The sequence below is a fragment of the Vigna angularis genome, chromosome 9, assembly GCF_016808095.1.
Source record: "Vigna angularis cultivar LongXiaoDou No.4 chromosome 9, ASM1680809v1, whole genome shotgun sequence".
NCBI lineage: Eukaryota > Viridiplantae > Streptophyta > Magnoliopsida > Fabales > Fabaceae > Vigna > Vigna angularis.
The window spans coordinates 11,393,094-11,465,182 of NC_068978.1; the positions used below are offsets into that span (position 1 = coordinate 11,393,094).

A 72,089-nucleotide genomic window follows, 5' to 3' on the forward strand; every position below is an offset into this window, starting at 1 on the left:
TTTTACTATTTATTGCTTAGATTGTTAAACTTTATTTTGTTTTTGTTTTCATTTTTTTCTTTTTAATCACTTGTTTTGTTATTGTACTTTGCTTGAATGAACTACACTACTTTGGTTCAACTGTGTTGTGTTTTGTGATATAATACTGCTTTGTGATGCTCTAGCATGTTGATTGATGTTAAGATGATATATGATGTGCTGATATACAAGTGATGGCTCATAGTGTATGAAGCAAGTGGTTGAGGTAAAACTTGATTGAGATACTGAGCATGATGTTTTTCTGAATTCTGGGACTTGAGAGTTTACTTGTGTGAGTTTGGGGCTTCAAAGTTTTTGTGAATAATTGCTATTGCTTTGGAAGCATGAATGAATTTGCCCACATTTTCTGTGCTTGAACTACTTGCTTGCAGGTTTCATATGATCAAGGCCATCTGTTGTTATCCCTTATTCTTGTACCCTTCAAATGATTTTTTTCCAGTGAAAAGAAAACAATTTCTTTTAACCTTTGAACCTTGAGCCTTATGCATTTGAAAACCCTTTGTGAAAATCTTTACCTTGAGTTAAGTTGAGAACATTTGTGAGGTATTGATAAAGGTTCAAGTTTGGGGTTGCTGGAAAGATTGAGAAAGGAAAAGAAAAAGCATTGAGCTAAGCAGTGAATACAGGAAAAGCAAAAGCAAAAGAAAACGAAAGAAGAAAAGAAAAGAAAAGCTTAATGCAAGGGAAAGCTAGGAAAAAGAAAGAGAGTTTGTGCTTGAATGATGATATCATAAATGTCTTTCTTAACTCAAGGATTTTGCTGACCAAAAAAACCAATTTTCTTCTTAGCTCAGCCAAGTTACAAGCCATAAAAAGCCCTTGTGATGAGAACTTGCTTGTGAGTTTGTTTGATTGTGGTTAAATGAAAGGCAAAGTTAATTTGTGCGACATTGTGATAGCAAAGTGAAAAAGACACCAACACCTCACTACACACCTTTGAGTCGAGTGATACACTTTTGAGTGCTTGAGTGATACACTTTTGAGTGCTTGAGTGAAACACTTTCCTTGATGAGAAGTAGTTCTTTGAATTTTTGCTTGGTTGATTGATCATTCTTAAGGATAGCATTTATTGAAGTATATGAGCATCAAATTGCTTTTGATTAAATTAAGGCATCTGCACATCTTGATTGACATGTGTATGTTAAGCTGATAAAAGTGATCTCTTGTCTTGAAAGAAAAAGTTTTTGAAAATTGTTGAGTCATTGTAGTGTTTGTTTTGAAAAGCTGAGTTACAATCTGTTTTTCTTGAGGACAAGCAAAGTTCTAAGTTTGGGGTTGTGTTAAAACGGTTCAAAATACTATTATTTGTGATGTAGTATTGATACTAAATGCACCCTTTTCTGCTTAGAAACTTGGTTAGAATCATGTTTTGCTATTAAGTTGTTTGAATAAGAGAGTTGAGGTTGAATTTGATGGTTTTATGAGTAATTCTCCTTGTTTTGGTAGAAAATGAGTTAATATGGAAAGTAGAGATGAAGTGCTAAGGAGATGGAGCTCATAAAGACCTGGAAAAGCACCAGAAGGGAAAAATGCTCGAAGCTTGGGCGCCCTTTTTGGAGGCTTAAGCGCAGAAGAGTGTCGCTCACCACTCGGGCACCCTTTTTGGGCGCTTGAGCGCCAGAAGCACGAAGCTTTGGCGTCATCTGTAAGGCTTAAGCGTAGAAGACTATCGCTCACAGCCCAAGCGCCCTAAGTAGGGCGCTCTGGGCTATGTTTCTGTTCTGTCTTCGCTCTATTTAAAGGACCCAAGCGTCCTAGGTTTGGTATCTCTAGCTGGAGCAGCACAACAACACACTCTTCCACTCTTTGAAGGTGGATTTGGATGCGAAAGTTTCCATCCTCTCCTTTTAGGGTTTTGCTATCTCATGCTTTTCCATTTTTCATCTACTTTCATCATGTATACGGTCAAGTAAACTCTCTTTGTTGTTAGGGATGATGTAACCTTGTGAACTCTCATGTATTTGAATTGATTCTCAATAACACATGCTTTTTCATTAATTGTTAGAGTAATTCAATTGTACTTATTTCATGCTTTGTTTAACTCATTCATAGCATGATGTATGAATTGCATGAGTGCCGAGAGGTTCCTTACAATTCAGGTTCTTGTTGAATTCTCCTGAGAGTAATATTTCTTAGGGATGAGGGTATGAGTCTTGGTCATCTTAAAGCTCTTGATCTTCACATTTAATTGCTAGGAATGCTAGGAATTGCATGAACTGGTGATTAAGGACATGCTTATTTCGTCGAGGGATCAGGTTTAAATGATTTAGTGAGTGACGTTAACATTAAATGCATAAAGAAGAATTCTTACACACATGAAAGGGAACATGGTGAAATCTAACCCCAACAACATACTCATCTCATATTACAAACAACATTCGTTCATCACTGTGCTCTTCTACTACTGACCAAACTGCATTCATATTTAATTTTATGTCTTTGCATCTGAAACCAATGATCTCGTTTTCTTTAAGTCTTAATTAATCGAGTTATCACACGATTGTCTAGTGCTGAGAGTCCTTTGGGATACAATACTTGGTCTTACCATTTTATATTACTTGTGCGATTTGGTACACTTGCCAATCCATCAACAGAAGCATGAAATTATTAGAATATTTCTTTTTAGGTCTGAAAGTAGAGAAGACTGTCAATAGTAGATGAAGAAGGGAGATAATGAAGAAATCTAGTTCATCAAGACTCTATGCATGAAGTGGTTAAAGATATTAATGAAAATGGAGTTATTGAAGGAGAGTAAAGATGGTGATTAGGAAGTTGTTGAAGTTATGTTGGTGTGATGAAAGAGAAAAGAGAACCAACATCAAAAATTCGAATTGTGCTTAATGGTGTTAGGCTCATGACGTTAAACAAACGCTTATTGGGAGGCAACCCAGTTTCTGACCTTTTCTTTTTAATTGATTATTTGTGTGGTTTGGATTTGATTTTGCTTTGCAGTAATGACAACATCTACTGATGAATGCTGGACAACATCTATTGAGGATGCTAGGAGGACTCAGATGATAGCATTTACTGATGGATGTTGCTATGATGAGGGTGATGAATGATAGCATCTACTGATGAGGGTATGTGATTAAGCATCTACTGATGGATGCTATATGATTAAGCGTCTACTGATGGATGCTACTGACGACATCTACTAATGGTTGCCGATGAAGATGAGAAAGATCAACATCTACTAATGGATGCAAATGAGAAGGATTCGCATTTACTGATGGATGCTATGTGATTAGACATCTACTGATGGATGTTACTAACAACATCTACTGATGGATGCTACTAGATCTGGATTTATTTTGCTTTATTTTGATGCTTATTTGAATTTTGTTTATTTTGTTTTAGTGCTTATGTACTTGGTTGAATGAATAGTTGTTGCAATGGTTTGGTGATGAACTTTTTGATTGTGAGAAGTAATATTGTCTTGTGTTGCTCTATTGTTTTGAGATGCATGTTGAGTTAATGATTGGTTTAGCTTTTAAGCATAAATGAAGGTTGCTCATAGTTGTGTTAAAAACAGTTGCATGATTTATTGATTGTGATTAATATGCTGGGCAAGATGTTTATCAACTTGTGGAAGCATGATTAATTTTGCCTAAGTTTTATGATTAAACCTCTAGCTTGCTTGTTACACATGATCAAGGCCATATTTTCTTCTCCCTTATAAGCCAATGCCAATATGTGAACCCAACAAAGAACAATGTTTTTTCTATCCTTTGAACCTTGAGCCTAAATTTAAATGAAAAACCTTTTTGAAATCCTTGCCTTGAGTTGAGTAGAGTATGTTTATATGGTAATGGAGAATGGTTCAAGTTTGGGGTTGTGGGAAACCGAAAAGAACTTTGTGAAAATCTTTAAAGAGCATTGAGCAAAAGCAAAAAGCAAAAGAAAAGAGAAGAAAAGAAAAGGTTAAGCTCAATGAAAGGAAAGTTGGGAATGAATTGAAGATTGGCTTCTCACATAAAAGGAGAAAGAGAGATTATTGTTAATGTAAATAAATATATTATGCACTCTCTTAACTCAAGAAATTTTGTTGTCTAGAAAAACCAATTTTCTTCTTAGCCTGGCCTCAATACAAGCCTCAAAAAGTCCTTGTGATGATAACTTGCTTGTGAGTGTGTTTGATATGTGGTTAAGTGAAAGGCAAAGTTGATTCATGTGACATTGTGATGGTAGAGTGTAAGAGTGTCACCTCACTATACACCTTTGAGTTTGACTGAAACATTATCCTGGGTGAGGAATTGTTCCATGCACTTTATGATAACATTCTTGCTTGGTTATTGATTATTTATGAGGTTTGCATCTGTTGTGTATGTCTTGATTATGTGAGCACTATAGTTGAAGCTTGATTGGCTAAAGCATCATTATATCTTGAATAATATTTCTATGATGAGCAGACATGAATCGATTAAGTTTTAACACTTAGTATATTGTTGAAAACTTTTCTTCTCAAAATCCATCACAGCACACTTGAAAAAGATTTGTGCAAACTCACGAGTTTTAATTGATTTAACCACTAACATAATCAATTTAAAACTTGTTGTTTTGCCACAGTTTAAAGCTTAAGCTGTCTGATGACCTTAATTGATTATCCCATCATTGGAATCGATTAAGTAATGCAGATATGCTTGGTGCATGTGGTTTTTCCATTTCAAAACACATTATGCATACTACTCACAAATAATCACATTTCCAACACAGTAGTATGCAAGAATCAACATGATATGTTCACAGTTATGCTTGTACAAATCGCACAGTAAAAATATAAGCATATTACACATAGAACACAATACATATACATGTGTTTTTATTAACTATGTGTTGTCATCATCAAAAACAAACATCACAGAGATTATGGGTTCAGCTAAACCTATGCTCCCCCTATTAACAATTTCAACAATTGCGAAATATGATTTAAACCTAGAAATAAAATTGAACACCTAATGGATGGAATTGAGATGTTTGTGAATGCATAAGAATGAAGTGGATGAACTCTAGTCTTAACAAATTGTAAATACTCTATGTTAAATTCCTTGCACACAAACGGTTTGATAAAAGTACCAAAAAAAGTTTATTGTGTTTTTATGCACTTTGATTACTAATTGAGTTATGAAAGAAATAGTTGTCATGTGTTGCACAAGTCCCTTAGGAGAGAACCATATTTATCACTTGTTACGTTGCGACCAGTGCTGATATGATCATAAATGGGGCAACAATGAAGTGCTTTCAAAGTGACAACAAGCATAAAAAAGAGTAGAATAGGTTTCATAGGCGTCTATTTGCCTCTTTGATTTCTTTCTCTTAGTTCTTGTGAATAAACACTTATAAACTCTTCTTTCTCTTTAAGAACAAGCAATGCGCGACTCTCCATGGCTTGGTCTTAAAAAGTAAAGAAGAGGAAATGGGCGTCCTAGGCGTGTAGCATTAGATAGCATAACTAGTTTTCATGTTTTGAACTATAGGAGAACTAGTTACCTTATAAACCCTTTGGAGTGGAGAGAATTGAGCATTGTGGGACTCAAAAGTCCCTAGAGGAACTGCAGCAGCTGCTGGACGGCCTCCACACTCATAAGTCCCACATCTCCTAGATCTTGCATCCTAGCTCACTCCAAAAGTTATATAAGAAGGCTTAAGGGTCTCCTTTTTGTACACCTTACCTTGATTCAATGAATTTGAGTTGATTTGCACTTTTGCAATCCTCTTTGAGATAGAATTCTGTCTCTAAAGTCCCAAATTTGGGCAGACCTTATTTTGTTCAATCAAGTGGCGGTCCTCCTCTTGATGCTTATCTTGGAAGCTTGTTCATGTGACGCATCTTCAAGTCCTAAGTTTCCTTTTCCTTAATCTCTTCCATTTTTAATTTCTTTTCCATTCTCTTAAATGTCATTTAGTATATTCTCTCTAGGTATGCACTTCCCCATCATGTGGTATCATGAGCCTTAGGATTTTTATCTCTTAGGAATTGCATGCTAGGGTAGAATAGCTTAGATATGTTCATTTTCGCTGAGCCATTTTATGTCTCGCCCAGCTCTGCATGAAAATACAGTCAACTTGTATGATTTAGTTTAGCTTCATTTCTAGTCCGTTTTCCATGCAATTTTTTTTCAAAGTTCCGTATGGATGTCTAGTTTCATATACAATTTTTACTTTGTTCAAATTCGTTCTGTGCTGTTCCCAGTAAATTGTTTTCTCCACTATGTCAGTCCAGTGCTTACTGTTGTGTGACTTCTAATCTGTTTGCATTGTTTGCTTGCTGTTTGGTACTTGTGGTGGCTGAATTTGATCTGTGGACGGTGCTAAGGCCTACCAATACTCTTAAGCAAGGATTAAACACTTCATATCACAGCTTGGAGGTGATTATCCGTAGCTGTCCAGAGCATTATACAAGAAGTCATTTCTTCAAACAGCAACAATGCTATTGGAGGTGTCCCACAAGTAGGTGTCCTATTTCCTTTTGTTTGTTTTTCCAGCTTATAATTCTTGTCTTGGCTGGCTTATTTGCGTCTTTCTTGCTTGCTTAGCTTTGATTTTGAGTCATGTGTTTCCTCCTTAGGAGTTTTCTAGCAAATAATTCTTGAAATTGCACTTCTTAAGAGTCTTGTTGCATCTTGATTCTTGTATGCTGAATTGAGTTTGATCAACCTAGGATTTAAGTGTGTAGACTTTGCTTGTATGTTCTGTATTAGTAGAGGCATTACTTACATCCAATTTTAGCTTTAATCAAATACACATACTCAATTAAATCCTCCTTGGCCGAGACTAGTGATATCAATTCTGTTTGATTAAAATAAAAATCAAACCAACACCAAATTTGGTTGCTGTTTTGTGCTAGTCTGGCCGATAAGTTTGCCCACTGTTTTGGTGTGTTTGATAGCTAATTTTGCAGCCTCTTTTGTCATAAAATTACAGAATATATAGGTTTGAAGTTTGCCAAATTAATTCCATCCATTGCTAGATCTTACTCTTCATGTATGCATAGAATTTTGGTGTGACTTGTTTCTTAGTTGTGTCAATTTTTCTTTGCTGTCTTGTTCATTTGTGCCACTGTTTTGCCTCCATTTTTCTTGCTGTTTTGTCTTCATAAAATCATTAGATTGCTGCCTCCTTTTTCTTTTTTGTGCCAAGTTTCTTGATTTTGAGTCATGTGTTTCCTCCTTAGGAGTTTTCTAGCAAATAATTCTTGAAATTGCACTTCTTAAGAGTCTTGTTGCTTCTTGATTCTTGTATGCTGAATTGAGTTTGATCAACCTAGGATTTAAGTGTGTAGACTTTGCTTGTATGTTCTGTATTAGTAGAGGCATTACTTACATCCAATTTTAGCTTTAATCAAATACACATACTCAATTAAATCCTCCTTGGCCGAGACTAGTGATATCAATTCTGTTTGATTAAAATAAAAATCAAACCAACACCAAATTTGGTTGTTGTTTTGTGCTAGTTTGGCCGAGAAGTTTGCCCACTGTTTTGGTGTGTTTGATAGCTAATTTTGCAGCCTCTTTTGTCATAAAATTACAGAATATATAGGTTTGAAGTTTGCCAAATTAATTCCATCCATTGCTAGATCTTACTCTTCATGTATGCATAGAATTTTGGTGTGACTTGTTTCTTAGTTGTGTCAATTTTTCTTTGCTGTCTTGTTCATTTGTGCCACTGTTTTGCCTCCATTTTTCTTGCTGTTTTGTCTTCATAAAATCATTAGATTGCTGCCTCCTTTTTCTTTTTTGTGCCAAGTTTCTTGATTTTTTAGGTTCCATTTTCATCATTTGTCGTGTAGTTTTCATTCATTCTTTGGCTTCTACCATGTGTTGTCTTGATTTGGCTTCTTTGCATTGAGGGTGGATTGTACATCTTTCCATTTGCTTTGGACTTGAGTTGGTGCTCTCAAAGTGGACTTGTGAGACATTACTATTTTGAAAGAAGAGTGCATGTGAGTAAAGTGATCTTGCTTTGTTTCACTAAAACCGTGAGTCTTGAGCCTAAATTTTTGGTGCTATAGGAGTGAACCTTGGCTTCTGTTTGCGCGACTTTTGTTGCTGTTTTAATATTGTTTCTAACTTGTTTTGTTTTGAAAGTATTGCTTTTGTTTGCATTAGAACACCATGTCTGCAGGTTCAAGCAATTCTTCTTCCACTGGAAGTAGCCATCAAGAAAGTGCCTCTAGCAAACTTGACTGGATAAAGGCCTTTCAACAAATGCAACATCAACTTGACTCTATTAGTAAACGGCTGGACAAGGACGCGAAAGCAAAAGGGGAGCAACCTCATGGTCATGATCATGGTTTCTACAAGAAGAAGCAAGAAGCTAGAACCGTAAATGTATACCTTCCTTCGCCAAAGAAGCATCCAAAAGATAAAGCTATGGACCAAGGCCTTACACTACCAAAGTTGAACTTGCCTACTTTCAAAGGGGAAGCCGAGCCGTCTATTTTTCTAGATTGGATAACTAAAGTAGACCAAATTTTTTATTTGTATAGTGTAAATGGACCTTTGCGTGTAAAGTTAGCTTGTTTAGGTTTAGAGGGATACGCCAAACAATGGCTAAATAGGAGATACTTAACCATGGCCTCACCCGCGAGTACATGGGAACATTGCAGGGACATTTTGTACCAACGTTTTGTACCTCCATACTACCACAAGGACCTCTTGATTAAGCTCCAACGACTTACTCAAGGTAGACGAAGTGTGGAGGAGTATGCTCGTGAGCTCGAAGTGCTCCTACATCATACTAACCTTAAAGAAAATGATCATGCAAAAATAGTTAGATTTATTAATGGACTTAATAGCAACATCCAAGATATAATTGAATTCCATGATGATGAGACTTTAGATGTAGTGGTTCATAGAGCCATGAAAGTAGAGAAGAAACTCTTGAAAAAAGAAGCTTGTCACAACAAATTTTCAAAATCTTCAAGATATGTTTTCTACAAATCCTCATCATCAAAGGATAAAACCAAGGATGTTTCTAAGGAGCCCACTAACAAATCGTTTCCTCATTCTTCTTCTAACCATTCCTCTTCCCCACCTAAATCTCCTTCTAGACCAAGTCACATTAAATGTTTTAAATGTTTAGGACATGGTCATATAGCCTCTGCTTGCCCCACCAAAAAGGCAACATGCATTGAGGGTGAAGTAATTATGACTAATGAGTCTACCTCTTCCTTAACTTCACCAACCTATAGCTCTTCTTCCTCATCAAGTGATGCTAAAGAAAAGGTCATGCTTACTTGTTAAAATGAAGAAAGAAAAGAAAGAGAGGAAAGAGTAAAAGAAGAGACTGAGAGAAAAGAAAGAGAGGAGAGAGAAAAGAAAGAAAAAGAAGAACTTGTGAGAGAAATGGAGAAGGACAAAGTCTGAGTCAAAAAGGAAGTGTTACTGAAGGCACCATCCACTCCCATCATTCAAATAGATCTAAACCATGACAGGGGAGTTTCTCAATCCTTCTACTTTTCTCCTTTTACTAAGTTTTCTTTCTTTGTTCCAAAAATATTTTGCACAACTCTTTCACCTTCCTCTTTCCTTCTTTCCAACTATTCCATAAACATTTGTGAAACATATCATGAGTTAGTGTTACCCCTTTGGTTCCACTCAACTCAAGACAAAAATAATTTTTTCTCTAAAACTGGTCTCCTAGATGATGGGGAAGTGCATACCTAGAGAGAATATACTAAATGACATTTAAGAGAATGGGAAAGAAATTAAAAATGAAAGAGATTAAGGAAAAGGAAACTTAGGACTTGAAGATGCGCCACTTGAACAAGCTTCCAAGATAAGCATCAAGAGGAGGACCGCCACTTGCTTGAACAAGATAAGGTCTGCCCAAATTTGGGACTTTAGAGACAAAATTCTATCTCAAAGAGGATTGCAAAAGTGCAAATAAACTCAAATTCATTGAATCAAGGTAAGGTGTACAAAAAGGAGAGCCCTAAGCCTTCTTATATAACCTTTGGAGTGAGCTAGGATGCAAGATCTAGGAGATGTGGGACTTATGAGTGTGGAGGCCGTCCAGCAGCTACTGCAGTTCCTCTAGGGACTTTTGAGTCCCACAATGCTCAATTCTCTCCACTCTAAAGGGTTTATAAGGTAACTAGTTCTCCTATAGTTCAAAACATGAAAACTAGTTATGCTATCTAATGCTACACGCCTAGGACGCCCATTTCCTCTTCTTTACTTTTTAAGACCAAGCCATGGAGAGTCCCGCATTGCTTGTTCTTAAAGAGAAAGAAGAGTTTCACAAGAACTAAGAGAAAGAAATCAAAGAGGCAAATACACGCCTATGAAACCTATTCTACTCTTTTTTATGCTTGTTGTCACTTTGAAAGCTCTTCATTGTTGCCCTATTTATGATCATATCAAGTGCATTTGTCGTTGGTTTTACAGTCAACACTTACATCTGTGGAAATTGATCCTCCTTTATAGTATGTGATAGTTTCCTTCATATAACAACAAATATAATACCCACAATCATTGCGTTGGTTGTTTTGGAAACTAGAAAACCAAAAGTAGAAAACATCAATATAATTGGTATGAACATCAATTGATCATGGAACCTAAAGGAGTAGATTTTCCTATAAATCAGAGCATCACTTGTGACTCTAGCTATAACTTTATCACATAAATTATACACCGCAAAACACAATTTCAAGGAAAAAAATAGCCCTTCAACCAATCAAAGAGTTTAGGATATTTGCCAAACCAACAAGCAAGATTAACTTATAATTATGGCAATCACACTAGGACAAAACCTCACCAAAGAGGTTAGAAAATCTAAACCAAAAAAGAAGTATTACGTGATTGTAGTTGTTGTTTCTGGATCCAATTTCACAATTAAGAGAAGTATAACACATACAATTGGACAATCGAAATTCACCGCGAGGTCAACCAAACAACATGGAGGAGTGAACAATTTACACCACCAGAAATAGTAGAGAAAAAAGATACTTATCACAACATTATGAGCATGCACATTCACCCATGGATATCACAAAATAAAACACATATACAATGACAAGGTTCAGATACCCTTAGTTGAAAAGAAAAAAGAAAAACAAAAACAACAAGGAAGAAAAATACACATGCTGCCAAAACCAGCAACCAACAACCAACAAGTAGAAAGAATAAGCGCCCTATTATGCTTCCAAAGTGATGGAAACCTCCTTGGCTAGGTTGGGCCAAAGCTAGGAGATGAGCATGGAGGAGTGTTCCTTGGATGAATGGTGCAGAAATGTGGTGGTAAATGGTCCAAGGATGATGAGCTAATGTATGAATGGTGTAGAAGCTCAAAGCCTCAAGGAGATATGATGGTGGTGGTGTAGTGTTTGGTGGCTCCAAGGGAGGAAGGTGACTCCATGAGTAGTATGGCCAAAAATGGGCAGCATAATATTACTCAACATCAAAGATGAAATACAAGGGTGGAGACACCTCTATTTATAGGCCAAGGGTGTCTCCTTCTAACCCTAAAAGCATGACCTTCCACCTTTGCTCTCATTGGCAAAAAATAAGGCCTTCTAAGGAGTGGAAAAGTGTCCACAAATCCTCTCCAATGATGGGAGGACATGTGGCCACTCACAAAATGCAATCCTCTCCATTCGTAGAGTGTCATGTGGCTACTACTAAAAGGAAAAAGCTCTCCACTCCTAAGGTGCCATGTGGGTACCTTTTAAAAAGTAAATCCTCTCTAATGGAAGCATGACACACTTTTCACTTGGTTTGGATGTCTAACTTTTAAGGAAAATCCTATGCTACTTAGGCCTTAATACAAGCCTTAAACAAACCTACACTACATGGCTTAATACAATGGCCTAAATTCCTACACTACTCTTCAATCCATGCTTCATGATGGCTCTAAAGGTGGTCCACAAGGTAGAGTTGACACCATCTTCAAGGATGAATTAATTCTCTTGAAACAAGGTGCTCAAACAAAAGTTGGTTACATATGATACATGCATGTGTTTTTACTTTTACTTTTTGCTTTTGCTTTTGTACTTTTTGTATACTTTTCTTTTGTACCTTTTGTTTCTTCTTTTTTTTTTTGAAATTTTTAGCACAAACACACACCAAATCAGATCTCAAATCTGGAATGTTACCAGGAGTTTCAAGTTCATACAAGCTTATAGCACTAAAATGAAGAAAACCTACTAGAATCAAATATAACATGAAACACAAAAAGTGACATAATGGAAACCTAACTCTATGAACTTGTTCATGATCTAACAACAAGTATGAACTCAAATATATAAAATAAAAGCATTCAAAGGCACAAATACAAATCAGTTTTTGGACATGACCTCAACATATATTTTTGATGATTTTCAATTCAACTAGGAAATAGAGACATCAAAAGGACTAAACATGACTCTAGACAACATGGATTGATTTGAAAGTTAAAATGACTCAAGAAAACATATATTGACCCAAAAAAAAACAGTAAGTAATGAATAAAAAAAAGAAAAGACACAAAAAAGTAGCTAAAACTACCAAAAACGAACTTGAAAAACGCTAATGACAACATCCTGGCAACTTTGACCTTTGCTAAGTGTTTTACTCATAACTTTCTCCACAGAACTCCAAATGAAATGATTCTTTTTTCGTTGGAAACTAGACTCAAAGGGATTTCATTTGAATATTTTTACGCATTTTTTGGACAACTGAGGTAGATGCAGTTTAAGTTTGAAAATCGTCACAGTTTGCTACCAGAACATATGATAGATGAAAAAAAAACATAACAAGACAAGTAAGGACATAACATCAACAACATGGTAGAATAAAGGATAGATAAGGACCAAAATACTTAGCTTTTGAAGAACCAAAGCTCTTGATACCAATTGATGGAAAATCCCTTAGCCATTGTCAAGCACTTTCAAGAGTGTTAAAGTCATCCTTGAAGATGGTGTCAACTCTACCTTGTGGACCACCTTTGGAGTCATCATGAAGCATGGATTGAAGAGTAGTGTAGGAATTTAGGCCATTGTATTAAGCCATGTAGTGTAGGTTTGTTTAAGGCTTGTATTAAGGCCTAAGTAGCATATGATTTTCCTTAAAAGTTAGACATCCAAACCAAGTGGAAAGTGTGTCATGCTTCCATTGGAGAGGATTTACTTTTTAAAAGGTAGCCACATGGCACTCTAGGAATAGAGATGATTGTGTTTTGTGAATGGCCACATGTCCTCCCATCATTGGAGAGGATTTATGGACGCTTGTCCACTCCTTAGAAGGCCTCTTTTTTTGCCAATGAGAGCAAAGGTGGAAGGTCATGCTTTTAGGGTTAGAAGGAGACCCTTGGCCTATAAATAGAGGTGTCTCTACCCTTGTATTTCATCTTTGATGTTGAGTAATATTATGCTGCCAAAATATGGCCATACTCTTCCTTGATTATGACTAGAACAACCTTAGAGGCCTTTCTAGTCACCTTCATCCTTGAGTTGGCCTAACTCTCTTGGAACCACCAAACACTACACCACCACCACCATATCTCATAGAGGCTTTGAGCTTCTACCCCATCCACATCTTTCCTCATCATACAACTCACCAAAACCATGAACTATCAACACTTTCACCACCACAAAATTCCGCAATCTTCATCCCTGAACTTATGGCTTGATTTGCTTCTAGATTTGGCTTGTCCTAACTAGAGCATTTCCATCACAAAGGCCACTTGTTACACCAACAACCAGCCAAAACCAAGACTCCAACAGTCCTCAACTCTTTAAATCACATGTTGCGAATTTGTCTAGTCAAAACAACCACTACTAAATGCTAGAAGCAGTTCACAGTTAAGTATTCATAAGAAACCAATTACATGTTTAGGACCTTTATTAATTATATGGATTAGGCTAGACACTTTAGTGCACTCCAATTAATTTTACCCATTAAAACTTGTTCAACACAAACACATAACTAGGTGGCTAAAATAGTCTTCTAAATGCAAAGCAGAAACAACACTAAATAGCAGACCTCTCTTGTTAATACAAATCACTAAATATTTTAGGTAAACATGATTTATGACCAACAACATTGACTTTCCATGCATTAGCACTACAATTAATTTATACTGAAAGAAACTCATTAAACCATATATGCACATAGTTCAATCACATAATTAAACCATCTTCCATTTAATAAAACTTGTTAGCAAAATCATGAAGTTAGAAGTTTTGATGATGCCCAAAATCAAGTCTTAAGTGCTCACTTTGCAAGAAGACCTTCATGAAGACTTCTTTTATATGTTAAAGCTTTTATAATTAGTAGATTTATGTATAGGGCTTTATATTTTGTTGATTCCTTGTAAGTTAGGCTTTAAAATTCATTTTTGAGTCAAAAAGCTCTACAATAATCAATTAGCTACTTAAGATAATCAATTATCATAGAGAGGTTTTCAAAGATTGCTAAAAACTCAATTTTGGCTCTGGAATAATCGATTATCCATAATCGATTATGACTTACCATAATCGATTATCTTGACTAGTTGTTGGAGTTTTTAGACATGTTTCTTGTCGTTGTGCATTCATTAAATGCATAATCGATTACCATAAGTGGATAATTAATTATCACGCGAGAAAAAGGTGACAACAAATTTTTAGAGGTGTCCTTGAGTAAGGTCTTCATAAAGATGTTTAGACTCTCATTCTAACACACGAAAACATATCTGTTTGCTTTGAACTGAAAAAAGTGTGATCTACGATTTGTGTAACCCTTGTGCTTTGGCTTTGAGAACTTGGTATTGGTAAGAGCGAGAACTTTCACTAGGAGTGTGACTGAGTGTTGTTGTTGTTGCTAAGTGAAGCCTGTTATCCTTTGTGAAGATTCAAAGAACACTCAGTGCTAACAAGAGAGGTGTTTTCTAAACCCTTAAATTTGTCTTTGTGTGTGATTGTATTAGTTTATTAGTTTTGTGATAATGTAATGTTAATCTCCGTTAGGGATTAGGAACTAAACATAGGATCCTTGTGATCTGAACCAGTATAAAATTATCTATGCAATTTACTCTCTTCCTTACTCTTTATTATTGTTTTAATTATTCTCTAAGGAAATTAAAATTAAGAGAAAAGTATTAAAGACTCTTATTTGCGATAAGAAATCAATTCACCTCCGTCTTGGTTTATTTTTCATGCTAAACATTCTGCTGCACCGTTTTGACAAAACTGACACACACAAGTCAGGTTTAGGTTGTACAACATGCGTAGCGCATTCAACCAATTCGAAATCATATTTTAATAAAGTAGGCTTTTATTTCAGCAAACCAGTAAAAATAATTATGACTTGACAATAAGAAATAGAGTCAAACAATAATCAAAACACCATACAAGACCTAACTCAATACACATGATAACATGATCATTTCTATACCAATGTAGTCAATCACAACATGAACTAAAAGTCACATAATGTCATTTAGCAATTTAATTTTCATAGCTAAGACTATACTACACATAAAACATACTAGAGTAAAATGAAATAGGAAAAATTGATACCAACCTGCTACCTCTTTCTCGTATAATTGCAAACCCCAAAACAAAATAACGAAAACACCAAATATCCAAAAATTACAAGAATTATAGTCCAAACTATAATTCATTTCTAGAATAAAAGCGAAAAGCGGAAATCGTCCAGTATCCATACCTAGGCATTAATTCAGAATTCATGGGTTATTCAATGTGACAGTGTTCACCATATCACGCACATTCAAGAAATAACAATGTGTCACATAATGAAAAAGGTTTTAATGCATGACAACATAACTGGTCACGACCAACAGTCAGTATAGATCACCCACCACCTCAACCAAAAAGGAAAATGACAGTTCTTCCAATATCAAAAGCCACACATGTGCACCCAACAGAACTATAGTTACACTAGTACAAAATAGGTTTTTTAAGTCTGTTATTTTGAGCTTTTTAAATCTGTTTTAGAACAAACTTAGATTCAAGAGACTTAAATTTTAAATATGTTATTAAGTAACAGACTTAAATTTTAAATCTCTTATTAAGTAATAGACTTAAATTTCAAATCTGTTGTGAATCAACAAACTTAAACTTTTCACCCAAAATTGCAAAATCTACTCATATATTCCATTGACACGTCTTCAAGAGATTAACCTGTTACCCCAATCAACCACAATAAAACCACAACAAAATTCATCTTTCAATTCTCCAATTCAATTTATCTTCACAACTAAAGAAATACAACAACCATAAATCAAATCACATCCTTTATAGAACATAATACAAATCAGAAACAGTGGAAGAGAAATTGCAGCCATTAATAATCACTCCCAAAAAAATCCTAAAATCCCAAAAATTGTTAACCCTAAAAATTACTATAACAGAAAGATTAAAATATAAAACCCTAAAAATAAAGGTAGTGGTGGAGGCGCGAGAGGCATCAGCAACGCGAGTGGCAGTGGCAATGCGAGAGGCAGTGACAATGCGAGAGGAGGCAGTGGCGACACAACGCGAGAGGAGGCAACAACAGCGTGAGAGGCAATGATAGCACAATGTGATAGGCGACGCGGAACGTGAGTGGCCATGGCGGCAGCGACAACATGAGAGGTCATGGTAGTAGTGGCGCGGAAGGGGGTAGCGAGACATGGCCTGCGAGGCAGCGACTATGACATACGTGTCCTTGGAAGCAGAGGCAGGGAGATATGTGAAGAAAGTGGAAAAAGAAGTGTTATTTAAAAAAGTATTCTTTTGGGTTAAACATGGATCTGATATAAAACTAAAATATCTTTTCATTAAAAAAAAGCTTAAAATATTAATTTAAGTATGGTAGAAAACTCAACCGATAAAAATTGAAGTCTATTTAAATTTTAACAAATGTAAAAATTTAAGTCTGTTATGAAATTAACAGATTTAAAATATGAACTTTCATTTACAAAATTACCACACACATTTATTAAGTCAATTATTTTGAAAACAACTTAAACTAAGACTTAAAAAACTCTTTTTGTACTAGTGTTATGAAAACAACTATCAGAACTAGTTACATGCTCATCAAACCAGAATTCTATTTCAATAAAACAATTAATGCATAGATCATGTATTCGCAGCAAGCAAAATTATATTCTAACAACTACAAAACACCCCTTTTTGTCAACCAAAATTATATTCTAACAACTAAAAAAAAATATAGGTTGTTTGCTCATACACAGTTCTAGCTTTGAAAATTTCCCTATTTGCAAGTGCCAATTAATCTCTTAGAGCAGTTGCGGTTGTTTTAACTGGTTTGGTTGGTGCAAATTTTGTGCAAGCAACACTTGATAATCTCAGTTTTCGTGAACCAATTGCTCGGGGAAGCAACTGCGCTTAGGTATATTATGTGATAGATAATTCTGATCAATATGGTAGGGACTTTATATGATTCCCATTGTTGGGTTAAACTTATTATGAAGAAACAATTGCTAATTTTTCCCACCTTCATTAAGGAGTTTCAAAAAGTAATCTATATCATACTTGCAATAACAGTTGGATACAATCTCTTAATACATGGTTATTTACATACTCTTGACTAAGTATTTTTCACAGTGCCCACGGGCTTGGAAAAACAGTTTTGTCTACCAAGGAACCTAAGGCTCTCCCATTTTGTGCCATTGCTTATGTTCTTGATGGTATATTTGGATATCTACTTTGTTCTTGAAAAACTACAAAACACTAATCATTTGAAATAAACAATTTTAGTATATCAAGTGGCATATAAAAAGAATAGTTGAACAAAATTCACTAGTAAAAAAAGTGGTGATATACGCTTCGGTTAAGCAAAACCCGAAGCGTAAAAGGCTATATACCTCGTTTACACCTTGACCCAAGGCAGAATGGTGATATTGCCTCAATTAAAAGAAGACCCGAAACCTATACATCTGTACTAAGCACACTTTTTCTCTGAAAAGGCACCATTGCTTCGGGTTGACAGACGACCGTTGCCTATACACACGTTTTGATTTTTTCATTTGCACATTTGCATAGCCAAAGACTTCTTCTTTCTCGTGCTATCTCTCTTCCCCTCTGTGCTCTCCCTCTTCCCCTCCGTGCTCTCCCTCTTCCCCTCCGTGCTCTCCCATTCTTCTCCTCTCTCGCTACTGTAGCCTCCACCGCTGTAGCCTCCGCCACTACTGCCTCCGCCGCTGCTGCCTCCTCCAGATCCACCGCTCCAGATCGCCAAGCCCAAATCGCCAAGCCGCTCCAAATCCGCTTCAGATCCGCTCCACAACATCACCGCCGCTGCCTCCCCGCTGCGTCCACAACGTCACCGCCACTACCTCCCCGCTGTTGCCTTGCCGTCGCGTGGTGAAGACAGTGTTGCCACCGCGTGGTCTTCTTGGGTTATCTCTGTTGCCGTGGCGCGTTGTCTCTGTTGCCGTAGTCGCTCCCACGGTCCTGGTCATCGCGGCAGTGGTGCTCCGTGGCTTGGTAAGTGAATTTTTTTTGGATCTTGTCTTGGTCTTCTTTTTGGATCCAAAGACATTGAAAACATCATTTTCAAATAAAACCCTCCATTATCAATCTCGTTCTTGGTCTTCTAATATGCACATTTTTGTTGTTCAATTTTTCAGTTATGGACTCGTGGACCACAAAGGAGGGGGAACACATGCCAGATTCATCATGCATCTTTGACCCTTTTCTAAATTGAACGAAATCGTGGGTTTTTGGTCTCTTTGCAGATGAAACATGTAACAAAAATAATGAGGGTTGTGTTTATGCTTGTGTGGTTGGTTTCGAAACGGTGGGAGAGTGTAGCAGGATTAATGAAAAAAACAAAACCTTACGACATCGGTTACAATGAATCGAGGCGTAATCGTATCCTTTACGTCGCGGTTCATAACCGAGGTGTCAGACCCTGGTTTAAGTATGAACGATCGGTATTGTTATTTTTGTAAACCGGTCGCATAGTTTGGGTAGTGAGGTACGGTTTTAAATTGTAATTCTTTTGTAAGGACGTTCGTCTTTGTGCGTTCGTTCATTAGTGGAAAAAAAAACTGTACTGAATTAATATTAATGTGATTATTCTAATATATAGTTTATTGCTGTATTTTTGGGATGTTACACGAGGCATAAAATATACACCTTTTTACCTCGTTTGAATATGCATCGGTTGTAGAACCGGTGCCTATAAGCAAAAGTAACCGGTGCCATTTCCTCTTACTGCACTAGTGATTAATCACAAATAACTAGGAAACGAATATTTAGTTAAGCCAACTATAGTTTAAAAAATAATACTTGAAAAAGAATAATTGGTTGAGTTGAATTAAGAATAACTTAGTAAAATAGTACTAAAATGATTAGGCAAAAATAACTACAAAAAAATACTTGTACTGTACTTTGAAGCATTTTTCTTTTTACGAAAACTCATTCAATTGATTGAGATATGTAATATATAGAATCAAATAAATTAATATAAAGTATTGTGTATACTCTATCTTTTTTACTTTGCATATTATTTATGTACGAAGAATTGTAAAAATAATTAATATAAAAATCTTTTTAAACAAATAAAAAGAAAACTTCATATATAATTAAAACTTAAATTAGTTGTCTTCCTCAAAAGTGACTTAATATATAATATTATGGTTTGAATACCCTCTGTCAAACTATGCTTACAAAAAATATTTAAAAAAATTTAAAACACGATTAAACAATCACTTTTTTTGTTTTTTTTCGTTTTCTTACAATCTTTTATTTTATTTTTAAGTAAAATTATATTTTATCTTCATTAGTTATTATTTAAATTAAAACATATAATTGTTATTGATATATATATATATATATATATATATATATATATATGTGTGTGTGTGTCTTCTTTATACAGCATTAGAACATAATTGAAATAATTGGAGAATTACAATATTATATTTTTTATATAGGAATAGTATGCTTCATTATATCAATAAACTTTCAAATGTGGTTTACTAACATTAATAAAATAAATTTATAATGTTATCTTAAAATTTTAATTAAAAATAAATTGAATTCATTCATATGTAGTTTTTATATTTTTTCTATTTTGTATAACTATTTTAAAATATGAATTTAAACTAATGTGAAAATTTCTTAATTACAAGTGAAAACCGAAAATAAAACTACAAGTGGATGAACTTTATTATATTAAAAAAAAAATCAACCACATATTTTACAATTGTTCTCTTTTTATTTTTATGAAAAGATAAAATAAAATCACACATTTATATTTCGATATAAAAAAACATAAATGTATAGTTTCATTTTACATTTTAGATTTTTACAATATATGTTGATATATATATATATATATATATATATTTATATATATATATATATATATATATTTATATATATATATATATATATATATATATATATATATATATATATTTATATATATATATATCTATATTTATTTATATATATTTATTTATTTATATATGTGTGTATCATTTTATTTTCTTTTCATAAAAAGAGAACAATTAATTGTAGTAGAATATGTGGTTGATTTTTTTATTAATATAATAAAGTTCATTCACTTCACTTGTATAGTTTTATTTTCTGTTTTCACTTGTAATTAAAAAAGTTCCACATTAGTTATTTTGAAAAAAAGTTGAATGTTTGGAGTTTGTTTTTGAGTCATTTTTAACTTATTTAGCCACCTAGATTTCTGAAATCTAGTTTAGAACATGTAAGATTTAAGTTGAGTTTTTGAGTTATTAGTTTTTCGTAGATCTCATTCATGACCAACTATGTAAACTGCTACTTAATTTCAATTATAAACATGTTTTTTATTCAATTATAGTGTTAAGGATATCAATTTGGTCATTTGGATTTGTTTTGAGTGCATATAGATCAAGTTTCTAAGTTTGTCTTCTAGTATGATGCTCAGTGGCAGCTCAGTGGCACCCAAGCGGTAGAAAGCCGACAAGCTTGACGCTCAGCAGTATAAAGGTGGCGCTCAAGTGCTAACTTTGCATAAAGAACATTGCTTAGCGATAAGGATGTGCTGCTCAGCACCAGGTACCAAGTTTCTCTTTTTACAATTCTTCTTGCTTCTATGGTCTTCCAATTTTATTTTATTTTATTTTGGCACATAAGTTTCTTGTAAATGATTTAGATGTGTTGTGTGGATGTTTACATGTTTATATTGAAAATTTAGTGAAGATTAAATAGATGTTATATATATATATATATATATATATATATATATATATATGTCTCATTTAAAGTTGATATGAAATAGTTTGTGAGTATGAAATTGTACATGATACTATAAGGATTTCAATCGTTAAGATGATTGTTTATAATGTATAATGTATTGAAGTACGGACTTCAGGATTTAGGGAATGATTTTGACACTCAAATACTCATCCATCCTCAAGTAGAGAGGGATGATTATGTCGTAAGGAGTATTAGAAGGTCCTTAGCCTAAGGTGAGTTTGATCATAGGTGTTTGACAAACTAACCTTGTGTGGTATAGTTTGGATGGTAGGTTGTTTCACCACACATGCACAAGTCTTCCATGACCCCGACATCAGTATATGTATTTGGATGGTTAAGTCTAAAGGAAAGAATTATATGACTTAAGATTGATTGTTTTATTTGTGTTATATATTGAATTCTATAAATGTGATATATAACAATTTTTGATACATTAACTTACTCTTTCTTCTCTGTGTTTGTTGTCTGTTTTGTTTCTTCTTGTTTGTAATGATCACCTTAATGATGGGAGCAGAGGAGAATGTTTCTAATGAACAGGTGTTACAAGGTGAAGGAGTTGAGATATAGTGTTGAAAGTTTTGTTGCTTTTTGTCTCGATTTTTGTAAATATCTATTACATTCTTAATTTAATATAATATCTCTTAGTAATAAGAATGTATTATATATATAATTTGTATTTAAATATTTGTAATAGTATCTTATATCCTTTATTTATTTGAATTACTATTTTTTTTATTAATATTGAAGATGTGATTAATATAATAATAATAGAATACTATAAAAATATAAAAATTGGGATGTTACAAAATTTAGATATTAGACATGAAAAACAATTGATATTTATTATCTTAAGACATTCTCGCCACACTTTAATGGTCCATTCAAATTTGTTTTTATGGGCAAGGACCATGTCACGTTCTCATCATGACTATTAAGCGCAGACTTTGTTGATTTATTTGGCTAAACAGATGGAAAAAAATCTCTTATTTTTATAAGCTTTTTTTTTAATGAATATATATCAAATGCTAATTTGGAGTTTCTGCAACTGACGTGAATAAATATCTTTTCATATTTTATATTTTAAACGAAGTAGAAATGAAATCTTTGTCAAATTTTAAACTAACAAATGTGTTTCCATATATATACTTTGTTGGGAGGAATTAGTCTTTCAATTTTACGATTCTCTTTTCCCGTGTCCACAAGAGAAGCAAAACAATGGAGTACCTTCTTCAACTTCTTCAAATCACCATAGTGTGTGTAACCATTCATTTACTCATCTCAACCTTCAAACCAATGAAAACCTCAAAGTACCCTCCAGGGCCTCACCCTTTTCCCATCATAGGAAATATCTTGGAGCTTGGAAACCTGCCACACCAAGCACTTGCCAAGCTTTCTCAAATTTATGGTCCTATTATGAGTCTCAAGCTTGGTAGCATTACCACCATAGTCATTTCCTCTCCACATGTTGCCAAAGAAGTACTGCAAAAACATGATCAAATCTTTTCCAGCAGAAAAATCCCAGATACTCTTCGAGCTCTTGATCATCACATACTTTCAATGGCATGGATGCCACCTTCAGCACTGTGGAGGACCCTTAGGAGAGCGTGTGCCACCAAAGTGTTCTCTTCTCGGCAGCTTGATTCCACACAAGTTGGTCGAGAGAGGAAGGTGCAAGAATTGATGGATTATGTCAAGGAAAGATGTCAGAAAGGTGAAGCCTTAGATATTGGTGAGGCTTCCTTCACAACTGTGCTTAATTCCATATCAAACACTTTCTTCTCAATGGATTTAGCTCATTACGCTTCTGACAAATCTCAAGAGTTCAAGGACATCATTTGGGGCATCATGGAAGAAGCTGGAAGGCCTAATGTTGTTGACTTTTTTCCAATCTTTCGCATGCTTGATCCACAGGGTACTCGGAGAAGAATGAATGGTTACTTTGAAAAGTTAATAGCGTTTTTTGATGGACTAATAGAAGAAAGATTGCGTTTAAGGGCATTAGAAAATGAAGCCAAGGCATGCAAGGACGTGTTGGATTCTGTGTTGGAACTCATGCTTGAAGACAATTCACAAGTGACTCGCCCTCATGTTCTGCATTTGTTTCTGGTGAGTGTTCGTGTGTGTGTAAAATTTTTATGTGATGTTGTATATTATTTTACTAATTGGCCACATATGTCAGGATTTATTTGTGGCTGGAGTAGACACAACATCAAGCTCTATACAATGGGCTATGGCTGAGTTGCTACGTAACCCAGAAAAGCTAGAAAAAGTGAGGGAAGAGCTTCACCAAGTCCTTGTCAAAGGTGAGCAACTAGAAGAATCACATATCTCAAAGCTTCCTTACCTACAAGCAGTGGTGAAGGAAACTTTCCGCTTGCATCCACCTGTTCCAATGTTAGTGCCACACAAGCCAGAAGTTGATGTTGAACTATGTGACTTCATGGTACCTAAAAGTTCCCAAATTTTCATTAATGTATGGGGCATGGGTAGAGATTCAAATATTTGGACAAACCCAGATGAATTCAAACCTGAAAGATTCTTGGAAAGTGACCTTGATTTTAAAGGCCAAGATTTTGAACTAATACCCTTTGGAGCAGGAAGAAGGATCTGTCCTGGATTGCCATTGGCTTCCAGAACTGTGCATATTGTATTGGCCTCTCTTCTATGTAAGTATAATTGGAAGCTCAAAGATGGACAAAAGCCACAAGACATGGATATATCTGAGAAATATGGGATTACGTTGCATAAGGCACAACCTCTCCTAGTCATTCCAATCCAAGCATGATACCTAAGAAGATTTATATGTGTAGTGAAAATACTCTTGAAACCCTCTATTCAGCATGCAGATGGATTAAAATAAGTGAATGATAAAACCTTGTCATTTTTATCCCTTTTACTTTTGCCTAATTTGGTTATACTAAAATTTTTGAAATTCTAGGATGACCACTTCTTTCACCTTATTCTCCTTAGTAGTTATGTGTCCTCTTCTTCATCTTATATTTTACTTGTCACCAAAAACACAAGGTTAAGGTAGGATAGTCGCAAATATTTGATGAAAGTTGATAGTAAGATTCAGAAGTGTAGGATAGTCGCAAATATTTGATGAAAGTTGATAGTAAGATTCAGAAGTGCATTTTTAACATAATTGGTCACTATTATGGTTGAATATAGTAAAATTGGGTATATGATTAATCTCTCTTGTGTCTAAAACATACATACGATAATATATTTATAATGAAGAATTATATAAGCATATATGACAACTAAACATAAATATGGTAAATATAAGATATTATTAAAAATAATATCAACAATATTTACCAATATCAAACAATATCAAAAGTCTATGTTTTCTTAATTAACATAAAACGTAATACATCTAACCTCTATGTTTCCCTAATTAACATATACCACAATATTTTTAACATTTTCTCTCAAGTTGGTGCATATAAATCACATATACTAAGCTTGTTACAAATATAATAAATTCTTGGTCCCTTTAAAAACTTAATGAAAATATCTGTTAACTGATCGTTTGAGTTAACAAACTCAGTCTTGATGTCTCCAAATACAATCTTTTCTCGAATGAAATGACATTCAATCTCAATTTGTTTAGTCCTTTCATGAAATACAAGATTATAACTAATGTGAAGAACTGCTTGATCGTCACATATAAGTTTTGTTTAAGTAACATCTCCAAATTATAATTCTCTAAGAAATTGCTTAAGTTAAAGAAGTTTACAAGTGTCTCAAGCCATAGCTCTATATTATGCTTCTGCACTAGATCTTGCCACAAAGTTTCTTGCTCTTCTAAGAACTCAAGTTACCACAAATAGAGATTGATGAATACATATTTATGCCCACATTTTAGATTCACTAGTGCAAATCGGGGATAAGAACACGGGTCATACGTCTCGGTTTTTAGAAAACTGAAGCATATGTAAAGGCGGTGGTATTTTTGCAATTTTGACAAACTTATACGCCTCGGTTGCAAACGAACCGAAGCATAAAAGCAAAATTAACTCGGTTAAAAGCAAAACCGAGGCCTAATGTTCTGCCACGTCCCACCTAAAATTGGGTAATTTTTTGAAATTGCCTACTACCTCGGTCTTCTGACCAACCGAGGCATAAAGGTTTCGAAATCCAAAAGGGGTAATTTACCCTAATTTCATTTTGAAGACTTGGGTATCTCCATTCTTTTCTCTCCTCTGCAAAATCCAGAAGCAGCTTAAAGCTTAGGCATTTTTTCTTCACCGCGGCAGACTCAACGTTGGCGGCGAGTGTGGCGAGGCATGGCGAGGTGGCGGCGAGGTCATAGCGAGGTCGCGACGAGGTCGCGGCGTAGTCGTAGTGAGACTGCAGTGAGGCCGCAACGAGGTGGCAATATGGTGGCAACGAGGTCGCGGCGAGGGCATTCTGCAGCGGTGGCGTTTCTGAAAGGGTTCAAACTCCATCTTCTTTCTTCTCTCTTTCTTCACCATGGCAAACTCAATGTTGGCGGCAAGCGCGGTGAGGCACGACGAGGTGGCGACGAGGTCGTGGCGACAACTCAACCTTCATCTTTTCTTCTCTCTTTTCTGGGTCGCGAGCGTAGGTTGTTTTCGACAACTTCAGGCGGTGCAACTGTTTGCCGAGGTTCGAACCTAGGTTCGAGAGGGAGTGGTTTCTTCGAGACGGGTCAGGTGGTTGCATGCGGAAGAGCAATGTGTCCATGTGTGGAAGCAGAGAAGGGGTTGTGGAGGTGACACATGTGAAGGTTCCAGACACTTCGAAGGCGTGTGTAGTGGCGATGATCGGAATGAGAGAGTGTAGAGAAGATGCTTGAAAGATTGCACGTGTGCGGCTTACACGAGTGAGAACGAGAGCTCGGAGAGTGGATGCTCCTGAATTGGGTATGTTAATTTTAAAATCAGTTATCTGTTCTGGATTGCTCCTTCTGATCAATTACAAATGATGGAGTGACTGGTTGATGATGTTTTTGAACCAAGTGTACAAAAGAAGAAAAAGAATAAAAAAAAAAAACACCTACGGCCTCGGTTAACTTTGAACCGAGTCAAAATCTTATCTTTTCATGCCTTAATTCGGAATTGAGGCAAATAGTCCACCACTTTTTGTCTCGCCTAGATATGCCTCGGTTTAGAAACCGCTACCTATGGGCCAAAAGAACCGGTGTTGTTTTCCCTTACTGTACTAGTGATTTAATTTCAAAATTTTAATTGAATGATTGTTCTTAAATGATTAATTTGAATAAGATTTGTGACAATTGACTTTATTGAGTTTGGGAATTAAAGAGGTTTAAAATTTGATTTTTACTTACATAAATTATTTTGGATAGTCTAATGTTTGTTGATGTAGAATTAAAGTTTAATTGATTCAAAACATGAAAATAAGTGGTTCAAGTTGGAAAATAAAATTTATTCATGAAAAGGTTAAAGGAGCGTAACGCATCCCTATTTTTACAAACATGCACCTTTTTTCAGTTAATGGGTCAAACAGTCAGTTTTTACTTCTACAGCCCTAATTTTTTACAAGTAAACCTCTCTTTTATAAAACAGGCCAAACAATTAGCCTTTTTTGCTACACCTCATAAATTCCTATTTGTACCCTTCCTACACTCTTAAGTCTGGTACTATAAGATGTTGCCTTATGTCCCAATCCTCCATACACTACATGCTACTACATCATCACCCATGACACGTCATCATCATCTTCAACCTCCAGCAGAAACCCTAGCAACTATATTCCTCTCTATCAAGCCACCACGTGCCACCATAGGGCCACCGTGAAACCCTAAATCGTGTCGTTGTCCACCATTCTCCACCAGCACCATGTCACGCCACCATTAGCCACCGTGAACCTCCATTGTCCACCGTAATCAAAGCGAATCGCGCCTCCCTCGTTCTCTTCAACTTCCTTCGTCCTCCATGGAAGCCATCACCACCTGAATCTACTAAAACAAAAAAACCCAAAAAACGCAGAACCTTGTTGAACCTCTCGCACCACCCTAATCGCGACCTCTTCGAATTCGAATCAACATCGTGCCTCAACATCTTGATTCACCTACACTCAGAAAAACCTAGAAATCACGCATCAACCTTGTTCATCCTCTTCGCACCTAGAAGCTTTTCCTTGCGCAACCATGATAGCCTTCTCCTCCATCATCCTTCTCTGCGAAAGCCACCGTGAAAACCTATAGGGAAAGCAGATTCAAAACGAAGAAACCCTCGCGCTAAACCCATTCACATCGCGAGAACCAAATCACAACTCCATCGTGAACCATATGCATGACCTCCCTCGCAATGTCATCGCGTTCTCGTCAACCATCCAACGAACCACCATCTTTGTTTCCTTCATCACGATAGAGTGCACTACCTCCATTCAATCCTATAATCAGAAAATAACAGCCATATTCGTGAGCAACATCCATGGCCACTAACTTGAAAATCGCAAAACGCGAAGCCATCTCCATCACCAACCAGCAAAAAACCAAATTCGCGCAACACAAAATCCAATCGCAGAAGTTCGATCCTTCATCATCGTGCCATAGCCACTACTGTTTGGGAATGAGATTCAACACCATCGTAGGATCGTCTCTTCTCATAGCGTAGAAACACTCCTTAGATTGCCAATCTGAAACCCTAATTTTGATTTTGGGATGGGAAAGGCTGCCACGTTGCAGTCCTTAATTGGCAGATCTCATCTAATCAAAATCTGGTCAAAATCTGGTCAAACAGTCACTGATCAACTAAAGGGCTAAAGTGCAATTTTGAAAAAGAACTAAAGGGATAAAGTGCAAATATTGAGATTTTTTAGGCTTCTACACAATTTTGGAAAATTAAGAAGTACTTAAAGGGAATTTTAGGCTTCTACATCTATTGTCCTTTAGATTAACTTGAGATTGAAAGCCAATTGCACTATAAAGATCTGAGTTTTTATAACAAAGGCTTTATAGCGACCAATCTGTCAAAGTGTAAACCACCTCTCTAACTCACTAATCTAATATAGCCAATACCAAGACCCTGCAACAAGAACAATCCTCTCCTGTAGTCACCCCTTTGAGACACCCCTCAAAGTACAAAGAACTTTCCGCTCTTTCTTCCTGGCTACACACACAAGGAACCGCAAATCAAAGATTACGAATCTTCTTCTCTTGATCACATAGAAAGCACCTTAGTTGTGCAGAACGATCAGTCTCTTCAATCCAGTCAAGTTTTCTACTCAAGAATTATTCAAGTTTTGTAAACCACTTTCTTTCTTGATTCTTGGAGCTTTTGTATCATTCTGTGAAACTTCTCAAACAAATATCAATCAGATATGAAAGTTTAATTCTCAATTTTCTTACAGAAAATCAATCAATGCGTCAATATATAGTTTTTGTCAATCCTGACGCTATGAAATCGATTAGCCAACTTACGTAATCGGTTACATTAAACAATTGTAACAAAATTTCAACCAATTTGGCTCCTTAATTGAATACACAATTAATACAATCTATTTCCATTAAATGTTGGTCAAACATATTTAAAAATATGACCGTTATAGTAGTTATGACCATATGAAATCAGTTTCCAAATCTTAATGGACTTAATTAAATGCGTAATCAAGATAATCGATTAAGCTTTAACACTTAGAAGATTTTTGAAAACTTTTCTTTCCAAAACACATCACAACACATTTTGCAAAAGATATATGCAAATACACCAGTTTTAATCGATTCAACAACTAATGTAATCGATTCAAAACTAGTTGTTTTGCCACAATTTAAAACTCAAGCTTTCTGATGACCTTAATTAATTATCATTCCACTGTAATTGATTTAGTCATGCAGATATGCTTTTGTGCTTGTGGTTTTCGTATCACCAAAACATATATTATGCATACACAAATATAATCCCTTCATAAACACAATAGTATGCATCAATCAATATAATATGTTCAACAAATGTGACAGACACAATATACGTGCACATTACACAGTAAGCATGTACACATTCAACATATATATCACACAGTACTCACACATGTGTTTTTATTAGCAATGTGTTGTCATCATCAAAAACTAACATTATAGGGATTGGGTTTATCTAACATTGTGCTCCCCCTATCAACAATATGAATTCAAAGGTTTCTAGGTCTGATTGAGAATGTACTTTGATTGAATTTAGGAACTTTCATATGATTAAACAATTTTTGCTACTAATTGAGAATCTACATTGGTTGGTGGTAAGAATTTTTACCTATAATTAATTAAGAATTTACTTTGATTAATGAACTTTTAATTTGGTTAGGAGATTTAAGGATAGATATGATTAAACACAATAGGATTTGATTGAGAATGTACTTTGGTTGAATTCATTCTGAATAATCTAGAAATGTCTTGTTTTTGATTGAGAATCTACTTTGATTAATTGTAAGATCGCCCTCAAGTTAATTAATAATGTACTTTAATTAATTTGAAACCCGAACAATAATAAATGAAACAATAATCTGTGGATTACCGATGATGAATTTATCTTGAAAAAGTAGTGAAATTAACCTATTTCATTATAATTGTTTCTAAATTTCTTATTTGTTCTTCAATTAAACTCAAACATTCTTCACACATGAATTTCATTAGCATAACATTTACTAATCTTTTAAAGTCTCCATAAGAATCAAGTATTGAATAACAATTCCATATTCGTTGGGAAATGACTCATGATTACTTTAACCATATCTATTTTTTTGACTACTAACTTGGCAATAGTGATGTTGCCTTGTATAGTAGTATTAATTTAATAACTTCAACGATAGTGTATCAAATAGAGACACAATACCCAGAAGTAGATCTTTTATCAGAAAGAGATCTTGCCCAATTAGCATCTGAATAGAAAACATTTGTATGGGTATTGGAACCTTATAATAAACCTTTTCCAGGATATCCTTTAATGTACTTTATGTCAGAGCGGTTGCAATGAAATGGTTAGCGTGGAATAACAAACCAAGAGGGCTTTAATACGAATGTGTGCCTTTTAATTTCTACTCAATTAAACTTACCAAATAAATAATAAAGACAAATAAAGAGATTAAGGTTGAGAGAAATTTGCACAGATGATTTTATCCTGATTCAGATCTTACCAATGCTACGTCCAGTCGCTTATCTCAAAATAAGATAAACAATTTACTACTCACAAAACAATTACAAATTACAATCACAAAGAAACAATTTGTAAAAGTTTAGAAACCACCTCTCTTAATACCACAAGAGATGAACCTGCACCTCCTTTGAGTCTTCACAAAGGATGAACACCTCCTTCGAATACTTCAGGAAGGATGAACTTCCTCTTCCGAACACCTCCTTAGACACACCAAGGATGAACCGACTATTTCCTCTGTCACCGTAGCAACACTTCACCAGCTCCGCATACACGAGTTTCACAAGCCGAACAAGAACACACAAGTCTCAATGATTTCTGAGTACTAGAGCACATGGGAAGAGTTGATGTTGATGGAAAATGAGAGCCTATTTATAGACTCACGCAAATACTCTTCCGTTCTTCATTTCCAGCCATTTAACGCTTTTAATCGATTAATACAAGTGTTAATCGATTAAAATGAGTACAATGACTAGTTTTTTAAAGTCAGAAAACTCCAACGGTCATCTTTAATCGATTATTTTAAGGATTAATCGATTAACTAATCAATTAAAATAGGTATTAATTGATTATTTCCATGCCAGTTGAGTTTTCAGCACCTGCAATGTTTTAATCGATTAATACTTGATTTAATCGATTAAAACCGTGTGTTTTTTATTCTAAACAGCAAATACAAAGTATGAGAGTACAAGAATCAAAACCTACTACAAATCTAAGTTTTAAACCTTAAACTATAATTATTACAAAAGCTTTTTATAACAAAAGAAGTCTTCAAAGGATCTTCATGAATCTTGATATATCGTGACTTGACTTGGACATCATCAAAACTTCGTCTTCATTATTTTGCTAACACTTTAATACATAGATGACTATATTCCAATGATCTTCACATGGAAAATTGAGAAATAGGCTCATCACACTAAGTGTAAAGGAAATGTCAGGACGAGTAACAGTAAGGTAATTTAATTTTCCAACCAATCTTTTATGTTGCTCAGGATCTGAAATATGATATCCCTGATTTGGTACGAGTTTGGTATTAGGATCCTTGGATATGTCGATAGGTTTTGAATTCATTAACCCAATTTCCTCCAAAATATCCAATGCATACTTCCTTTGACATATAACAATACCATCGTTGGATTCTGCTACCTCAATACCCAAGAAGTACCTGAGTTTTCCAAGATATTTGGTTTCAAATTGGTGGTAAAGATGTTGTTTCCTTTGGGAAATGCCATGGTGGTCACTACCTCTAAGACCAATGTCATCAGTATATATTATCAAATAGACACATCCAACACTTAAGTGACATTAAAGGACTGAAGGATCTGCCTCACTTTGAGTCATACCAAATTGTTGAACCACACTACTAAATTTGTCATTTAAATTTGATTACTTTACATTTTATAAATTATTTGAAGTAAAAGCTACTCATAATGTTATAACATTAGTTCATGATGTTTGGTTATTGTTACAAACCCAATCATTTAGTAAATAATGTATAGAACCCTTTTTAATTTTTCTATTGGGAATTCCAATTACTTGGTTACCATGGTATTTTTGCTATGTCAAACATTGTTTTTGTGTTGTAATGGTTCATTTTTATATAACATATCTCAAAAGGCTTATTATTGATCTGGATTTGCATGTTCTTTTGAAAAAAAAATGAGCTTTCTCAATATTTGATGGATTGGTGTGTTAATATTTTAGGGTTTTCACATAATTACAATTTTTCCAAACAAAATTTGCATAGTTATTTTTCCAAACAATATTTTAGGGTTATCCATTCACAGCTGTGAAATGAGAATTTTCAAATGGGAAAAGTGACTAATTCTGATCAATCTATTTGTTTGGTGAGATTGAGAAAGGGAGTATTTACTCACTACAAAAATATAGATTTTTACTGGGGGTAATTTATGTCATTTCCGACGGGTTTAACCCCCGAAAAGTACTTTACCCGCGGTTAGAAAAACCGTTGGGAAAAGATGCGTCGCTAAGTAATTACCGACGATTTTTTGAGAAACCACCGGAATTATCGGGAGTTTTGTTAAAACTGCCGAAAATGTGTGTAGATTATATTCTTTTAGTTTTTGATTTTGATAAAATGAGATTATGATCAAATTAATTTTATTAACGACACAGACAATGAAATAATATGAACTAAAACAAAATATTATATATAAAATAAACTACATTATTCAACATATTGATATGATTTATACATCTAATTGTTCATATATAAAAATTAAAAAAAAATATTCAATACTAAATTAAAATACTAAAAATATGATTGAAAAATATGTTCATTAACAATGTTGATTTTGATGCATAAAGTTCATAGGCACAACGAGCATCTTATTCACCACGATCAAGAGCTTCAAATTGATGCACACTTAACGCAACTGTACAATATTCTTCAAAATCCATCCTTCTATATTGTAATGAATTCAGCTGTCATAAAAAGAAATATAAAGATGTAAGATTGAACAAATGAAATTAAGAGATATATCTATATACACCGAACATGATAGTTTATTGTCATAATTAATATGCTTTTGTATCTTATTTTACTTTTTATTATTATTTTCATTTTGCTTCTTAAAACTAGGTTTACTTTTTAATGTTTAAATTTTCTTTAGAATAAAAACAAAAGTAACTTTTAAAATGTCCACTAGTTATGAAAGTTAAAAAAACATAATATTTTCTATAGATGAAAGTCCAACCCACATTATTGATTTATATGCTTAAATATTAAATAATAAAGTGTGTTGCTTTTTGGAAACTAGGGATGCACATCTTTATTGAATCCGTGGATAAAGGAGTTTGGGATGCAATTCTAAACGGTCCATATGAGCCCACTCATGTTATAAATGGAAAATTTGTTTTGAAAAATTTCTCAAAGTGGACTTAGGATGAAAACCGTAGAGTGCAGTATGATGTAAAGGTAAGAAATGTTATTGCGTCTACACTAACCATGGATGAATTTTTCAGGATTTCCCAATGTAAAAGGGCCAAAGAAATATGAGAGGTTCTTGAAGTGATGCATGAAGAAACTGAAGAAGTGAAAAGGGCCAGAAAGAATTCTCTTGTACAAGAGTATGAACTATTCAGGATGAAAGCTGGTGAGATGATTTATGAAGTACAAAAAAGATTTACACATATAGTAAATCATCTCATGGCTCTCGGCAACGTGTTTGACCAAGAGGTGATCAAAATCAAGATCTTGAAAAGTCTCGAGAGGAGTTGGCAGCCAAAAGTAATAGCCATATCAGAATCAAGACACTTAACCAACATGAATATGGCAACTCTGTTTGGAAAGCTCAGGGAGCATGAACTAGAACTTGGAAGGCTTAAAGAAGTCAATTGCATTCAAGGCGACGAGCAAGAAAGCCTTAAAGAAACTTGAGCCAAAAACTAATTCAGAAGCAGAAATGCATGACAACGAAATCATGAACATGGTGGTAAGAAAATTTAATCGATTTATGAAAAATAGAAGTTCTACCACTAACAATGCAGGTCCTTCAAGAGGAAGAAAGAATTCAAAAAACAATGTTCTACAGTGCTATGAGTGTGGAAAAGAAGGTCATATGAAGCCTGAATGTTCAGACTTGAAGAACAAGCAAAAATAAAATCACAAAGTATCCTCAGGACAAGAGCAGAAAGCAAAGGAAAGCATACATGGCCTGAGAGAACAGTGATACTAAATCTTCAAGTGATGATGACTGCAGCGTTGAAGAGGAGTCAAAGTTGTGTTTTATGGCAGGCTCTACACATTCAGACTATGATAGTGATGAAGAGTTCAAAAATGAGCCAATAGAGGTCAAGTACCACATGTTGTTGGATGCATTTCAGGAGGTTCATGCAGAAGCCATGTGACTCCAGTATAAGGTAAACTAATTATCCTCTGAGAGAATAGACTATGAATATAGAATTGATAATCTAGTAAAGGATAATGAAAAGCTAGAAAAAGAACTTTAAATTGCTTTAAAATATGCAAAGACAGTTAAAACTGAGATACAATTTGTTGATAAAAACTGTGATAACTTTCTAGTACATATTGAGAAAATTGATTACTTAACTAGCTCACTTGAAAAATTTACACAAGGTAAAGAAAATTTAGATGTTGTGCTAAGAGCTTCAGGAAGAGCAATCAACAGATAGGGTATTGGTTATAAGGCTAAAAGTAATAGGATAAACTCAAAGAAATTTATTGATCTGAGTAAACCTGCTACTAATGCCTGTTTTTACTGCAACAACATTGGTCACAATGTTAGAAACTGCTATTACATAAAGGTTGGAGTTCCTAAAGGAATATACAAATGGATTCCTAACGAACTGCCTCCTGCGACTGACAAGACAGGACCCAAGTTCAAATGGGTACCAGCGTCAAAATTGTTTTATTGTTTTGCAAGAAAGTAGCTGCAGTTGAAGTAGTATAGAACTCAAGGATGAACTATAATGTAGTATTCATAAGCTCTTGAGATTCAAAAAGTGGTAACTTTTGTATTTCTCTTAAAGCATTATGCATCAAAATTGTTTGTATGATTGATTGTTAAATTCATGTTTGTTGTATGCCTGTTTGAGTGAATGTTTTCAGTGAAAATTAAGTTGCTCGATTTTTAATCTATTCTATTAAGTGTTAAGTCGAATATGTTCTGGGCATGTGTTTCTCTGTTTTTGAGATCACGCTGTTAAACAGTAAGTCGACTTTGGATTTAATGAAACCGATTAATAATCTCTATTATGGGCTTTCTTATTTTGAAAATTGGAATGGGCCTAAGTATGTGTTTTTAGTGCACGCCTTTATAATCATCTGATGTGATAGACTTGTATACACTGTGATAGTCTCAAAACTGTGAAACACAAAACTCTTATTTGAATCAAGAAGTCTCTTTAAATTCTTCAATATCTGTCATGGCCACTTCATCTTCTCGTCCTGGAAAGCGCCCTGCCTCTTTGGTCAGAGAAGCAAATCCTTTTGGTTGGTTTAGTGATGACGAACAACGAACTTACTTCATCTGTTAGTGGGGATTCAAAGAAGTGATCAAACACAAATGTTTCAAGAATGGTTAGTTAACTCCGGTCTAACAATTTTTTGAACTCCAAGGAGACTGTTATCCTAATCTTGTGAAAGTATTCTATGCCAACTTAAAGAGGGAGAGGAACTATCTCATTTCCAGAGTAAAGGGTCACTACAAGAAAAAATAGAATTAAATACAGCAAAAATATGTATATAAAGTCCAAAATTCGTATATAACACTTGGTTACATACGACTTATATATGGACAAAAATCTGTATATAAAACTGTCGTAGATAAATTATATACAGATATATCCGTATATAACTTATATACGAATTTTCCGTATATAATTTACGTACGGAAAAATCCGTATGTAATTTACATACGGAAAAATCCGTATGTAAAATCTGTATATAGTTACATACGAAAAATTCGTATATAAATCCGTATGTAACATTTTTTACAGAAAAAAAAAATTATTCAGCACTTGCACATACATTAATCACAAACTTGTAATATACATATAACTAGTAATCATAATAACTTTTTTTCAACACCATATCAAACATTTCACATTTAAAAGAGATATATATTACATAAAAATCATTATCAAAATAAGTTTACAAAATGTCTAATATATTCATAAATAGATTGTATTACTCCTAAGATGCAAAACAATATAAATTTTACAATTCATAAGATGTCAAACAACATAGAATGACAAGTGTAAAGTTTCCTAATATGCAATCAATAAATTTTACAATTCATAAGATGTCAAACAACATAGAATGACAGGTCTAGAGTTTCCTAATAATCAATCACTAAGGATTTTCTTCATCTGGGCGTTGATCTTGTTGCACTCCATCACCATGATAACAACTTCACCACATATTGCTTTTTCCCTTCTCCTTATTAGATTGTGCTGTTTCCCTTCTCCTTATTAGATTGTGCTGAGAGTGGAGGAGGTGGGTCAGAACCACTATATGCCAATTGGATGGTCATACATAAAGTTGACAAACTCTATTAAACAATTAAGATGGTCAAAACATTGAAGAACATTAAGATGAATTTAAAAAAACTCATAGCATTATAAAAGGTTTTTTACATTGTGTTAGGATAAGCAGAATGAAACCAAGATTAATGCACAGTAACCTAATCTACTAGAATGTGATTTAAATGTTGTTGGAGGCCCTTCTATACAACAGTAAGTAAATAAATACAATTGCAATCTGCACAAAGGTATTTTGATTACTTGGTGGTATGAGTCCTTTGTTTAGGTATCAGTTTGCATGTTAAGAGGGAGTGGGACATGATAGGAAATGTAGGAGGGAAATAGAAAGGTATTATAAAATATAAAAGGTTAAATATAAACCATGTAAAAAATTTCTAATTAAAACATCTCTCAACCAGACTCTTACTCTTTAAATCTTATATATCTTTTACATTGAAATAAAAGTTGTAAAATAATTTTAAAGATTAAGGGAATAGATAGAACTTGTAAAATTAAAATTAAAATTTGATATAGTGAATGTGAATTAGAAATGAACTTAACACATGGTTTGGATTGAGCATGATAAAAGAAAAAAAATAAGATTAATGTATCAAAAGTTTAATGAGTGTGACTTTTCATTTTCTAAATTTTAAAGAGCCAAGTGAGTATAACTTTTCATTTTTCTAAATTTTAATGAGTTTTGGAAGTTTAATTACCTGTCGCAAGATCCAAATAGGGTTAACATTGACGAGATACTCCTAATATTTTGAGAAAATAGGTTAGAAAACTTTCTATTTCCCTCCTATATGTTTCCTATCATAATGGGTAAGGCAATTTTTGACAGTATGTAAGGCAATTTTTGACTTAGTACAACATATCAATTTAATGCCATTATCTATGTTAAAAAGATTAGAGAATTGGAGTTTCATCTAACAATAATAACATTGTAGTTATTATTGGAGAATGCAATTAGACTTTATGATCATTATATATATATATATATATATATATATATATATATATATATATATATATATATATATATATATATATATAAACCAAGAATATAGATTGAGCTCTCGAATTCCCAATTTGAAGTATGCAAGCTCCAACTTATTACAAACAGACTATACTAAACCTGATTTAGAAGACAAAAAATGTAGTAGGATTATAAATTGTGTGGTTAAATCATGGATTTGGTAGCAAGATTAGAAGTTGCATGTGAGTAAGATGTTCTAAACTAAACAATAAATGACATAAACATATTTGCATTGTTCCAAACAGGTTCATAACTAATAAGTGGTTATAATAAAAAAAAAACTTAACAGGACCATTAATGCAAACAGAGCAATCCAAATATCAGATGATTCATGCACTTGCAATATTTAAAAGCAACCAGAAAAGGCATAAATTAAATTTAAAGTAATCTTCAAAAGCTTTATTCTTGAAATTTTTCACAACTTACAAGAGAATATGGTCTTAGAAATCAAGATGAGGTATATGGTATCTAACACATAATTTTGTTGAAACTTTCCTATCTGGCCTTCCCAACTCTACTGCATAAGATGGTCCTCCTGCTTGAAACCAACTAAATGTTCATTTTCTGTTCAGCTAATTGTACAAGGAATAAAATGTCAAACATTATTTTCCACATAACCAAAAAAGAACTATTAAGACAAATCAAAGAAAATATCATACTCTATGGATTATGCACGGATCCTAATCTTCCTAAAATACCTGTCTAATTCAATCCCAAAAGTAACAATAATTGCCCTCTTAAATCTCCCGTTCTTCCTTTATACAATGTAATAAACTCTTCTTGCTATGTCTCTGGTGACCTTTATATAGTATTGTTACTTATTGTATAGACAAATGCTATACTAGGATTGAACTTACTTTACAACCGATACAATTTATGAATTTTGATTAGAAGTTGTATTGCAAAAGATATAGCTTATTATAATTACCAGAGTTATGGCATCCCTAGTTGTATTGCAACATATGATTGGTACAGGTTGTAGTGCTAACCTACAGTATAACAATCCAATAGCATTCTTTCAATTTTATTAAAGAAAAAGGCTTCAAAATTACATTTAAAGCTTTATTATCAAAACTTACATGAAACTTTGATCTGTTTGTAGAAGTTCAAGTATTCCCCTGAAACACCTAATGGATAGTAGTAGATAGGCAGTTAGATACACTTATACTTGAAATGGACTAAAGAAAATAAGGCACAGATATCAAGTAAGGCTGGAAAAGGTAAACAACCTATAGATATTATGATAAAAATATAAGACTCAACTTATTGTAAACAATAAGTCATATTATTAACCAAAGAAAAAAATATTGTTAGTCAAAACACAATGATAACAATGACAGTAGATTATTATGAACTAACATCTATTTTTATGAACTAACATCTATTTTTATGAACTAACATCTATTAAAAAAAAGTTGTTCTTCATGAGATTATTATGAACTAACATCTATTTTTATGTATTAACCAGGACTTTGTCACCTATGGTATATTTTATTAAGATATTATGTTTAACTTAAAATTTGAATTATGTTGTGAATTACATGAGATGTGTTATTTGATGGAGAATTAATTTACGCATTTAAACTCTTTCAAAATCCCAAAAACCAATGCATTCTACCTCATAATACATTGGATTGGATTGAAATGAACTTTACAATTAAGGTGTAAAATCAACAGAAGATCAAATCACAAAAAACTAATAAATTGGTGAAAGAAATTCGAAATGAGATTGTGGAAGTTACTATAATCGATGGCTGGGCAAATAATCCTACCATAATTCCTTGAAACAAATACCTCTTAATAAGTAAATAAATTAAGTTCAAATAAATCAAATAGAGAATTGAATTCTTCATGTTAACAAAACTGTCGAAGAAAGTGAATTATTTAATGCTATACAATACTACCTCAATCTCATGGAGAACAAATTAATATCCTTATCAAGTGTATCAAGAAGTATAAAAATAAATGTTACTTGGAGTAAGCCATCTAACACAGAGTACACGACTAACAGAGAAAATAATATGCAAGGAGTAAGCCTTATACCAACTAAGGAAACAAAACGTGAGGCTGGAGTTCTTAGTTCAAAATTAAGAGCCTTACTGTGTAGAGAATTTGGATGCACAGAGGCTGGTAGCCTACATCCAGGAGCTCATTTTCCCACATGGAGGCCTTTGAGTGTGCTTCCAAGTACTTCTCAAGCAAATTAAATGAAACCTACAGCAGAAAAATAAGTTGAAAGGATTAATAAGTTATTCTTGTGTTTACTGCTATATGTAATGATATCAAAAAGGTCCCTTGCTTACCCAGGATTTCAGTTACAGAACACTATGATAGAAATTGGTTCACCTAAAACTATTCTTAACCATCTATGTAATGATATCAAACAGCTAAGATTAATTTTCTCTTGATACCCCGTAAATGTCCATAATAGGAACATTCTCTTGCCATACCATGGCATGGTTTACTATCCATAAAGCCAAGGGCAAATCTCCAGCAACTTATGTTAACATAGTAAAGCTTAACTAACATAATTATTTTTACCATATAAATAAAATCTAAGCACCATTCCATACCTCCACTGCAGTTTAACTCCTGTTACCGTTCTTTTTCTTATTAGTCAGTTTCAATCACTACAAGTGTTATTTAAATAATTATTAATAAGTTTCTTTTTAATTTCTCAACCAGTAACAACAGCAACATTCAAAGCCGGAATTATCCAAACAAAAAACAAAAACAAATTAAAAACCGAGAGACGACTATGAAGAAGATGAACACGCGAACTAACCTTTTGCAGTTTCGCTCTACTCTCGTGATCAATCTTCGATCTAGGAGCTTTGGAGGCCATTGCGGAAATCAAATCGCAAGCACGAAAAGTATCTGTTTTTTAGTGCAATAAAAGCTTTAAATCTTGGGCGATTAACAAGAGGAAATAAATGTAGAAAAAAGAAATTCGTGCAAAATAGCTTTGCGGGGAAGAAATAGAACCTTATCGCGCGAGGAATTGCATAAATCGAAAATGGATGAGAGAAAAAGAGGATTAGGGTTTTTGCAATTAAAAAATTTAGCTCAATCAGAATTAAACATTACTTACCAATTAACCACGGTACCAAGGCTGCACAATGATAGTTCGAATGAGGGAAAATTAGGGTTTCAATGCGCGACCTACGAAAGCTCAAGGAAAGAGAACCGAGGCTCCATTGAAGGGGAAGGAGGGCTCGACGAGAGAGAACCACGACCAGAACACTGATTTAGGAAGGGTTGAAGTGAAAGAGAAAGAAGAATAGGTTTGGTGGTGGGATTGAGAAGGATGTTGAGTGGCTCGACCCTTTTTCCAAACAAGAAATGGTTGCAGCGCGAGTGAGAAAAAAAAGAAAGGGTTGACGACTTTTTCTATATGCATTCTAAAATAACTTAATTTTATTTATTTATTAATTAATTAATTATAAATCCATATATAAAATCTGTATATTACAAATCCGTATATAATATTTGCATATAACAAATCCGTATATAATATCTGTATGTAACATTTTTATTATATATAGATTCAAATCCGTATATAATAATCAGTATATAAAACGCAATTTTCTTGTAGTGGGTGTGACTATCCACATTGATGATTCCATATGGAAATATGTTGCTGGATTTCAGCCTGGAGGACTGAAAGAACATCATGGCATAATAGGGTTCAACAAAGTTGATATCTATATCAACTTTTTGAAAGATCAGGATATGATAGGGAAGTATAACTCCTTTAGTATTGATCATCTAAGCAAACAAGAAATAATATGCGCATAGGTGATCACATGGATTTTACTTCCAAGAGGTGAAGATCAGTCATTGCTAAATGCAGAAGATGTGTACCTGCTGTATGCATTGCAAACAAGAGCACACACAAACTGGGCATCTATAAACGGTGATTATATGTTGAAGGTTAACAAAGCAGAATGAATATCATTTACCATACGCTGTCTTCATTAGCAAAATTCTGAGATTACAAAATGTGGACACCACAAATGAGATTATTATTAGCTGTAACAAAAAGAATGAAATTGAAAGATTATTTTTGGATCATTTGGGGCTTCGAAAAAGTAAAGAAGGATGGATTTTCAAGGATGAGCATTGTCCTGGTGTTAAGACCTCGGCAAGTTTACCGAATTGTATCAAATAATAATAAATGGTAAGACCAAGTATTGTTTCCCAAGAGACTCACGACACTAGACAGTCATGTGATTACTCAACTAATTAAGGGTTTTAAATGAAACACAAGAAAGTAAATATGAATGCAATTTTGATCAATTGAAGAGAAACACAAAAGTCAATGATGATGTTGGTATTATGATATGAAGATGTTGTTGGGGTTTAGATTTCACCTAATCACTCTCATGCATATATGAATTCTTCTTCTTTATTAATTGTTAATGTCACTTTCTAAAGTATTTACACTAGTAAAAAATTGGGTTTTTACAGCGCACATTATGCCACGGTTCACTGGAAACCGCAGCATAATGGTGCGCGGTGGCAGTTTTGTAAATAAATCGAACCAATATGCCGCGGTTCCCCTCTGAACCGCGACATATACTCCAGTCAACCATCCCCTTTGATGCCACGTCTGAATAAAAAATTAAATAACAGAGTATATACCGCGGTTTTCTGGACAACCGCGGCATATACCCCTGCCAATTTATTGCAGGGGCTGACTGAGTCAGAGAATTTCCGAAGTTACAAGGGTATATGTCGCGGTTGCTCTGAGAAACCGCGGCATATACCGCAGTAACTTCTGAACTTTTCCGTCAGTCAGAGAATTTCAGAAGTTACAGGGGTATATGCCGTGGTTTCTCAGAGCAACCGCGACATATACCCCTGTCACCTACTGATATTCCCCAAAAGGCAGTTGGGGAGACAGTTGTGTTCAGCACGTTACAGGGGTATAGGCCGCGGTTCTCAGAGTAACCGCGACCTATTCTCCTACCTGAAATAAATTTAAAATGAATTAGAAATATTTAGAGGAATATACCCCGGTTGCCCGCTGAACCGCTGCATATACTTTAAAAATAATTTCAAAAATGCCATTAAGGTTAATTTTTTAAATCAATATAGGCCGCGGTTCCTTGTGAAACCGCGGCATATAACCATCTTATACCGCGGTTAAGTAGTGAACCGCGGTAGATTCCCCAGTCAAGTTTAAAAAATAAAACTTTGGAACAGTGTCGCCTTCTTCGCGCAGTTTCGCTTTCGCGTTTTCTTCTCCTCCCGCGACCACCCATCTCAGGCCATCGTTTTTGCACCGTTTAAACTCAAAATTTTTCGGTCATTTCTCGTTTTTGACGATAAGAAAGAGTTTTAGCCGATCAAAATCGTTTGAAACGCCTGTCATTCCTCTCCGCTGCCATTTCCCTTTGTTGCACCAAGCTTTTTCGCCGCCCCTGTTCCAGGTATTTATGCCCTTTTGCATTCTTAACATGATTTCTTCATTAGTTTTTGCATAATAACAATTGCTATAGTTTTGGTAATGTATGAAATTACTATAGTTTTGGTAATGTATGGTATAGTTTTTGCTAAAATTTTGGTAATGCATGAAATTGCTATAGTTTTGATAATGTATGGTATAGTTTTTGCTATAGTTTTGGTAATGTGTGTTGTAGTTCTTGCATTATTTATAAACCTTAAAATATTATTCACTAAGTTTCAATGATATGTATGAAATTGCAAGTTTGATTTTTAGTAGCTTATTTTTTTATGTAATATTTAGGAATCTGGATCGAAATTGGATTAATTTACCATGTATTAGTGCTGAGTACGAGACAGGTGTAGAGGAATTTATACAATTTGCGCAACGTAATGAGGGGAGAAGTGATGATGAAGTGAAGTTTAGATGTCCTTGTGTGAACTGTTTGAATGGGAGAAAGTTGAACGCAACTCAAATTAGAGAACATCTTATATGTGATGGTTTTCTAAGATGCTATACAACATGGATATGGCACGGTGAAGAAATGCATTTTCCCACTGACTCTCAAACTGTAAATGTTACTGATTCTACCATGGAAGAAGATTGACCGGATGAAGACAAATTGGAGGACATGATCCGCGATATTGGAGCAGAAAATTTTGCCAAAGCTCATGTGTATGAGACGATGTCGACTGATGCGGAAACACCTTTGTACGTCGGTTCAACTAAGTTCACACGTTTGTCAGCGGTGTTAAGGCTCATGAATTTGAAGGCGAGCAATGGATGGACTGATAAGAGTTTTACAGAACTGTTGACGTTGTTGAATGAAATGTTTCCAGATGGAAATACACTGCCCACTCGTAGTTATGATGCGAAGAAAATTCTTTGTCCAATGGGTATGGAGTATAAAAGGATACATGCTTGTCCCAATGACTGCATTTTGTATAGGAAAGAGTTTGAATTTTTGACAAAGTGTCCAAAATGTGGCTTATCACGATACAAGTCAAAAAACAATAGTGAAGATAATGGTCAGATAGAAAAAAATGGATCTGCTTTGAAAGTAGTTTGGTACCTTCCAATAGTGCCCAGACTTAAGCGTTTGTTTGCGAATCCCAAAGATGCTAAAAACCTTAGATGGCATGCAGATGAGAGAAAAATTGACAGGTTGCTTCGTCATCCAACTGATTCAAAGCAATGGAAAAATATTGATCGACAATTCCCCGAATTTGGTAAAGAGTGTAGAAATCTTAGGCTTGGTTTAGCCACTGATGGAATGAACCCATTTGGTAATCTAAGTACCAATCACAGTTGTTGGCCAGTTATATTGATAATTTACAACTTATCTCCTGCATTGTGCATGAAGAGGAAGTACATGATGTTGTCTATGATGATATCTGGTCCAAAGCAGCCTGGAAATGACATAGATGTTTATCTAAGCCCACTAGTTGAAGACTTGAAGGTTTTGTGGGTTGATGGGGTTGAAATATTTGATGCATTCGCTTCAGAGACTTTTATGATGCGTGCAATGTTATTTTGCACCATTAATGACTTCCCTACTTATGGTAATTTGTCAGGATACAGTGTCAAGGGTCATAAAGCGTGTCCTATATGTGAAGAAAACACTGCAGCTCATCAATTGAAACATGGAAGAAAGACGGTGTATCTGCGTCATCGGAGATTTCTAAAACGTAATCATCCATATCGAAGGTTAAAAAAAGCATTCAATGGAGATCAAGAGAGGGACGAAGCACCAAATCCACTTATTGGCCTTCAAGTTCTTGAAAAAGTTAATAAAATACATCATGTATTTGGGAAAACATCGAAGAAGTCATCTGTAACGACCCCTTGGAAGAAGAAATCAATATTCATTGATCTTCCATATTGGTCAAAGTTAGATGTTCGACATTGCATAGATGTGATGCATGTAGAAAAGAATGTGTGTGATAGCTTGATTGGTACATTACTCAACATTCAGGGAAAGACAAAAGATGGAGTGAATGCTAGTTTGGATTTGGTTGACATGAATATCAGAGAAGAGTTGGCACCCAAGGACATTGGTAAACGTACTTATTTGCCCCCTGCATGTTACACAATGTCTAGACAAGAGAAGATAAGTTTTTGTGTATGTTTAAAGAGTATCAAAGTACCACAAGGATACTCTTCAAATATGAAGAGTTTAGTGTCAATGCAGGACTTAAAGCTTGTTGGCATGAAGTCTCACGATTGTCACGTCTTAATGCAACAGTTGTTACCGGTGGCTATTCGTGGAATTTTGCCCAAAAATGTTAGGCACACCATAAACAGGTTGTGTTCATTTTTCTCGTCAATATGTAGTAAAGCCATCGATCCTACAAAGTTAGATGAACTTGAAGGCGAGATTGTTATCATCTTGTGTCAACTAGAGATGTTTTTCCCTCCATCTTTTTTTGACATCATGGTACATTTACTTGTTCATTTGGTTAGAGAAATCAAGTTGTGCGGACCGGTATACTTAAGATGGATGTATCCTATTGAGCGTTATATGAAGATTTTGAAAGGGTACGTTAAAAATCCATATCGTCCTGAAGGTTCGATGATTGAAAGGTATATTGCTGAAGAAAGTATCGAGTTTTGTTCAGATTACATGACATCAACGAATCCAATAGGATTTCCTCGCACAACATGGTTGAATAAATTTTCTACAAGTAAAAGCATCCGAGGTGTCAATGTGGTGACAAAAGATCGCGAAGAATTGTTGCAAGCGCATCTTTATATATTGAACAACACAGATGAGGTGATCCCTTTTTTGGAAGCACAGAAAGCCATTGTTAAGAATAAAAATCCAAGACAATCAGAGAAATGGCAATTGATGGAGCATAACAAAACATTTATGTCTTGGTTCAAATCTGAAATTGACAAAGAGTCACATTCTTCTGAAACTTTATTGTGGCTTGCAAATGGTGTGAAGTTTGATGTCGTGTGTTGTACATGTTATGAAGTCAATAATTGCACATTATATACGAAGACTTTGGATGATAAAAGCACAGTACAAAATAGTGGAGTCAGTTTAGAAGCTGGGTCACTTCAATTTTCCACATCAAAAGATCAATCTCCTGTAGTTGGATCAATGAGATATTATGGTATAATAGAAGAGACATGGGAGGTTGATTACACCAAGTTTTTTGTTCCATTGTTCAAGTGTAAGTGGTTTGACAATAAGAGTGGTGTGAAAATAGATGACTCGGGTATGACACAGGTTGATTTTCGCAAGGTGGGTTACCGAGACGAACCGTTTATCATGGTACATCAAGCATCTCAAGTTTTTTTATGTCAAAGATCCTGCGTCTGACCATTGGTATGTTGCTCTTCAAGGCAAAAAACAAATTGAAGTTAACGAAGACAATCTGATTAATATTTATATTGCTGACAACCATTCATTTCAAACTATAACAAACTTGGATGACCAATCTCTAGTTGACGATGATGTACATGCAATTCGGTCAGATCATGATGAGGGAATATACATATGATGAATCCATATCTTTATGTATGAATTTTCAATTTCTGTATAAGTATTTTATTAATATAACATAAGTTTTCCTTTTATACATTTCCTATGATTACTATTACATGTTTTATTAATTTATATGATATTACATAAGTCTTGAAATAAAATTTAATGTTGTTATTTATTTTGACAGATATATGGCTGATCATCCACATTCTTCAGGGGATGAGGCTCCCCCAACCAGATCCACTAGAGGACCCACTAGGATGAAACAACTATTGATCAAGAAAAATAGTGGTGAAAGAACTCCGGTGAATGTGAATGTCACCACGGGTGTGGCAACTGGCCCCCATGCAGATGACTTCTGATCATACCTTGGAGTAGTGGCACGTGATAAGATTAGCATTCTCATTCCATCTTTTGATCATGTGTCCGAGGTTGATCGAAACATTATTTGGAAAGATATATTGGTAAGTTAGTTAATAGCATTTGAATTAAAATTTGTTTATATTGATAATTTTGTACTAATACAACTTTATTATGTTTTTTTCAGATGACATTTGACATTCCATATGTCACAACACTTAGAAATAAGTGTTTGTCAACTGTTGCAGAAAATTTCAGAAACTTTAAAAGCAAGTTGACATCAAGATACATCTTTGGACACCTTAAACATAAAAGTCCATGTAGTTCATATAAGTCCATTGATGAGGACACTTGGCGGCTTTTTAAAGAGAGTCGGATGTCAGAGGAATGGCAAGTTAGTGTAGTTCATATTATTCAATTCCTCATTAACAAATATATATCATATGAACTAATTAATTAATGTGTATGTGACAGGCAATTAGAAGCAAAGGACAAGGAACAAGTGCTCACAATAAAAACCCCCACCTATTATCTCGTGGTGGGTATAGGAAGCTTGAGGAGAAAATCCTCAAGCAAAAGGCAGATGCTATACCACCATCTCAGGGTGGTAGCCCTCCTCAGCCTCCTTCTCCACCGTCTAGACATGAGAAATGGAAGTTGGCCCGTGTGCGACCATCGGGCACCTACTCTTCCGACACTGCACGAGAGATTTCTGAAAGAATTGTAAGTTATCACTGTTCCTAAAATAATAAATATTGTCATTATACATACTACATTAAACTATTTAAAGAATAATGGTGTTTTGTAATGTTACAGGACGTCTTGGTTGAGTAGAGCTCCCAAGGCCAATTCACTCCAGAGGGTCGCCAGGATATTCTTGCTGCTGTGATTGGACGACCTGAGCACCCTGGACGTGTACGTGCTGCAGGTCCTGGAGTAGGAATTACAGATTATTTTGGGAGCTCTATTCGTCAGCCTTCATATTCATACAGCGATACACAAACAGCGATACACAAAGGATGACAGAAGAGATCACAAAAAAGGTCCGACAAGACCTTAGAGAGGAGATCAGGGCCGAGGTGAGGGCTGAATTCCAGATGCTATACCAGCAGCAGTTTCAGAGCATGCGCCCGGTGTCGTCTCCTATAGAGGAACATGTTATCCCTCCCCCTCCCACAGGTAAACTTAATAAATATTTATGTGCAATTATTTCTATCTTTTGTATAATCTAACATTTACTCTGACAGGGAGAAGCGCGAAAGGAAGTTGTTCCGCATCAGCCATCCTAGAGGATGACATGGACGATGGTAGTCCATGTCTGCTATACATTTTAGAGGATACTGAGATGGTGCTGGTAGCTCGTGGAACAGAGTTTAGGTCAGCGACTGTATGTCATGGTATGCAACTATTAGAGGATGAGGTGAAGGTCTCAGTGGATGAAATGATCATACCAGATGCCTCGGTTCCTCTGTCCACGGAAGAGATTTTCACTGTGGAACAAGCATATAAGTCGTTTATCACTTGGCCTAAATTTTTGGTTAAACCAGTTTCTGATCCCCTCGGTATGAAATTCTTCTTTACACTTCTCAATTTTAAAGGTTTTTTATGTCAAAACTTATCTTATCTTTTCATGTAACAACAGACGCAGGCACAACAGAAGATTCCTCTATCTGAGGATGACCCTCTTTGCATGATGCTAATGTATTTGGGACAGGCTCTGAGGTTCCAATATACCTTAATAGCCAAGATGTCCGTGAGCTTGCGTCGGGAACACAAGAGTTGAATATTTCAATTATTCAACTTTGGACGATGTTAGTCTATGACCAATTATTTATATATAAAATTGATTTATATATCAAGTATCCTTATATCAAAGTTAATTTTTGATTTCAGGTATATGTCTGGGGTCAGTAACAAGTTGGGGCGTTGTGATGATTATGGATTCATTGATCCCCAATCAATTCATGAATCAAATGATTTTGATCAGATCAACATGAATCTGATAAGAAGTTTTGGAAGGGGCAAGAAAATATACTTTTTGCCTTATATATCCGGGTAAGTGAACTTTGTTAACATAATAATGTTCCATATGTGATTTTAATATTTAATAGTTACGTTATTATGAATTTCAGGCGCCATTGGCAACTTCTTGTTATGTCTATGCAAGACAACTATGCTTTGTGGTTTTGTTCATTGCACAGGCCTCCTCCCACACAACTCAGACAAGCAATTGATTGGTAAGAACCTCAATGTTTGGACTTTCTTTGTTATATAAATGAATGCTAAAACCTTTTTTTATATACAGTTCTATTCCAGCAAGTATAATGATGGGTGGGAGATCAATTGTTAATAGTAGAAAGATTGCTTGGATTTCTCTCAAGGTTTGACATATGCTAAAGCCATACTTTGTTATAATTGTTTTATTTTAATGTTATTCACTAACTGTTATCAACTCTGATGATATATTGTAGTGTAACAGACAAAATGGGTCATATGAGTGCGGATACTATGTAATGTATTGGATGGCCCATATTGTTCGTTCTCACATCACAAGTCGCTGGGAAACGGTAATATTTAACTTTAACAAATTTTGATTTTTTCCCAAATGTTGAATTCATATACACTAATTAATATGAATTGTCTTTTGTAGAGATTCAAGACTACTACACCAGTTCCTGAGAAGTCACTATTATTCATTAGGAACGCTGCTGCGAAGTATATAATTAGATTATACAATAGCTCTTAGATTTAAACATTGCATTTGATTAGATTGAATTTTCTTAGACTTTTTACTTTATTTGATGTTGAAATACATTTGAACATGTGTTTGTTATGTTCAAATTGAATTTATGTACATGTTTTTATATGCAGGTTTGTTTTTGTGGTAGTGGATATCACAAAAACAGATCTGCAATTTTAAAAAACTGCAGGGGAGTATGTCGCGGTTGTGCCCACAACCGCGACCTATAGTGTTTCGTTTTTTTTTAAAATGAGACATATGGCCGCGGTTAGTGCAACAACCGCGGCATATACTACAGTATTTTGCCGCGGTTGAAACCACGGCATATCGTGGACAAATTTTTTTTTTTTAAATTAATGGATTTAGGCAGCGGTTCCTTGGACAACCGCGGCATATTCGTCAACCTTTATACCGCGGTTATAACCGCGGCCTAAAGTGTCTGACTTACTATCGCGGCTGAATATGCCGCGGTTAGTAAACCGCGACGTATAGTGAAAAATAACCGCGGTAAAATCCCCTCGCTACACTAGTGTTAGAACCTGATGTCTCGGCGAAAAAAGACTATCCTTAATTACTAGTTTACAATGTCTTGTCTACTTGATAATTAATTCTGCATTAAAAACAGAAGCTTAAGACAACCAAGCGTTCTATCCTTATGTCTAGACAATAGTTCTCATGGGATGAAGTTCCCATTTTTAGGTTTCTCCGTATGTGTCCATATCAAAGAAAACATATAATCATGTCATGCATGAGTTAAATATAACAAGCATTGAGTAAAGGAGAATAACTCTAACAATTAATAAAAGAAGCATAAATAAGTTGGACTCAATTCAAATACATGAGAGTGTAGAGGTTACATCTTCCTTAACAACATATTGAATTTAGTTGTCCCTTGTCATGCAGAAACTAAATGAACAATGGAATGAGAATTAAAGATAAACCCTAAAAACCGAAGAGGAGAGCTCCTGCATCCAATCCTACCTCCAGAGAGTTGAAAATATTTGAATTTGTGTCCCTTCTGTCAAAATATACTCCCTCTAGGACGTCCAAGTCCCAGGTGAGCTTGTGAGAAAACTGGCGCTCAGCGCCCCTAAAAGGGCGCGCAAGCTTTGAGCGATACATGAAATTGGCACTCAGCCTTGACTAGCTGGTGCTTAGGGCCCCTTTCTGGCGCTCAGCTTGAGCTTGACTTTTCTGCACTACGTCGTTTTCTCTTTTTCTACATTCCAACTCCTTGCTACTTTAACTCCTCTTTTAAATCATTCCAATAACCTACAAAATAAAGGGAATTTAGGGATAAAATCATTAATTATACCCTATACTCACTTATTCACAAAACTATACTAAAAACATGAGTTCAAGCAAGCTTCTAAGTCAAAAAGGGTTGATTTAATACCAAAATTGCATAAAAGATAACGACATTTTCAACCATTATCACAACCCCAAACTTGAAATTTTGCTTGTCCTCAAGCAAAATGTAACTTGGCTTAAACAAAATAATCATACTACAATGGTCTAGCACACCAAAAAGCGTTTTCCTCTAGGACAAGTAAATCACTCATGTTTGCTCATCATATAAAGATTAGTCAAGATATAATGATGCTTTATCCAATCAAGCTTCAACTATGGTGCTCTCATAATCAAGACATACACAACAGATGCAAACCTCATGAATAATCAACAACCAAGCAAGAATGTTATCATAAAGTGCATGGAACAACTCCTCACCCAGGATAATGCTTCACTCAAACTCAAAGGTGTATAGTCAGGTGACACTCTTACACTCTACCATCACAATGTATATGAATCAAATTTTCCTTTCATTTAACCACATATCAAACACACTCACAAGCAAGTTATCATCACTTCGACTTGTATTGAGGCCGGGCTAAGAAGAAAATGAGTTTTTCTAGACAACAAAATTCCTTGAGTTAAGAGAGTGCATACTTCATTTATTTACATTAACAATAATCTCCCTTTCTCCTTTTATGTGAGAAACCAATCTTCAATTCATTCCCAACTTTCCTTTCATTGAGCTTAACCTTTTCTTTTCTTTCTTTTCTTCTCTTTTCTTTTTCTTTTGCTTTTTGCTTTTGTTCAATGCTCTTTAAAGATTTTATCAAAGTTTTTTCCGGTTTCTCACAACCCCAAACTTGAACCATTCTCCATGACCATATAAACATACTCTACTTAACTCAAGGCAAGGATTTCAAAAAGGTTTTTCCAAATTTCAAATTTAGGCTTAAGGTTCAAAGGAAAGAAAAAACATTGTTCTTTGTTGGGTTCACATATTGGCATTGGCTTATATGGGAGAAGAACAAAAGGCCTTGACATGTGTAACAAGAAAGAAGGTGGTTCAATCATAGAAAATTAGGCAAAATCAAGCATACTTCCAAAGCGATAGCATTCAATCAATCAAAAACTCTAGAGCCCAACCCCTCACAAGTTAATTCAAGTTCCACAATTTTAAAAACAGCCTACCCAGACAATTTTTCACAACTGAAATCATGCATCTGTTTTTAAAACAATTATGAGCAACCACCATCTATGCTTAAAATCCTCACCAATCATTTACTCAACATGCATCATAAAACAATAGAGCAAACACAAGAATATTACTCATCACAAAAAGTTTATCACATCATACCAAATGATTGCAGCACAATTCATTAAATCAAGTACATAAGTAGGATAAAATAAAAATAAAATAAACAAAATTCAAATAAGCATAAAATAAAGCAAAAATATAAAAATCCTAAACCAACAGCATCCATCAGTAGATGCTTTCATCTGAATCTTTTCAGCATCCATCAGTAGATGTTGTCATTCATCACCCTCATCATAGCAGCATCCATCAGTAGATGTTATCATCTGATTCCTCCTAGCATCCCTCAGTAGAAGCTGTCCAGCATCCATCAGTAGATGTTGTCATTACTGCAAAGCAAAATCAAATCCAAACCACACCAATATTCAATTAAAAAGAAAAAGTCAGAAACTGGGTGTCCTCCCAATAAGCATTTGTTTAACGTCACGAGCCTGACGCCATTATGCTCGGTTTGAAGCTTTGATGTTGGTGTTCCTCTTGTTTTCATCACACCAACTTTTCTTCAGCAGCTTCCTGTCCACCTTCTTGACTCTTCTAGAATATGGAGCTTCAATATCAATAACTTCATTCACTTTAATCTCCTTCACAACCCATAACATGTTCCTGTACTTAACTGGTTTTCCAGGTTTGAATTCTTCATCATCACACTTCAAGTCTTGGTGAACTATCTTGTCTTTAATCTCTTTCTCCTCTTCCTCTACCTGTGACAAGAAACAACTTTTTTTTCTCCCTTGATTAAGTCAACAACTTTTTTAGATACACTAGTCTTTGATAAATTTTTTGTTGTAACTTTAAGACTAGTTTTCTTCACTTGAATTGGCTGCTCATCATTAAAGACATTGAAAGTCAACTCCATCATCTACATTAATGACAACCTTAGCTGTCTTCATAAATGTTCTTCCAAGAATGAGTGAGATTTCCACATTTTCCCCCATCTCCATCACTACAAAGTCCACCGAGAATTTTAGTTTATCAATGTGAACCACTAAATATTCCACTACACTGTAGGGTTTCTTGGTAGACCTATCCGCCATTTGTAACACCATCTTTGTGGGTTTCACCTCAAGACCACCAATCTTCTTTAGCATAGATAGAGGCATTAAATTGATGTTAGCCCCTAAATCAATTAGGGCTTTCCCTACATCATAATTCCCCATAGTGCAAGGAATAGTAAAACTTCCTGGATCTTTGACTTTAGAAGGAAGCGTCTTCTGCAGAATAGCACTACAACTGCCCTATACTTCAATTGTTTTCTCATCTAAATATTTCTTCTTTTTGAGGAACTTCTTCAAAAAAATTTCATGCCCAAGGATTTGGTGTGATGTCTTAGTCAATGGAATAGTGATCCCCAATTTCTTGAAAATCTCCTTTAAACACCCTAATTGTCTCTTTTTTTCCTTTCTAGAATAAACTTTAGGGTAAGGAAGAGATTTCTCAATTTTTCTTTTTTTTTCTCTCACCATCTTCTTCTTCTTTTCTTTCTCCCTTTTCTTTCTTCTTTTCCTTCCTCTCAACCTCACTTTCTCTCTCTTCAATTTCTTCTTCTTTTTCACTCAACTCATCTTTTTCTTTTCTCTCAATTTTTCTCTCTTCCAACCTGTCACTACTTATGCTCATGATAGAATTACAGTCTTCTTTAGGGTTAACTTCAGTATTAGCCCCAAACTACTTTTTAGATTTCTCCTCCAACATTTTAGCCATTTGACCAACCTGTATCTCCAAATTCCTTATAACAGCTTTAGTGCTCTTATGATTGGAGATAGACAATTGCATGAACTATAAGAATGTCTCTTCTAGCTTTGCAGTTCTTTCATATAATGAGATTTGTTGTTGCCATTGTTGTTGTTGTGGTCTATTGAATTGCCCAGCTTGCCCTTGACTCCTACTTGGGTGAGGTTTCCATCCTTGGTTGTAATTACCTGGACGAAACTGATTACCTTGACCCATAAAATTGACTTCCTCTTGGGTAACTTTTAGCATAGCACATTGATCATTAATATGATCTGCACCACACAACTCACAAAGTTGTTGTTGAACTTGAGAAATATTCTGCAACTTCTTTGGCAATTGAGAGATTTTCTTCGTCAAACTTTCTAGTTGTTGAGTTATAATCTTGTTCTATGCCAACAAAGCATCTTGAGATTGTAGTTGTATAACTCCTTTTTTGTTGAAGTTGAGTTCTTTCACTATGCATCTCATTATCATTGGTAGCCATATTTTCAATCAACTCATAAGCTTGCTCTAGAGTCTTGCACTTGATATTACCTCCAACTGACGCATCTAGCATCAATTTAGTTTGTGAGCTTAGACCTCCAAGGAATAGAATGACTATTGTAGGATCATCAAAGCCATGTGTGGGCATCTTCCTCAACAAGCTTTTAAATTTGTCCCATGCTTGACCTAATGTCCCATCCATGCCCTATTCGAGAGAAGAAATTTCTTGTTTACCTTTATTCACTTTTGATTGTGGGAAGTATTTGTTCAGAAACTTTGCAACCACGACTTCCCACTTAGTAAAAATGTTCTTTGAAAAGGAGTTCAACCACCTCTTAGCATTGCCTCCCAAAGAGAAAGGGAATAAGCTAAGTCTAATAGCTTCATTTGGCACGTCATTGATCTTCACAATATTGCATATCTCATTGAATGTGGTCAGATGCTCATATGGATTTTCATGTGATAATCCATTGAATTGGTTTCTCTTCACCAATTGAATCAACGCAAGCTTCATCTTCATATTTGCAACATTAACCATCGGCCTTGCAATGCAATTAAAATGATGAGGGCCAATGATTGTTGCATAGTCTGCCAGGGAACGTGTACGATTATGCTCTTCAGCCATATTTTCTGTCTTCCAGTCAGATCTTTGAGGTGAAGGTTGTAAAAGAGTCTCAAGAGAAGGGAAAAGTTCTTTGGACGTTTTGTTCCTCCTTTTTCTTCTACTATTGTCAAGACCTGCAAGAAGAGGTTCAGAAACTTTCGTGCTTCTAGTCCGAATTGTACCCTACATACACTAGAGAACAAAACCCTAGAGCACCCAATTAGCACCAACAAAAATTAAAAATAAAAAGATAAAATTAAAGATAAAAAGATAAAATTAAAGATAAAGTATAATCGGTTAAGAATCACACAAAAGTATAGTTTAAACCACAATTCCCCGACAACGGCGCCAAAAACGTGTTAAGACCTGGGCAAGTGTACCGAATCATATCAAGTAATAATAAATGGTAAGACCAAGTATCATTTCCCAAGAGACTCACGGCACTAGACAGTCATGTGATTACTCAACTAATTAAGACTTTGAAGAACAATTTAGGGTTTTAAATGAATCACAAGAAAGTAAATATGAATGCAATTTTGATCAATTGAAGAGAAACGAAAATTGAATGATGATGATGGTATTATGATATGAAGATGTTGTTGGGATTTAGATTTCACCTAATCAATCTCATGCATATATGAATTCTTCTTCTTTATTAATTGTTAATGTCACTTTCTAAAGTACTTAAAACCTAATGTCTCGGCGAAAAAACCTATCATTAATTACTAGTTTACAATGTCTTTTCTCCCTAATAATTAATTATGCATTACGAACAGATGCTTAAGACAACCAAGTGTTCTATCCCTATGTCCAAGCAATAGTTCCCATGGGAGGAAATTCCCCAGTTTTAGGTTTCTCCGTATGTGTCCATATCAAAGAAAACCAATAATCATGCCATGAATGAGTTATGTATAACAAGCATCGATCAAAGGAGAATAACTCTAACAATTAATAAAAGAAGCATAAATAAGTTGGACTCAATTCAAATACATGAGAGTGCATAGGTTACATCTTCCTTAACAACAAATTGAATTCAGTTGCCCTATGTCATGCAGAAACTAAATGAACAATGGAATGAGAATTAAAGATAAACCCTAAAAACAAAAATGAGAGGTTCCGCATCCAATCCTGCCTCCATAGAGCTGAAAATATTTGAATTTGCGTCCCTTCTGTCAAAAGATACTCCTTCTAGGAAGTCCAAGTCCTTATATACAACTGAATTGGATCATGGGCCAATGCTCAAGGCCCTACTTAGGGCGCCCAGGTGAGCTTGCAAGAAAAATGGCGCTCAACGCCCCTAAAAGGGGCCCAAGCTTTGAGTGATACATGAAACTGGTGCTCAGCACCCTTTTCTGGCGCTCAGCCTTGACTGGCTGCACTCAGGGCCCCTTTTGGCGCTCAGCTTCAGCTTGACTTTTCTGTACTGCATCTTTTTCTCTTTTTCTGCATTCCAACTCCTTGGTACTTTAACTCCTCTTTTAAACCATTCCAATAACCTACAAAATCAAGGGAATTTAGTGATTAAATCATTAATTATACCCTCTACTCACTTATTAAAACTATACTAAAAACATGAGTTCAAGGAAGCTTCTAAGTCAAAAAGGGTTGATTTAATATCAAAATTGCATCACAGATAACTGTATTTCAACCGTTATCACCTAGTACTGATGAAGTTTATCCTATAAATATTGACACATCAAGATATAAGTTCAGACCTCAAAGAGGATTTGAAGAGTTTGTAGATGAAAGATTTAAAAGACTTGATGAGAAAATGTCAATGCTTTAAAGATCCTTTACTGAGTTGCAGAGGAAAATGGATTATGCATTGAGGATAAATGCATTTGGTGACACCTTTGTAGATGATTCTAAAAGCGAGAAGAATAATGCAGATGAGAAGTTTGTAGAGTCATTTGAAACAGGATAAGGGTCTTGTGGTTACAGTCTAGAGTCTTTGGTTGATGTGTTTTGATTGTAGTTTTTTCTGTGTTTCTTTTGTATTGCTGGCTTTATATGCCATTTTTTGTGTTTTAATTTGATTGTATTTCATGATTAAATTTCAATGAAATCAGAGTTTATGTTTAACTCAATTTTTGTATGAAAAATTACATCTGTGATTGAGTAAAACTGACTACACTTAAATCAATTACCATTACAAAAAAATTGTTATTTAGTAGAGGTTTATTTTCTATTTTGTGGAGGTTTTTACCCTCCGCAAATTAATTTCCAGGGGTAATGGCTCCTCGTATCCAATTTATATTGCAGAGGTCTTTTTGTTGAGGATTTTAACCTCTTCTATTAGTGACTATTATTTTGTAGAGGTTTGAAACCTCTTTTATTTTCAACTATTTTACTACAAAGATTAACCCCGTTTTTTTCAATTTTTTTGGATTAATACCATATTCAATTTGACAATTATAATTTAAATGTTTTAAGCGACCTCATTTGTATTATTTAGGTTATGAGTTTACAACTTTATTTTGCTTATCTTACATGAAAATATCACCATTAAGATGCTTATATTTTTGTCAACAATATTTATTTGTAACAAAATTCAAATACTATAATGAAGACAAAAAAGCATCAAAAACTTCTTTTACCAAAGTCTTGAATTATATATCATTAAAACATTCAATTCTTAAAACCACCATAGGATATAAAAGTAAGTTAAATTGAATCGTAATTACAACTAAATTCATAATTACTCAAAATCCATAGGCTAAATATAGTTTCATCCTAAAAGACATCATAAACTCCCTAATTGTTGTTAGCACCAGATGATCCTATTCTACCCAAAGGAGACTCGGGCTCATTTTCATCACCACCTTCTTGAAATGATAAAACAAAAATATTAATCGTAAGGAGTGCTTATAATTAAAGTATATCAGGCCCAATGCTTCAACTATATTAGTAACATAAGGAATCTTTCCTTCCTTCATTATCATATATGCTTTAAATGATGATTCTAAATTGTTGTACTTTTGTTGCCATTGATTAGAAGATGATGATAGGGCAGTGGTAGATGACGCAAGACTTAAATCTGAAAGTCGAAGTCTTGTATTCCTAAATGCATTAGTAAGAGCTGCTCCCAAACCCATGCATCGTACTCTCCCAGAATGCTCTAGGCTTAACACTTTACCAACAACATCATTAGGAGAAACCTCTGATTCATTGGTAGTACTTTGAGTCAAACCCACTTCAATTTGTTCCTATAGGCATATAACAATTTATAATTAAAAGTCTAAATATTGAAAAAAACATATTTGAAAATATAATATTATAATAGAACTAACCGCTATATCTTTTGTCGTGTCAGATACAAATCATCCATCCTTTCTTTTATGAGTTTCAATGTATAGCTTTCCAAGACTAGGCAGTTGTCCAGTTTCCATAAACTAAATAAAAAAAGAAGTTAAAATAAATAGTAAACTTAAAAAAATAGTAAAAACTATCATGTTTACTAATATCCATACCATCTCATGCCTTTTTCTTGAAAAAGGTTTAGAACCACCTATATGAGGAGTTAGTTGCTTGTTGCGATTTTCTCTATTTTTTTACACATCTCCTATGAGAGAAACAATTGTAAGTTAATATACCAATAAAATAAATTAAGTACACAAACAAGTCAAAAAGACCACTTCAGGAAATCAATTTTAAACAAATAATACATCATCATGTGCATTCAAATATCTTTTTCCATAATCACTCTTCGAAGTAATCTCTATGCTTTGACTACATGTCCATAAAATAAAAAAGTTAGAGTTCAAGCCACAAAACCTTTAAATGGAAGACATATCTGGACAGATTTCTCACTACAAAATCAGATTCATACACCAAACCTAATAATTACATTTTCCACCTATTTAATTTCATCTGCCACTCATATACCAAAAAGACATCCAACTTAGACGAACCAACTCATACTTGTAGCTATCATCTAAATTACTCTCCAGTTTTACAATCTTTTATTCCCTAAAAATTGCTCTATCTTTCAACTAATTCCATAACAGTAACAGAGATCCATATCTCATCTAACACTTATTATTAGAAAGTGGTTTTAAGCCTAACTCAACCCCACAAAATCGGCTTGTAAGGTAAGGTTTTCACCCCACTTATATATATTATAATTTGGCCTTATCTCTAGTCGATGTGTGACTTCCAACACATTCCCTTAACGTCAAGGTATAGACATCTCGAGCGTGATAGTAGAAATGGGTGGTCCAATAGTGGCCCGACAACGGGTGGAATAGAAATGCCCAAGAAACAAAAAATATCACTAGGATAGGCTCTAACCATGACTCTGATACCATATTAGATTTTGCTCACGTCTCAGATGTTGCTTGTTGACTCATGATTTTCGTGTTGCTTTGGTCATCAAACTCTAAAAAATACAACTCACTCTGCTCCTTAGTAGTTAAAATTGTCTTTCCTGTGGCAAGGTTTTGAAAAACACAATAAGTTGGAAAAAATGTTACTAAACAATTTAAATCCTTTGAGTTTTTGCACATTAGATAAGACTATTAACTAATTGAGGAACATGTAAAACATCCTTCAATACAATAGATAAGTCCAAAATTATATTCCCAAAGCCGCATATAAGTATACCCTGACCATTCACAACTGTAATAAGTTGTTCTTTATTTCTTTTACCATATGAGTCGAAGGACACACTAAAATGTGTCATATGATCAGTTGCACCCGAATCAAGGATCCAAATACCTTCAGACATATGACCAACAGTAGTGAGACAAATCTTACCTTTTATGGATAGAGTAGTGATCTAGAGGGCTTACTCATTGATTCAATCATTGCTTTCAAGTGCTCGAGATCCTTTTCCAAGACGAAGACGACGTGTGGGTCACATCGAGAAAAAAGGAGCAGAACTTAAAAGCTCATATCTACTCAAATATAGGCCAAACAGGTCGTCACCAACCCTAGGAACAGACTCAAGAGGCTTCAGCGACTCTATCTGTGGCGGCAACGATGAGTGGGTCACCTAGAAAACGGAGCAGAGTAGGTTGTTTTCTTCTTTCATATTTTTTGCCAAAAAATTTGTCTTCTTCCTCATTGTGAACTATGGTAGCTTCATTGCTCAGATCTTGGACATCCTGCAAAGACAAACATGGTAACATAAATGATGAGTCAAGTACTCCTTATTGTGGAATGACGACATAGATGATGAGCAAAATTTGAAATGAATAATGATGAAAAAAACACGAAAAGCAAAGAAAGACAGTCAATAGATGAAGATGGAAAATGGTGAGGAAGACTCTGCACAAATTAAAATCCATCGAAGGGCTATTAAAATTGTATTATGAAGAAGAGTGGTGAATGAGAGTGAAAGTATATTCGAAAAACAAAATGCTACGTCACAAAGGAGCACATTACCAGGCTGGTCCTTTTGGGATGATGAATATCTTTAAACAGTATAACCTGTAATGACATCTTTAAACAATATAACCTGTAATGATGTAACATCCCAAATTTTTGGAATGTCTCGATTACGAGTGAAATTTAAAATTTTTAAAATCATAAATCATTGCGGAAATCCACTTATATAATACCAAAATTAATAAAATCAAAATAAAATAAAGTAAACCCATTACATTGTTTCTAAAATTTATAGCACAAAAGCTTTAAATAACTCTAAGTCGTCTTCCCATTCTCGTGTCACTGTCATGCATTTGAAGCATCTGTAACATCCCTTGCTCCCGTATAACCAAAAGTCATACAATCATCACAAAACACACACACAATCCCAACACAAACAAATATGGGTAAGCTACCATAGCACAATCAATAACAATAAAATATGTACATAGGAAACAAGCACACCTTAATAACAAATCATTAATCTACAACGATATCCTTATTAAGCAATCATTTTTACACCCTTACCACCATCGGTATCCTCATTAACCTTATCACGACTATACCATCAATCTTATCCTATCAATAAAGTCTCCAACCACATCGGTACTATAAATTCCCAACATCATCAAGAAAGATCTTGATCTGTCTCCTGTACCCAACCATACCACCTATATTTTCTCATACAAGCTCATAAACATAGCACATTTTTATCATTCACCTATCAATATACAAAGTCTCACGTAAATCTAATATAACCCTTTATACAAGGCACTCATAGACCACAAAATCTCATCCATATTTTAATGTAAATCTCACATAAGTTCCATTCTAGTAATAGATTAAAATTATAATTAAACCCATCAGCAACCTAAATTGTAATTCAATTACTTTGTTAAATGCTTATTTGGACTCTTTTGTTTATCTATTTTCTTTTTCTTTTCACCCAAAATCATTCTTCTTTCTAATATTATCGTTATTTTATCAACGCTATACTCAAACTTCCAAAAGAAAAGTTTACGGTAACTTTATAATATATATAATATTATAATATTTTATACCCAAAATCTCAAACGAAAACATATCTTAGCATACTAATATATAACGTAATAAATATAATATATATAAAACATAATGTACCAATCATGACCAATATATTATAATATATATATATATATATATATATATATATATGCCCTGAACGCACATCATACAATTATATATTAAAGAAGATTTAACCAATTAATACAATAAAATATTTCTGCAACATTTTAATCAAAACAACAAACAATTCCTACAGCAATTTTAATCGAAACAACAAATAATTTTCTCCGGCATTTTTGTTAGTATTTTGAGGTTGTGAAAGGAATAGTTGATGGGATAGAGAAAATATAGAGATAGTTGAATGTAGAGAAAATGTAGAGATAGTGAAATGTGAAAGTAATAATAGTTGAAAGAAGTGTTGTAGTTGTCTTTAGTCGTAGTAGATGTTAGCTTAGTTGTGATAGATGTTGTCTTACATACAAATGATAGATGTTGGCTACATACAAATGATAGATGTTGGCTACATACCTCAAATGGTAGAGTTCATGGGTATTTATAGACCCATAGATTATTCTAGAACATACTAGCCACAACTTATGTGGAATGTTCTAGATTTTTACCTACGTAGAATATTCTTGATTTTTCTTCCTATCTTAGGTTTTTCTATAATATTCTAGAACTTGTATTACATGTCAATTCTTCTATCTAAGGAGCTTCTACATTCTTCTAGAATTTGCATTACACTTTAATACTCCTCCTTAATGCAAATTCGGTAACTCCAAGCATTGTGCGAAGTAGTTCAAATCTTGGTCTTGGTAATGCCTTCGTAAATATATCTGCAATTTGGTCTTCTGTTGGAAAGTACTCGAGTCGTATTTGTTTAGTTGTCTCTTCATCTCGAATGAAGTGATATTTAATGGCTATGTGTTTTGTTCTTTGATGATGGACTGGATTTTTTGCTATTGCTATTGCCGATTTGTTGTCGCAATAGATAATAGTTGGTCCAGCTTGTGGTTCACCCATTTCTTCAAGTATTCTTTGTAGCCATATTGCTTGACTTGTGGTTTCAGCAGCTGCTACATACTCTGCTTCTGCTGTTGATTGTGCCACGGTTGCTTGCTTCTTTGATGCCCAAGATAAAATATCCAATCCTAGTGAGAAAGCATATCCTGACGTACTGTTCATGTCGTCCACTGATCCTGCCCAATCACTATCTGTGTAGCCAATCATCCTTGAGTTAGTCACGGTTTTGTACCATATACCAAACTCCTTTGTGCCTTGTAGATATCTTAAAATTCTTTTTCCTACTCCATAATGAATCTGACTTAGGTTTTGCATGAATCTTGATAGAAGACTTGTAGCATACATAATGTCTGGTCATGTGGCTGTGAGATAGAGAAGACTTCCAATTAAGCTTCTATAGCATGATGCATCTACCTCTTGTGCTCCATCATCTTTTTGTAGCTTTTCGTTTACCACCAGTGGAGTAGTGACAGGTTTACAACCATTCATCTTGAACTTCTTTAATAGAGCTTCAATATATTTCTTTTGAGAGATAAATATACCTTTTTTTTCTTGTTTCACCTCTATACCGAGGAAATAGTTCATCAAGCCAAGGTCGGTCATTTCAAATGTCTTCATCATGTCTTCTTTAAATTCTTTCATCATCTCTATATTGTTTCTTGTATAGATAAGATCATCGACATATATAGAGACAATGAGATGGTACTGACCTTGTGCCTTAATATATAGTGTTGGCTCACTCTTGCTCCTCCTGAATCCTTGATCGATGAAGTATTTATCAATCTTGCTATACCATGCTCGAGGAGCTTGCTTCAGGCCATATAATGCTTTTTTAAGTTTTAGTACTTTGCCTTCATTGCCTTTGTCGATGAAGCCCTGTGGTTGTTCAACATAAATCTCTTCTTCGAGCACCCCATTTAGAAAGGCTAACTTGACATCCAGTTGATAGATGTTCCATCCTTTTTGTGCTGCAAGAGCTATTAAAACTCTAATTGTATCTAAGCGAGCAACTGGAGCAAATGTCTCATTGTAGTCTATTCCTGGTTGCTGTGAGTAGCCTTTGGCAACCAATCTTGCTTTATGCTTTTGTATAGTTCCATCAGGATTGAGCTTTGTTTTATATATCCATTTGACTCCAATGATGTCTTTTCCATGAGGGCAATTTACGAGTTCCCAAGTGTTATTCTTCTCAATCATTTTAATCTCTTCTTCCATAGCCTTGACCCATACTTCTTGCTTTGATGCTTCTTCATAACAGTTAGGCTCAATCATGGCCATATTTCAAGTTTCATATATGTCTACCAAAGATCTTACTCTTCTTGGACTAGATTCAGGTGAAGAATCTTGTTGTGGAGGTGGAGAAAGCATACCTGAATTTTCTACCTCTTATTGAGTTTCTTCTTGAGATTGTTGCACTGGAAGTAAAATGTTGCTTTTAACAACTTTTTCTTCTTCCCAATTCCAAGAAGCATTTTCGTCAACTTCAACATCTCGACTGATGATGAGCTTTTTCGTTTGTAGGTTGTAGACTCGATAGCCTTTTGATTGTGTGCTATATCCCAAGAATATTCCTCGTATAGTTTTGTCTTCAAGCTTGTGCCTCCTTTGATCAGGAACATGTATGTAGCAAATAGACCCAAATACTCGCAGGTGTTTAGCCGATGGCTTTCTCCCACTCCAAGCTTCAATAGGAGTCTTGTCTTGGACTGCTTTAGTTGGACATCTGTTTAGAATATAAACTGCAGTGTAGACTGCTTCAGCCCAAAAAGTGTTAGGCATACTTTTCTCTTTCAGCATTGATCTTGCCATCTCCATAACTATGCGATTCTTTCTCTCTGACACGCCATTTTGTTGTGGAGTATATGCAACTGTAAGTTGTCGCTCTATGCCTTCATCTTCACAGAATTTGTCAAACTCGCGAGATGTGTACTCCTTGCCACGATCACTTCTAAGTATTTTTAGCTGTTTTCCACTTTGCTTCTCAACAAGGGCCTTGAATTTCTTGAATACTCCAAAAACTTCTGACTTTGCCTTTAAGAAATAGACCCATGTCATTCTAGAGAAGTCATCGATGAAGAGGATGAAATACCTGTTGTTATGATGTGAAGGTGTTCTCATCGGTCCGCAAACATCGGTATGAATCAACTCCAATAAGTCCTTTGCTCTCCATGCTTTGTCTGTCGAGAATGGTAATCGATGTTGTTTTCCGAGGAGACATCCTTCACATGATTCATTATTCTCCTTCAAGCATGGAAGATCTCTCATCATGTTTTTCGTATATAGAAGCTTTAAGGCATGTGTGTTGAAGTGGCCAAATCTCCTATGCCAAAGCCATGAGTCATCAACTTCTACCTTCATGGCAATATTAGTTCCAGGTTTGAAGCTTATAGGAAAGCTTCTATTTCTCTTCTCCATTTTTACTTGGCCAATTTCTATCATTTTACTGTCATAAATTTTGCATGTATTTTTCTCAAAATGAAGAGAATATCCATTCTCCATCATTTGGCCAATACTTAAAAGATTTTCTTTAAGATTTGGAACTAGTAAAACGTCTTTGATGAATTTAGTACCTTTCTTTGTCTCCACCATGACAATTCCTTTGCCTCGAGACTCCACTGTGGTCCATTTCCTAGCCGAACTTTGACATTGACAGATTTATCAATGTCTTTGAAGATGCTTTGATCTTTCGCCATGTGATTGCTGCATCCACTATCCAAGTACCAACTTCCTTCTCTACTAGGAGATTCTTGATTGGCGTAGAATAAGAGTTTCTCTTGATTATCTTCTTCCGCAAAGTTTGCTTGATGCTTATTTTTGTTACGACAATACTTTTCTATGTGACCAAATTTCTTGCAATAGTGGCATTGAGGTTTTCCATGATGCCAACAATCTTTTTCCAAGTGACTTGTCTTTTTACATATGCCACATGGAGGATATTTTTTTTGACGAGTCATAGAGAAGCTTCTAGGATTTTCTTTATTTCTAGAAATTTCTTCTCTACTTTTATCTCCTTCATATTCTTTATTCTGAGACCGTAATTTTAGTTTTGATTGAAAGGCATTTTCAACCGAGTCTTCTTCATGCCTTTTCAATCTTTGTTCATAAGCTTCAAGAGAGCCCATTAGTTGTGTGATTGACAATGTAGCCAAATCTTTTGTTTGTTCAATCGCGGTTGCGATTGCATCATACTTTTGGGGAATAGAAATTAAAATTTTCTCAACGATCTTTTTGTCAAGAATATTTTCCCCATAGGCTCTCATCTGACTAACTATTTCTTTTATTCTAGAATAGTAGTCTTTAATGGTCTCAGATTCTTTCATTCTTAATAATTCAAACTCTCGTCTTAGAGAATGAAGTTTAATATTGCGTACCTTGTCACTTCCTTGAAACTCCTCTTGTATTGTGTTCCAAGCTTGTTTTGCACTTGTGGCACCAATTAGCCTTGGAAAAATTGTGTCATCAACTGCTTGTTGAAGAACAAATAAAGCCCTTGAATCCTTCTGCTTGTTTTCTTTCAACTCCTTCTTTTGAGGTGTAGTAAGAGTATAGGTGTCTTCTGGAATAGTGAATCCCTCTTCTATGATATCCCATAAATCTTGAGAGCGGAAGAATGTCTTCATTTTGACACTCCAAAAATCATAACTTTCTCCTTTCAAAATAGGTACTGGAATTGATGATGTTTGATTAGTAGTAGCCATTGTTGAGAATATATTTGGGAGTAGTAGAATGAGTTATAGTTTTGTTTGAGGTAGTTGAAAATTTTATCTACGCCCAGTAGATGACCGAACGTAGCTCTGGTACCACTGTTAGTATTTTGAGGTTGTGAAAGGAATAGTTGATGGGATAGAGAAAATATAGAGATAGTTGAATGTAGAGAAAATGTAGAGATAGTGAAATGTGGAAGTAATAATAGTTGAAAGAAGTGTTGTAGTTGTCTTTAGTTGTAGAAGATGTTAGCTTAGTTGTGATAGATGTTGTCTTACATACAAATGATAGATGTTGGCTACATACAAATGATAGATGTTGGCTACATACCTCAAATGGTAGAGTTCATGGGTATTTATAGACCCATAGATTATTCTAGAACATACTAGCCACAACTTATGTGGAATGTTCTAGATTTTTACCTATGTAGAATATTCTTGATTTTTCTTCCTATCTTAAGTTTTTCTATAATATTCTAGAACTTGTATTACATGTCAATTCTTCTATCTAAGGAGCTTCTACATTCTTCTAGAATTTGCATTACACTTTAATAATTTTAATGTTGAAACAGTAAATTTCTGGTACAGTAACAGCAATCATAACAGCCTAATACAGGAAGATTTTCTAATGCAGTAGCAGCAAAACAGTAAGAGGTTTATACACCCTTTTTCATTCCAAAAAGCAACTAGAAACAACAAATAAAAAGAACAGCAACATGACTGCTAGTGATTTTAAAACTGCACCACTTAGACAATTTTTTTTCTTTTAAAACCACCATGGTTAAACCACGTAGACAATTTGAGAGCCACAATGGCTGCACTGCAAAAGAATGAAAAGTATCCCATCTCAACAGTATAATTCAAAGCTACTTTTCAAATTCATTGCATCATATTTCCTTCCAAAGCCAACGTGGATTTCGTTACATAATCATCCCAACATCTAACCAGATTTAAAACCATATTTTTAATACATAACAATATAATATTATAAGCACAACATGAATTATAATAGGTTTGGCATCCATCAACGAGATACATTGGTAAATGATAGTCTAACTCAACCAGAATCTTAGCGTCAAATAAAATGAGCAGCGGCAGAGAACAAATTGAAATTAACAAATTGTTCAGCGTCAATTTAATTAGTAGTACAAAACCTTAATTGAAAGATACCGCATGGCCAACAAATATCTATTCCTATTGTTCTAGTTCTGATGCATGTAGATAATAATTATGCAGACCCATGTTCAACTTACATTTATACACAACCCCCTCGATAAATTCTTACAAAATTCTCCAACATACATTAACACACAATAAGTTCAATAATTATAATTCAAGTAGGATTAGCTTCCCATACCTTTTAAACCATTGGGTGGTTTGACCTTTCGTGCTTCTACAACACAATCCAAGTTTTTTCTCTTCTTTCTCACTCTCTCATCACCCTAACCAAAGTTCATTGTTTTTCTTCTTTTTCTTTTATTTACTGTAGGTTCTTTTTGGTGTCCCCCCCAAAAAAATAAAGAATTCTTACCCAAAAATCCAGGTTTCAAATATACACCTAGCAGGGTCAGAACACAAAACCACCAGCTCCCCACAAAGAGCTTTTTACCAATTGAGTTACACAACATCTTGCGAAAACATGCTTTCTCATAAAAAGAAAACATTTAGCAATATCAACATCATTCTCTTGTTACATTTGAATTTCCTGGGTCTTACAAATGACATCTTTAATCTCTACGTTACTAAAATTGCAATACAACTCTATATTATTCATATACCCCTTTGATTTCAACATGTCCCAAAACCTCGATTTTAATGTTATGTTTACCCTTAATTCTTTTTAATCAAAACTATATCATTTACACACAAAAATTCATATATATAAAAGATAGAAATGAATTACATACTTGACTAATTGAAAAAAACTCTCTAGAGGAAACAATTGCACCAGCCACTTCCAAGCAGAAAGAAGAATTAAGAGAATAACCTTGTTAAGACGAGCTATGCTTCAGAATTATCAATCAGAACATATGCAATTTGTATCTCTAGTCAGAGCCAAATGTTATCAAATATACTATTCAATCCAAACAATACAATACAGTTTATTTCATATGCTTCATAAATGAAACAACCATTCAAAGTTCGTAACACCTTCATTTTAGGAAGTTTTGCCACAATTACTTGTTGAGATATTTTAAGAAATTTTAGATTTTATTCTGTCAAGATATTTTAGGAAGTTTCAGGTTTTATTCCTATTGGTTTTAATTTTGTATATTGGCACTGTCTTGGATTTATTACTACCATATTCCCAAATCTCAGGGAGTTATTTCCTAGAATATATATCAAATGTATGTAATGTAACGAGATTGAATAAGACAACTTATTCTCTTCTAATTTTCATATGATTGCTGTTGAAAACTAAAATGCCATAGCAGCTTAGACCCCTTCTATATGCTACACCACTGTAGTACACTACTATGATGAGCAATAGGTCTTCTTAGGCAAGCAAGAATAGTATACATTTTAATTCTTTCATTCCAGAAAAAATTTGCTAATGGGTAGAAGAATGTCCACAGTCAAGTCAAAATAATCCATTCTCAAAAAGCATATCAAATGACACAAATTTCAAGAATAAATGTAATGTGAACAAAATGGCTTCTACTTGGAGTAAAAGGAAAAATAACTTCGTAGAACGTATAGCCACTGTGCCCCCAACCAAACAATAAACATGTCAAAAAGAAAAGTATATAACAAAAATTAGGGTGAGAAAGTAGAATGAAGACAACTGTCTTACAACTCTACGTAGAATAGGCTCTAAAGATTAGCAAAGCTTCTACAAACTGTCCACCTTAAGAGCTTCAACAATTACACTGCATAGTATATAACAACCAATTATAGAAACTAACAAAAAATATGATATAAATTACAAAAATGTAGCATATGAAATATGATTAACAAAATCTTGTTTTGCTTAAAAGATAAGTAGTCACTAGTACAATAAAGTATAAAGGCATCGCTTGTAAATGTTTATAGGCCTCGGTTCTACAACTGAGGCATTCGGAGACGAAGTAAAAAGATGAAGTTATATGCTTCGGTTATTGACCGAGATAAATAGAAACAGAAATATGCCTCGGTTATCTAAGAACCGAGGCAATAGCGTGTGTGTGTGTTTTTTTTTTCAGACTTTCTTCGTATATGCCAACCAAACTCAATTTCTCATTCAACTCCAGAATCTAACACAACGAAGAATAACCAGAATTTAACACAACCAAGAACAACCAAAATTTAACACATCCAAGAACAAGAAAATCTTAACAGAAATGAAACAAATCCCAGTATTACAACAACCAATAATCGTCAACAATCTGTCTACAGATGCAGCAAAGATTATGAACTCACCAATGTTCAAATTACAACCCACAAATTACAAATTACAATGACAAAAAAATCAGATTCAGAAACTCAGATTCAGAGATATGAAGATGGATGAAGAAACTCAGAAGCAGAGACGAAGAAACTCTGAAGGTGACCTTCGCTGTGGTCTCCTTCCGCGAATCCTCCGTCCACCGCCACAGATCTGCCCTCCGCCCCTCCATGCGCGCAGATCTGCTCTCCGTCCACCGCCATGTTAGCAAAATAATGCAGATGAAGTTTTGATGATGTCCAAATCAAGTCAAGAACAACCAAGACTCATGAAGAATGATCTTTGAAGAATTGTAACCTTTTGTAATAACTGTATGAACATAGGAATATTCGTAGTTTTATGTATGCATTCAAAAGTGATGTAAAAATAAACCAAAAGCAAAAACTATGCAGTGTTAATCGATTAACAGAGGGTGTTAATCGATTAGCGTTAATCGATTAGCAAGAGTATCTAATCGATTGTTCCAGAGACAAATGGAGAAGCACAACAATCCAGTGTTAATCGATTAACAGAGGGTGTTAATCGATTAGCGTTAATCGATTAACAAGGGTTGTTAATCGATTAACACAGTGACCGTTTGAAAAACTAGCCGTTTTTAGAGTCGTTGGACTATCCGTTGGAGTGTTAATCGATTAACCAATGTAGCTAATCGATTTACACAGTCAAAAAAGCTGAAAACGAAAATGGAAGAGCCTTTTGGATGAGTCTATAAATAGACTCTCATTCTCTCTCAAGAAGGTGTTCCAGAACTACTACTCTTCCCTTGTGCTCAAATACTCAGAAACTCTTGAGAATTGTGTGCTCTTGCTCAACTAAGGAAACTCTGTCTGTAGAGTTGGTGAAATACTGCTACGGTGATAGAGGAATAGCTGGTTCATCCTTGGTGTGTCTAAGGAAGTGTTCGGAAGAGGAAGTCATTCTTCGTGAAGTATTCGGAGGAAGTGTTTCATCCTTTGTGAAGATTCAAAGGAGGTGTTGTTTCATCTCTTGTGGCATCAAGAGAGGTGTTTTCTAAACTTTTACAAATTGTATCTGTGTGATTGTAGTTTGTAATTGTTTTGTGATTAGTGAAGTGTTTATCTTGTTTTGAGATAAGCGACTGGACGTAGGATTGGTAAGATCCGAACCAGGCTAAAATCATCTGTGCAAATTTCTCTCAACCTTACTCTATTTTATTGTCTTTATTATTTTCTAAGTAAGTTTAATTGAGTAGAAATTTTTAAGGCACACGTTTTTAGTAAGAACCAATTCACCCCCCCCCCCTCTTGGTTTGTTATTCCATGCTAACCATTCCGCTGCAGCCGCTTTGACAATTGGTATCAGAGCTTGCTTTGATAGTCATTCAAATGGCAGGATCACATCAAAGCTTTGCAGAGGGTGCATCAATCAATAGACCACCACTATTCACAAGTGAAAATTACGCATTTTGGAAGGTCAGAATGCAAAGTTTTATGGAATCTATTGATATAGATATTTGGGATGCTGTTGCATCTGGTCCTTTTGTTCAAACTAACAATATGCAGGAACCAAAGCCCCGTGACCAATGGACTGCTGAAGATAAGAAAAAATTTGGTAATGATGTAAAAGCTCGCAATATTATTTCATCTGCTTTAACTGTTGACGAGTTTTACAGGATTTCTGTTTGTAAAACTGCACAAGAAATGTGGGAAGTTCTTAGAGTAACCCACGAAGGTACAGATGATGTTAAGAGAGCTAGAAAGAATACCTTAATCCAGGAATACGAAATGTTCAGGATGAAGCAAGGGGAAACAATCGTAGATGTTCAGAAACGCTTCACCAACATCGTAAACCATCTTATTGGACTAGGTAAGTCTTTCGATACTGATGAGCTTAATATAAAAATTTTGAAATCTTTAGACAGGTCTTGGCAACCAAAAGTGACTGCAATTTCTGAGTCACAAAATCTCAACACAATGACCATGGCCGCATTATTTGGAAAGTTGAGAGAGCATGAACTTGACCTCGTAAGACTAGATGAAGAAGAAGCAAAAACTAAGAAAAAGACTCTAGTCTTCAAATCTGAGGTAGAAAAGAGCAAAAGCAAAATGGAAGATGAAGACTCAAAAGAAGACGAAAATTTGAGTCTACTAATCAAGAGGTTCAACAGGTTCATGAAATCAAAAGGCAAAGGGAGATTCAGAAACAAAAAGAGAGAAAATCAAGGATCTTCCTCAAACTATAGATGCTATGGTTGCGGAGAAAAGGGACATTTAAAAGCAGACTGCCCAAATCAAAAGAAGGGTGAAGAAAAGAAAGAAAAGAAATTCTTCAAGAAAAAGAGAGCATACATCGCATGGGACGATGACAACGAATCAATTTCTGACTCGAGCAGTTCTGATGAAGAAGCAAACATATGTCTAATGGCGGATGACGACACTGCTGGAAGCCAAGTAAGTTCATCTAACGATTCAGATAATTCTAGTCAATATGATAGTGAAACTGAATTGCATGATACTTATGCTGCTTTATTGGTAGAATCCGAAAAATTAGATATAGCTCATAAGAAATTGAAAAAGGATTTCAAAAAGTTAAAATTAAATTATGAAAATATTCTTGAAGAAAATGAAAATTTGAAGTTTACTTCTGAAAATTTCTCTAAAATAAATGATAATTTGAAAACTGAATTTACAAAT

General features: G+C 34.6%; 1 protein-coding gene and 1 long non-coding RNA gene across 9 annotated transcripts; one reads left to right on the forward strand and one right to left on the reverse strand.

Moving 5' to 3' along the window:
• Nucleotides 1-22,375: 22,375 nt before the first annotated feature.
• LOC108337825 (cytochrome P450 76T24) lies at nt 22,376-24,418 on the forward strand. The gene is made up of 2 exons (XM_017574423.2): nt 22,376-23,332; nt 23,406-24,418. Exons 1-2 carry the CDS (start codon nt 22,442-22,444, stop codon nt 24,009-24,011), a joined length of 1,497 nt encoding a protein of 498 aa, XP_017429912.1. The 5' UTR covers nt 22,376-22,441; the 3' UTR covers nt 24,012-24,418.
• Nucleotides 24,419-36,046: 11,628 nt separating this feature from the next.
• On the reverse strand, nt 36,047-40,780 carry LOC108337204 (uncharacterized). 8 transcript variants are annotated; one of them, XR_008245408.1, is made up of 7 exons: nt 40,500-40,780; nt 40,194-40,285; nt 39,509-39,622; nt 38,488-38,535; nt 38,337-38,397; nt 37,835-37,943; nt 36,047-36,328 (listed from the first exon to the last, which is right to left on the reverse strand). It is a non-coding gene; the product is annotated as an uncharacterized LOC108337204 (long non-coding RNA). The 8 variants fall into 8 exon arrangements; XR_008245405.1 differs by having other exon boundaries at nt 36,047-36,398; XR_008245412.1 differs by having other exon boundaries at nt 37,835-37,980.
• Between the last annotated feature and the right edge of the window lie 31,309 nt (nt 40,781-72,089).

What these genes read in the sequence shown, in the direction of transcription:
- LOC108337825 (XM_017574423.2), top strand. Translation starts at nt 22,442, where the DNA reads ATGGAGTACCTTCTTCAACTTCTTCAAATCACCATAGTGTGTGTAACC. An exon ending in ATGTTCTGCATTTGTTTCTG is followed by an intron (nt 23,333 to 23,405) that starts GTGAGTGTTCGT and finishes CACATATGTCAG; the next exon opens with GATTTATTTGTGGCTGGAGT.